The sequence below is a fragment of the Ambystoma mexicanum genome, chromosome 5p, assembly GCF_040938575.1.
Source record: "Ambystoma mexicanum isolate Mex_15411 chromosome 5p, UKY_AmexF1_1, whole genome shotgun sequence".
Classification (NCBI taxonomy): Eukaryota; Metazoa; Chordata; class Amphibia; order Caudata; family Ambystomatidae; genus Ambystoma; species Ambystoma mexicanum.
This window is the reverse complement of record NC_090930.1, coordinates 906,893,525-906,965,613: the sequence shown is the minus strand read 5'-3', so window position 1 is coordinate 906,965,613 and position 72,089 is coordinate 906,893,525. Positions and strand designations below refer to the sequence as shown.

The window sequence follows — 72,089 nt, the reverse complement described above, 5'->3', positions numbered from 1 at the left end:
CTGTGACTTGGTTATTCTTGAAATGGAATTCTACATTCACATAACGTTAATCAATTAAATGACATGTACCATTCATGATTAAATAATTGGTATTCATTTTTAATTTTATAGGCCGTTCAGTGTGGGTCCAGAGGACCTTGTATACACATTTGATCAGAGGTGATAACCTCCTGAGGAGATTCATCCCCAGTGAACAAGGTGTGCCCTCTGGAGTCACGACTGTTACTGGATATTTAACTCAATGTCGCCCAATTTGTATTTCCAGATCCGCAGTCCTTTTGACGGAAAAGTCATTCCTGTCGAAATTTTGGAGCTGTCCGGGAAGAGTGGTGAGGGGGATTTGGTGGTCCTACCCCCATCCTGCATTTTGTTGGTCAAAGGACATTTTGGACAGGAGGGTGGCTTGGGATGCAGTATCTACCAGGGCTGATAGTTCACACTGACCCTGCACCTTGACCGGTGCATAAAATGGGCCTTCTTTCTCCTTGAAGGTGCAAAGAAAGCTTGAGTTATTTGACAGCCTGGTGGTCATTTTCTTAATATTTAACTCCGACACTGTGTGAACTTGGGAAATTTTCTGTGACAGAGTCCGGGAATCTGTAAAGACAACTTTGCAACACGCAATAGGAGTCTTTGGGGTATCCTCATTTTCCCTGGCTCCTTTTCCCTGGCTCCTTTTACCTGGCTCCTTTTACCTGGCTCCTTGGCTGTCCAACTTTACCTGGTGACAGTTCTCAGAACTTGTTTGGAAAAATGACACCCCCGTCAGTTTCAATTTTGTCTGGCTGGCCTTTTTGTGTTTGAAGAGTTTCTTGTTCTAGTTCGGTCTCCATACTTACCCTGTCCCACACGGGGTCTTTTGATACCCATTTTTCTTTGGGAGGTATCCCCCTGTTTCTGAAAGAGAAGGCCGGTTTACCTGAATCCTCCGGGGATTCTTTTCTTTCAAAGGGGATGATCTTGTTCTCCTCCACAAAGTGGGTTCTTCTGTGGCCTCTCTTACTTCCCCTTTGCTCTGCAGGTTCTAACATTTCGCGCATAGAAGAGACACTTTCAGGCTGAGAGGTTTTTAAGGGTTCTGGCTGGGTGAGAAAGAAAGCTTCCTCTAGGGCTTGGCATGTCCCCTCTAGCTGGGCCCCCTCCTCAGGAACCTGTGATTTGTCAGATGTTTCCTTTCTGCATCCCCCCACGGGGCATCAGACCTGGGTGTCGGAGAATTCTGGGAAGTAGGGTTAGGTTGAGAGCTTGGATTGTGCCCTCAGCATGCTCCCCAGGTCGTTGGTCAGTTTCTGGACATGGCCCTCCAGCTGCAAGACCTTTTCTGGGTGGCAGGGAAGTCTTGAGTCATATCTCAGCTACCTCTGAAAAGTGTAACTGTCAGTTCTCCCAGAGAAGCTCACGTCCTCTAAAATTTCCCCCATAGTTTTCCATCCAGAATCTCCCTTCTCCCAGGTTCAGTGATCTATTGTCTTGGAACTTGGGGGAGAGAGGAGGATTACTTTGGAAGTTCTGGTTCGGGGGATATCTGAGGGAAAAGTTCAGATTGAGAGAAGGAGTGATACTTCTCTCCTGATGGATGTTTGGAGGGAAGTTTCCTGGGGCAGTACATACCTGATTGGATCTTCCCTTGGGCCTGGGGAGTGTATACATACCCCAGAATTGGTTTGGCACCTTCTACCGTGGGCTTACATAGGTGGCAGGGCATGAGGGATCATTGTTCTGGGTCCCTACCTGCCTACCATTTGATTGGACCGGGCTGGGGGGTCCCTTCTGCCTTCCATTTTGCTTGGTGGTAGGAGGGTTACTTTTAGCCCCCCCCTTTTCTTCAGACCCAATCAAGGGGTAGATTTTACCTCCACCACCTTTGCTGCAATGGGGTGTTAGATGGTTTTGGGCTTTGGGGTGTTTTTACTCTCAGAGGGCTTCTGGACCTGGTAGATCCTGGTAGCCTGTTCAATCACCCAATCCAGGGACCTATGCTTATGTAAATCATGCGCCAACTGTGTCAGGATGTATTTGGGGAGCACATGGAAATATGTAATTATGAACTCCCTACTATTTGTGTTCACCCACTGGGAAGGCTGAGCAAATGCCCGCTTTAATCCTGCACATACTCCTTAGGTCCCTCCCCGCTCTGTGCAGGGACGTCATTTCACCAAAATGCCTGGGGTAGTGGGAGTGACATCACACGTCCCTTGACCCCTGATGACATCACAGGAAGTGATGTCATTGGCCCCACCCCGAAGTTCATATCGCAGGAAGTGATGGAACACGACCTTTCACCCATTGACAAAACGGGAGGTGACATAACATAGCATTGTACACTACGAATATGGTTACGATATCACTATAATGTGATGTTCATTTCATACATCGTTAAAATCAGTGTTTATAGATCCATATTACCAAATTACTGTGAATGCAAGCAGACTTCCATGACCAAATGATGATGATGTGTTATTTGTGGGATGTATCAACCCACTCATCCAAGCCCTGCAACATCACTGTGCATTGCTGGCAGCAGAAACATCATAATGGCCACTGGAAAGCATGCTGCTTGCCAGAAATCACCAGAAATTGTGCAGTGAAAACCTGAAAAATAGGCCACCATCTACTTTTGCCTATCTTATTGAGCACTGGAGATCAATGCCAAAAACCACCATTGGGCTACCCAGAAAGTAGCCTGAAACCACTTGGAAATAGCAATGCTGATTGAAAAAGAAACACAGAGCTGTTTGAAAATCTGTTTTCTTGATTGTCAAAAATTGCTAAAATCATGGCTCACAAATCACCTAAAAGATCCAATCTCTTTGTTGGGTGTTCCACATCATTTACTGCAAGAATCCACATCAATACAATGTCAGCAAGAATCATATGTTCTCAGAACAGAATCCTATTTTAAAGATACTTGATGGAAAGACAGCTGTCAAAATGGGTGTAGTACTGTTACTCGCCTCTGTCAGGTGCTGGCGATTTGTAATTCTGACAGGAGAACTGGTGTTTCAGAATTTAAATATGCCAAAGAAGAGAATTCCATCAAAATGCCATATAAGAGTGCCACACAATGATTTCATGTTGAAAAAGACTTGATTTAAAGATATGTTGCTTATTTTAAGTTTATAAATGTTATTTTTTTCACAAGGAACTATGTTACAATTGATCAGAAAGTAACCTGATGCAGTTAAAACTCCAAAAGGCTTGCTTCCCCCGAGAGCCATTCACACCTTGTCATTCCCACCAGAAGGAGGATGTCGCATTGGCATGCTAATCTAGAGGGGAGGAGATTTTCTCTGCAGCCCGGAGAAAGAGACAATAGATGCCTTGGACTGAATAGTGAATGCTGATTTGGGTGTAACTGGCCACAAAGTGTTGGGAGGAAACAAGACATGTGACCCTCTGAGTCAGCCCAGCTCTAGGAGGCAGACCAGACTGAGATGTGAATTGAATTGAAAGAAAATGTATGTTTTATAAAAATGCGTATCACAAATTGTATCAAGCTGACAAAAATGGGAAACTTTGAGGTTCTTAAAATGAAAAATTCCCTCACAATTTAAGACTAAGCTGGACTTTGTGCGATGTTCTGAGACTAAACCCTGGAATTTATTCATATTGTAGCTACTGGATTTATGCCAAGAACCAGAAGAATTATAGAAATGTGATGTGCCCAGGTGGGGTGTGCAGGCATGTCTAAAATTTGGTGCAGAAAGAATATTGGGAAACCCACCAAAAACGCAAAAAGTGGTCATTTCTGAACCCAAGCGCTGAGGAAGAGGAGAGTTAAACAGAACTGCATCTTTATTAATCTGGCATGTAATTTATGTAATATTAACAAGTGGTATATATTGTAAATATGTGTTTTATGGAAAATAGAATATCCTGTACAGACACAAAGGGGAGGTTTTTCCCTACGCCATAAAGTTGACACAGGATGACACGCTGATCCTTTCTCCAATAAGGGGACAGGAAATTCTCTGACCAATGAAATCCTTAGAGGGTTGGGCATGTAGAATCAGCCTCCCCACCCATTTTGAAAATACATAAATAGAGACTGGGAGACTGCTTAGGACAGATAGGACACACTCTTTTCCACTACTCAACTGATTTCTTGGCGCAGCACCCTGCAGGCAGACTCCAGACCAGATCCAGACAATATCCAGACAGAGACTCTAGAACCAAACTCTAGAACCCTGAAGCAGAGGCCTAACCCAAACTGAACTCTTTGCAGCAGGCCTACAGAATCTTTTGCAACCTGATTCTAACCCCTAAACTACCACAGGGCCTAACTAAGCCATTCAACAGCCTGGCTGAGCTATTTTGATTCTAGCCAGGAACCCTGTGCTAGAACCAAGGTCCAGACCCAGAAAGCCGAGCTGTATCCAGAACCCATCAGATCCAGTCCAAGAGGCCGTGCAGACCGCCGTGCAGTGCTGAAAGCAGAACCCAGAGTGCCTGAGTCCTGTCCGTTGGTGAGTGAAGCCAAACCCTTGACCAGATCTTTGACGAGGCCCATTCCATTCCAAAGCCTAGGAGTGAGTATTTAGTCTAGAACTGTCCATAGTCATCTCTTAGTTTAAAGTAATCTTATTCCAACCATCTCAACCTGTCCAAAACTGCATTACAGAACCTCTTTTTTCTATCCTGAATTCTTCTCTCCTCCACATAATTCTTGATAATTGTAGCAATAATCATCTTTGCGCTGATATTTTCTGAAGACGGACAAGTGTTTTGACGGACAGAGATCAGAGCGGTGGCGCCGCGGTTCTGGTGGCTGCCCGTTGAGTGTCTTGCTTCTTCATAGCCCCTTAGTTTAAGTCCATATTGGTTCTGAATCTTTAAAGTACATCTGTCATTTTGAAATCTTGACTTTATTTCTGAAAAATCTACCTTCACAAAAACATCTGTAACTCTTGAACCGTCCTAGAACCAAAATGTAACTGTCATTTTGAAGCTAAGATCCTAAGCTTTGCAACGAAGGTAAAATGACATTCCAATTCATTATAGTTTTTCCGTAATCGCGTTTCACGCACGCTGGAAAATTGCCACAAATTGCAATTTAGCTCCATTTCACCACATGTCAAAATAGCTGTTTCTTGTTTTCAACTGCTGAAATTCATTTTCAATCTGATAATCATTCATGAATCATTGCTAGTGTTGACCTGAACCCATCCAAAGTAACTCTCACTAGTGCTGAATATCCTTTAGTGAATTAAAATAATTTTAGCATATTTTCCCTTTCATTACAATCATATTCAAAATCATACCTGTTTTCTCTACGCTTGCTGGGGGAACTGCAATTGAACTTCATTATTGAGTGTATTCTTGAAACCTGTGTGCCCTCATTTCCATCTCTTCATATTGCATAGTGGGGGGAGTGAGTAGTCACAGGGGAAAAAGTAGTTATATTATCTTTTGATTGAAACCATATCAAGTTTATTTCTGTGTTGCATTTTCCCATCCTTGCATTTCCTTGAACCATAAAAGTATTCTCTGCTGCCTTATCCTTTCTATTCCTCCTCCTAAGTTATTAAAGAGATTGTTGATATTGTGATATTACCCATTACTGATTACTGTTCATATTCATAAGTGTGCTATTCAGATATTATTTTATTCATAAAAGTGTGATATATATATTGTTCAATTCTTCAAATAAACCTTTTAATTTGCAAAACAAACCTACTTCTTGGCTCAGTGAGGTTGGGGAGATTCAAAGCGAGGGGCGTTATATAAGGGTTCATCATCCAGATTTAAAGAACTTTGACATAAAAATATATAAATAAGGGCTTCCATTGGGCATTCCATACTAAGCATTGACTTAGTTGGAGTGCTGGATTGAAGTCACTTACATATTATATAGCATTTACGCTTAAGCCCTTTATATAGAAAAAATATACACCCAATATCACCCAACCTGTGTTGGTACTCATTTATCAACCTCAGAAGGGTGAAAGGCTGAGTTGAGGCATTTAAGAACAGACTAAATCAGTGACTCACCCGCTGAAGTGTGCATGAAATAAACCTTTAATGAGTCTAGCAATTATTGTATAGAATTCCAGAAAGACACATTATCCGGTATTCCTAATATTTCTTATTTAGGGTCATTGCTGAAAGTGTTAGACTTGTGGCACTCCTGTTCTTATTTTTCTTCTTTTTTTAAGGGGCCTGAACAAGAAAAACAGCCACTCCAGAAGAAAAGAGCCACATGGTGCTGGCCACAGCACAGGAGCTTTCAATGAAAACAAAGGGGGGTTTTCTTCTTTTTTTGTACAGAGGTCGCAAGGGATACCACAGAGGTCACAAGGGAGACGTCAGAGGTCACACTTGCAACCTCTGGCGACCCCTAAATAACGTCCCTGGCTCTGTGAACGGAGGATAGCACAGGGGCAATGTGCTGGTCTTGGAAGCAAGACCACGCAGAGCAACACAGTTTCAAATCCCGGATCCACACTAAGAAACCAAACTCAAGTACAGTATTATGTGCATTATAAAAAAAAAACAATTAAATAAAATAAAATAAATAGGAGCCTGATCCTACCCAAATTGTAAATTATATGCAGCCTTACGGTCTCCGGTTTCTGTATGGGGAGAAATGTTTTAAAATGGCCACCTTATAGGTTGACCATTTATAATGATCCTGGCCCTCCAGTCCTGCAAAGAAACCACAGTACTCAGGTGAGAAAGGCCATTTAGCAGATGCTATACAATTCACATAAATTCTGAACTGGAATGATGCCATCAGCTGCTCGTAAAGTTCCAGGTGCTCCCATACTGATTAACCCTCTTGCCTGGGCAAAGGTAAGCTCTCAGGGTCACTCTCACTAGGCCCAGGATAGAACAGAGTTTCCTCATCCCTCCTTTCAGGGAGTCTGGGGAATTACCTCCCTTCCCTTAAATGTATGGAGTTTTTTAGAATGCCCCTCCTGGGCTGAAGCGTTAAATGTTCTTTTCCAGTTGTAGGGAGGTCATGGTATCAAGTAGTAGGCACAGACACAATGGATATATGTTTTTCGAGTACCTTTATTTAATATTTTAGTTGGGTTGGTAGAATTCCTAACTGGCCCTACCTCTATAATGGGAGTAAACAAGTCCAAGTCAGTCTAGTGAAATAAAAAGGCTTATACTAAGGCATTTACTTATACTAAGAAAACATAACCTTGCCCTGCTTCTCAAAATGGCAAATGGGTTGAGGGAATACAAAAGGAAAATAGTGTCTCAAAAAAAATTTCATAATGGCTTAAGTAACAACTCCCTTCCCCAAGTTCAGCCCCACAGGGTCTATAGAGTTTCATAAAAAGGATAGGTGGATGGCACAGTTCTAAATGTCTTGAACACTTTTGGCATGCAGGTATGATTCAACAGTTCTGTCTCAAGCTTCAAACTTCTGGAAGTTCCCTCAATTCCTTAGGCTTTAGCCGCCTTTTCATTAATACTCTGTTCACATTCCTTTTCTCATTTTCTCATAGTTCTGCACAGGCTTCCCTCTGCTGAGCTCGAGCCTGCCCATTCAGTTTATCACACAGTTCTGCACAGGCTTCCCTCCTCCAAGCTCAAGCCTGTTTCGTTTTACTTCATCATACAGTTCCGCACAGGTTTCCCTCTCCCGGGCTCAAGTCTGTCTCTTCTTTGTGGGGGTGCCCTTCCCCACCTTTTATTTTAAGCATCTTTTCACCGTCGAAGACTTTCGAAACTGCAAGGATTTTACATAGACCACTGGATGAGCACTTCGACCTCTCTTTCAACAATTCCATAATTCACAATTCTTTTGCAACACCAATGCTTCTCGGTACCTCCATCTTGCAACACCAGTCCCTCCTGGTTCTGGTAGTTCGTATTCTCTTTAGTTTGCCCTCTTGGCCCCTTTTCAAAGCTAATATGCAACACCAATATGTCTTGGTATTTCTTTTTCATCAATGAATCTTGGTACTTGTAGTTCTTAACTTATAGTTATTATTCTCTTTAGTTTTGCCCTCTTGGCCATTTCCAAAATTCATATGCTTTGCCCTCTTGGCATATTCAGAGTTCACATACTTCGCTTTCCTTTCATTCAACTTTCTTTCCTTATCGCGGTTACTTTCTTTCCTTTGGTTCCCGCCGTAATATATTTCAGCTCTCATAACATTTCAGAGAGACTTTTGAATGTGCAACTTCACCTCGCAGGACAACTCTGTTGCTTTGTATCTTTTTCTTTTACGATTTAGTAATTGTCCCTTCCATTTGCGATTTATCCGCACACCCGCAACCTTTAACTTTCATCTTGCAGTTACTTTTGCTTTCAACAAAAACCAGACTTTTGTTGGATTTGATAACTGACTGGTTGTGTCTCTCTTTCATCTTATTCATGCAGCATTTACCAATGCCTCCTCTGCTCCTACCCAAGTCCCCTGTTCAACTACGAGGGTCGCAGGCCATGTTCTGGCAACCTAAAGGTGTCTTTCCTCCGCTCATTCGGTTTCGGTCTTGGAACGTTTATGGCTTTCCAAAAACTGGATTTCTTGCCTGGCTCTCTCTCGGTCCTTGCAATTGCCGATAAGCCCGTTGGCCTGCCAACTTCCACAACCTGGTTTGCATCAGCCCCGATAGAGCTGTTCCCCATCATACCCAGCCTCGCTCATAGTGTGCCTATGTGTACCACCTGTTAGCCTCACAGGGAGTGTTAACAAGTGCCAGGTGTGCATTATTAGGACTATGTGCCTGACCCTGCCTGGCCACATTACAGGGACAGAGCAATGCAAGTCAGTTGAGGTTATCCTTCTAACCTCATTCCTCATCTTTTCAGTACTGTTGTCAATGTAAAGTGGGGAGGAATTATGGAAGCTGTAGTTTCCCATAAAATAAGCATGGACAGGGGTTAAATGGGTTGTGGAAAAATGGGGATACCATGTCTCAGCATTGGGTGCTACCCCACTCCCTGAGAACCCCCTACCCAGGTGAACTTCCCTTGCTTGTCCACCCATAGGGTCATGATCCAAAAGTGATGGCCTTTCCCTGGCCACCTGAGTATGGCATCACCCTCTGGTTTTTCACACAGTGAAGCGAGCTAGGTGGTCTCTTTGCAATCTCATTTTTTTAAAGACCAACTCCCTCATTTTCTCATCAAGGGGGTTTTCATGTTCTGAAGTACTCACTGGATTATTCCTTACTTCTCAAGACACATTAGTCCTGCCACCTTAACTTCCCTTTTGTGTAATAGAGGTGAGTATTCCTCAATCTCAGCTAAGGACTGGCCTTCTGGATCAGTTTGGCTAGGCCTGTGTACGTTTAGATGGAAAACAGGAGGTCAGTTGCACTGGGACCATAGGAAGTTGTGCTTAACTGGCATGAGGTTCCTGGTGGGGAAGGCATCACCCCTTCATCAAAGGGCCTTTTCCCATATCCTGATTGGTAAGGGTGCCATAGTGCCTGTTTGTGTTTTTCAATTTTATTTGTCAAACTCTCACACTTGCTTTCCTCTGTCCTTATATCCTGATGGTGTTCGGAGAGCTGGCTTTTTAACTCTGAGACCAGGGCCTGATTGACCATAAGCACTTTACTCTGGGCCATTAATTGATCTTTCAATTCCCTGATTTCATTCTGACTTGACTCATTTTCATTCTGTGTGGCGTGTATTATGTGTGCATATTCAAAGCAGTTTTCTTTCAAAATACCAATCTCTTTCTCTTGCACATCTCGTCCTGAAGTTCGGAGGAGCAGGAGCTCCCTCCCTCCACCTACTGCAGGAGCAGTAGGCAACTTGTTTGTTGCCCGTGTGCCCTACCAGAAGATAGGTAGGCCTCTTGCCGCCACTTGAGCGAACCTGCTTTTCGTTCTAATATCACGGTGATATGATTATTTATATCCGTGCCATCCTTCGAATTTTCCCAGCTGCCCCTTCTGCATCAGGATCACCCCAGATTTGCACTGGAGTGCATTAGCCGCCATTGTAAGCCACGATGCTTACCACCTTCCAAGATGGCCGTCTGCCATCAACACAGCCTCCCATCCGGCCCCTCAGCAGTGCGCGCGCTGTGATTGACTCCTTACCAGCATTTACAGCCAATCACAAGCCGGCAGGCTGGGAGCCGGCCCACGCTCGAAGGCACATGGTCAAAGGCACAGTGCCTGTCTTTCGCCTGTCTACGCCGTCGAGTCCAGGGCAGAGACCCTACCCACTCCGGTCCATCCCTCAACCTACAGGGTAAGCGCGCCTCTTCTCCACTACAACCCCCCCCCCCCCATGAACGTTCAATCATTGGACTGCATTAGCAGAAGTATCCAGCTCTCCCTCATCCCATGCCAACAACCTCGATCTCTGCATATCTGCAACTGCCTCACTGCAGCTCAAATTAAACTATTGCGGCACAACTGTAATTACCTGGTTCAGATGCTGGTCATCCAGCAGGGCTACCCTGATGCTGAATCATTAGCAATTTTCGATCTTTAGCCTATGCCAACCTGTTGTTGCACTACTAGAACTGCCCTTTTTGCACCATAGTAGCAATTTCAAATTTAGCCTTAGCAGTAATCTCGAATTTGCCTATGCCTACCTATTGTTGCATTACTAGAACTGCCCTTTTTGCACCATAGTAGCAATTTCAAATTTAGCCTTAGCAGTAATCTCGAATTTAGCCAATGCTTCCTGTTGTTGCATCACTAGAACTGCCCTTTTTGCACCATAGTAGCAATTTCGAATTTAGCCTTAGCAGTAATCTCGAATTTAGCCTATGCCTACCTGTTACTGCACAACTGCAACTGCCCTTTTTGCACCATAGGAGCAATTTCGATTTCAGCCTATGCCTATCTGTCGTTGTACTACTGCCCTCCTTTGCACTATAACAGTAATTTCGCACTGAAAACGCGGCTGCACTCTAATTAAAGTTTCTCTCCTCTGTTCCACACTAGCTATCTAAAACCCGGTCCCTGCCCACTCTGCTATGCTAACAACAAACTGCCCACTCTCTGCATAATTCCAACTATGCTCCTTTGGCTCATGCTCACCATGCTCCCTTTTTGCATCATAAACAGCATTCCATGCAGCAGCAACAGCTACATACCATATAACAATGGACTAGCTAAATGGACTAGCTAAACTAGGCAGCCCCAGACACCACCCCATCCCCTGTCCCACACCCTTCCTCCCCTCCCTTCCACCTTTCCCACACTTCACTCACCAACACTCCACTGCCAAAATTAATGCCACACTAGCTAATATCGTACCCAACACCTCCAACATAATTAAAGCTGACCACATTGTCTCCAACCCTCACCATCACAATCCATTAGCTCACCGCCCCACAATCAACCCTCCCCTCCAGGACTGCAATAACAGACTCGGCGCTAGACGCCCCACCACATCTGGCAAGTTGCCTAACATACCTGTGACTAAAGCCACCACTAAGGACAGCGCTAAGGCCACTAACATGACACCTCGAAAAGGTGCACTACTCAATGTTAGATCCTAGTAGCCCACCCCACCGAAATTGCCGACATTATCCTTTCAGGAGACCTTGACTTCCTTGCTACTACAGAAACATGGCTACATGAAGCAGCAGGACCCTGCCTCACTCTTGCTATTCCTGACAACTACTCCATCCTCAGAGCGGACAGACCTAATGCTCGCGGAGGAGGTATAGCTATCATATTCAAATCCTCACTCGACCGCAGACTAATCACCTCCCCCCCGCTAAAGTCCTGCGAGCACCTTACCATCAAAGTACAAACCACCCCTAAGAGTACCATTACTCTGCAACTTATATACAGGCCTCCAGGCCCCATAGGCTCCTTCGAGGAAGACATTACCTCTCTCATAGCAGAGAATTCCAAGCCCCATTCCCAAAATATTATTCTAGGAGACTTTAACTTAGGGTTTAATGACCCTAACGACTCCCCTGTTGCCTCCTTGGCTAACGCCTTATCCGAGCATGACTTCACCCAAGTCGTTACACTACCTACCCACCAGAAAGGTAGAACCATTGACTGGGTCACAGCCCACAACTGCAATATCACCTGCAAAGCCCCACAACCTCTTGTATGGACTGACCACTCCCTCATATTATTCGACATCAAACAAAACAATCCTAAACCTAAACAGCGCTCCTACGCACCAGCCTGCCTGACTAGAAACATGTGCAACATCACTGCAGAGACCCTCACACCTCTGATCCTCCCCCTTCTAAACACACTCCCAGCTACCGCCGACCTTAACCTAGTCAACACCTTCAACGATGCCCTAACTAGCGCCATTGATGCCGTTGCCCTGCTAAAGCAACACAAATGTAAGCCTATAGCTCACTTGAACCCTTGGTACACACCGGAACTTAAAACTCTTAGAAAAATGAAAGCCAAGATGGAAACCCTATGGAAAACTAACCCCTCTGCAGAAAACAAATCCAATCTCACGACCATTTCCTCCCACTATAAGAAAGAGATAATCCGCACTAAAAACGAAGCCTACAATGTTAGAATAAATAATGCCCATTCTTCTGCTAAAGAACTCCTCACCATCCTGAAGGAATTAGAAAATCTGAACCCTCCAACCGATACCTGCGTGAAGGACAAGCCATGGTGCACCAGCATCGAAAGTGCCCTAGCTAACAAAATCACTGGTCTTCAAAACAAAATCGAATCCAAAAGATTACAACTTTCAAATAGTAACGCCTTCATACCTAGCACACCCACCCCGACCAGCAATATTCCGGCTTTACATTCAAACCGGTTACCATACCCAAAGTTCTCGACCCGGCCATTCCCACCAACTACAGGCCTATCACCACGGTCCCCTTCCTGCTAAAAATCCTCGACAGAGTTGCCTACCTGCAAATCCAAGATTACTTGGAGTCCAATCAACTGCTAGGCCTGCGTCAATCTGGCTTTCGCCTTCAACACGGAACGGAAACTGCCCTTGTTGACCTCAAAAGCCAGATTGATGACATCAAGGGAAAAAAACAAAGCAGCCATCCTACTCCTCCCAGACCTCTCAGCAGCCTTTGACTTGGTTGACCACAAAATACTCTGCAACCATCTCTCTTCTGCTGCCCACTTCTCCCCCTCTACTGTCACGTGGATACAATCCTTCCTAGCCAACAGAACCATGAGGGTTTTCTCATCTGTGGCCACAGCCGACCCCATCCCCATCACTTGTGGTGTCCCACAAGGGTCCTGCGTCTCCCCCACCCTCTATGACATCTTTACAAAGCCTCTCTTTGATAAACTGGACCATCTGGGTGTCACCTACATCAACTACGCAGATGACACCCAGATACTCCTCATCATCACTGGCAACTACAACACTGACGCCACCAGGATTAACGAAATCTTCGCCATCATTCAGGCATGGATGGCCACACACGGCCTCTGCCTGAATGATGAGAAGACCGAGCTCCTCCTAGTCGGGTCCCCAATAATCTACAGAAACTCGGTCCCAATTATTCCAACTTCACCATAGATGGCAACATCATTCCAGTTGTGAATAATGTGAAAACTTTAGGCTTCTACCTTGACGCCAATAACAACCTCTCAAAACAAGTTGATATGACTGCCTCAGCCACCGCATACACGGTAAAACTAATCAGGGCCTGTAGACCTTTTCTATCTACAAACAGTTGCCTCATTCTGGCGAGGGCCCTCATACAATCGAAGCTTGACTACTGTAATAGCCTCTACCTTGGTGCCAACCAAGTCATAATCAAGACACTTCAGATCCTCCAAAATAATGCGCTGAGAGCAGCACTAAACATTCCCAAGAGAGAGCACATCTCCCACACAAGAATATCTTGCAAACGGTTATCCATTCAACAATAAATTGACCTAAAAACCCTTTGCCTCACCTACAAAGCCTTAAACCACCTAGCCCCCCAGTACCTTACCAACAAACACACTCTTAAACCAAACACAAGAATCACCAGATCATCCAATACTCTCAGCCTCATCGTGCCCAGATTCACCGCCAAAAGAGCAGGGGGCTCCAGCTTCACTGTCCTCGCCCTCAACTCTGGAACACCCTGCCACTGAATATTAAACTGGCCAAATCCTTCCAATTGTTCAGAAAACTAGTCATTAGCTGGCTTCTGGAGAAGGCAATCCTGCCTGTACATACCATATATGGCATTTTTCCGCCACAATTGTATAACTGCTTTTATACTGCAACTTTGTAACTTGTCCTTAAGTGCCCATTTACCCGTGGGTCTGGAGCGCTATACTAAATAAAATAAACAAACAAACAAACATTTCTACTCTGCACTGCCTTTAACAGGTCATTTTCTGCTTGCCTCACACACTCCATGAGTTCGAAATGTTCTTGCCTATTTCCAGACAGTTCCTGAGAACCTGGCTGACTCTTTTCTGTATCCATTTTCAACTGATGCACCTCCAGTGCAATGTGAGAAACCTGAGGGAGTCTCAACTGCTATTCCCAGGAATCTGTCGCTATTGGATCCAGTTCCTGGGGGTGCTACAGTGCAGGAGGATCACCTGGATGGGGGTCTTCGAGGAGTGGAAGTGGGACACTGATGGGTGAGACGCAGTACCCCCTTCTTTATAACACCTTTTCCCCATCCTATCCTGTAAAATATGTAAAAGCGTTACCCCAAATTTTCCTACACAAACACTTTCCCATACTGCGAAAGACAACAGACTAACACCAGAGCTGTTTACCTGACATGTTGCAACACAAGGGTCAGGTAAAGTCAGGCAATTGCTGATAACTACGCACACCTGACGGCTATTTCCCTTCCCCACTGGCATAAAAGGCGGCACACAAGAGCACACTTTGAGCAAGGCAGAAAGCACAAGGAAACAGCTATTCCAGGATGGCAGTTAAAATGAAGGAGAAAGGTGCAGGAAACCAAAAAGATGACAATGAAGTGGGAGAATGGAACAAAAGGCTCCCACCAATCCCCTCACACCCCTGGCCTAGAGGATCGCGGCCCAGACACCCGCCACGAGAGGAGTTTGCCCATCTACCAGATGACCAGATACCCTGGTACAGGAACATACGGATGTGCCCACCAGCCTGCCCACCAGCCTGCCCTGCCCATGCCGACACCTGTGGCATGGATGAACTCGACTGAACCATTCAACAGTAAATGAACACATCGTTAGAGATGCCATGACGACCCAGCCAACGGACAGCACACCCGCGCAAACATGCACACTGGACACTCTCACACCAATCCACACGAAGATCATATTCAGTGCTATGACGTAGGTGACGGACACACCCACTGACGCGCATCTTTATTATTTTTCACATAGGTTTTTCAAAATGCAGAAACGCAAGACGCACAATGAACTCATCTAAAATGCATGTTCACGCTTCTCCTAAACCCATGCATTGCAATGAGAAATATAACGAAGACATGATACTGGGGATAAAGCAATACGATACCATAACCTAAAGCGCCGTGCATCAAACGTTTCCACCTATGCACCAGGCCCAAGTAGGCCGCAAGCAAGAGCTTCCATGAACATTGAATGAGCAAGAGTACAGTTGCTGACCCTGCAGAATGAGCCCGGCGAGAGCAGACAGTCAAGGGCACAATGTTGCAAACTCGCATACCGCAAGCCGACGCCAAGGTCACACCTGCAAATTAAGCCAGGCACACAGTGGAAAATGCAATATTAAATGTGCAGAATTCTGCCGCAACCACGGTCTCACCTCACGTGACCAAGCCGAACCTGACAGGGTGCCAGGCCCAGGAGGAGGGAGACGCCTGGATCCCACGTTTCAAGACACAGGCAGATACAATTAAGCGACTCAATGGACATCTGCGACGGTGGGAGTAGTCTGCCTTCCAGCATATGAATAAATCCTCACATTGTCTGCACATATCCATAGTGATACATTGTTGAAAATGACAGGTGCACCGCAAGCTGGGAACAGCGATGGTCCCAGACTGGGGGGCTCGCAAGTGGACCAATCAGAACATGGGGCTCTTATCACTGACGCCATTAACATTAGCCAATCCTCAGGGGTCTTCATGTAACAATTTTCATGTATCAAATTGAAGGGACAGCCCAAGTATACCACCTTACTGACCCTCAACCACTAACAACGCTCTCTATACGTATGCTATACTAACCCTACCACTCGAGGAACCAATCCAGAGTGGCGATAGGTTTTTTGCTAACTTTTCCCAGGTGACGCAATTAGCGCGTCAGACTAAGGTAAAAAGGGCCTGCGAGCCCCACGAAAAGAGAGAGAGTGTCAGGACGGACGTGTACGATCCTTGACCCATCCCTGCCGTTTTGTTTAATAAACAGCAGAACCACCTTGCTTCTTGCGTGTGTCTCTTACTCATTTTTTTTTGGGATATACGGGAGGAGTTGGGGCCTCCCTGCCCGGAGGTCCGCGGACGGCCCAGCCGACCCCGGGAGAATTTCCCCCCGACAACAAGGAGGGAATTGCCCTTGTCCTTTTCATTCCAGGTCCACAAAGCTTTCAATAAAGGAACAGTAAGACTGGGATTTGCAGCTGACGATCAGTGTGGCAGATGTCAACAGTGCACAGGGTTGTCCCGCACTGATAGCCAGGGTGGGGAAAATAGCTTGCCACTGTGGCACCGTCCTTGACTCCAGCGGAAGAAAAGCCAACGAGTTCAACACAGCCGGTGAGTTGGAGGAATTTGATATGAAACCGGACTGTGTTAAACTCATGGTTGAAGTGGCAACATTTGCATAAAGGAAAAAAAGATAATAGACAAATATCTTTTGTGAGCAACCAAGTTATCAAGGTTAAAGCGGTCCGGGGCTGGCTGTGCACTCATTCGAAAGACTCTAACAAATGCCCCGCTCCTGAACCAGGAGGATTTGTTTGAATTGAGAAAACTACAAGAAGCAAGAGGCCCAGGGAAGGCCCAGGAGAGATATCAAAGTGGTCATACAAGGGTTGAGTCAAACCCCTTGTACAGTCAAAAGTCTTTAACACGTGAATTGAAAGCTAAAGTAAACTGCATTGTGGTAATGAATGTGAACCCGACTGAGGGACGTCCACAGTGTGACATTGGACTGAGTCTGATTGAAGGAGGCTGACATTGTGAAAGGGATAAGACCCCGGCTGAGGGGGATCCTCTAGTGAAGGAGATTCGCCCGAGCTGAAGATCTATAGAAGGAACGATTTGTTTATTGTCTGTGATACATCAGACCCTCTGAAGCAAGATACTTTGTATAAAGAGACTTGGGCCAGAAGGTCCTGATATCAGAATAGAAACTGTAAACTAGGGCCGGAGAATGCCCAGAAGTGTGCTGTGCTTGAGAGTCCCGAATTGTCCCGTGCTTCAAACATGGGGAAGGGGGACCCCAGCTATAACATCCTGACTTAACCTTTTGAGAACACTTCTTGCTTTCTTTGTGAACAACATCCCACACTATTTTGAATTTAGAGGTGAGGACTGGCAATAGGTTTCTCTTAGTATAGGCCTTTTCTTATTTAACTAGACTCTACTAGGGCTGTATTATTAGTGTATGATGGTCGTAGCTTGCTCCCATCATAGATTTAGGTTTAGATTAGGCATTTAGCACACCCATTTTTGCAGTTTAATAAACACCCTTGAACTGTGATCACTTGTGGCTGTCTTTATTCGATACAATGCCTTCTTTACAGCAAGGACACTATTCTCATGGTTCAAGAGGTCTTTTTTCTTCACCAGTTGAATTTTCTGTTTTAACGTATGTACCTTCTGATATTTCTGATCAAAGAGATTTTGGGAATCAACCCCTTTTATAATTAACTGACTGTTTCATTTTTCAACTCCTTTATTTGCAATTGAAAGTCCATAAGGTCATCTGACAGTCCTATAGTATAACTAATATGAACATTGACATTATGTTGCAGTGTGCTCACATTTTCCACACACTCTTTATGTACATCTTGCACTGCAGAAAACTGTTTTGCACTCTTTGCTGCTGGGTTTTCATCTCATTTGTGATTTGTTGCATGAGGCTTTCTTGTTTTAGCTCGAAATATGGTTCTGCTGTGCTTGATCTTCTAATTGTTTAAGCTCTTTCTGCACCTCATTTAGAATTTTAGTCTAACTACACACACTCGCCTCACTCTTCTGCACTCGCTCTTCCACTAAGTTCAAGTGGAGGTATAGGTAAGCGATGGTCCCAGACTGGGGGGCTCGCAAGTGGACCAATCAGAGCCATTTTGCTCAGTTCTTTCTTTTTGGACGTTTTGGGAAATATAAAATTCCTCTAATGCTTTGTGCCATGTCCCACCTTGACACCAAATGTCAATTCCTTCTGATGTTACGTCTTTCATCATTTTAGTTTGCCAGCTACCATCATCCGCCTCTGTCCACTCACCCCAAATGAACAGCTTAGTAAGGAAATGTCTCCTTGCATCCTCTAATTCAATTGTATTCATTTTTGAAAATGCTTTTGCAGAATTTTCTTTTTGCGTAAGGGCAAACATCACCCTGTTCCCACTTAATTTTCACTTACAATACCAAATCCAAATCAATTCTTATTCAATCTTAATTTATCACCCATACACCTCCCTGGAACTCAGGGTTCAAGTCCTAGTGGCAAATTAACAAAACAAAGATGACTTTCCCTCCACCTTAATGCACTTACATCAAAATGAATGGTCTGTCACCATGCACTTGTCATGAGTCAGAAATAGCCTGCGAAATCGTAGAAGAGCCCCCAATTTGTAACAGTTTATTGAGACAGGGGGTTCCTTTCCTCCCCAAGCTAAGTGTCACACAATAAGTGGTTAATGACTGTTCTTTTAATTAGCCCTATCTCAGCCTCATATCATGCCCCTTGGATCACTCACCCTGAACTGCCAATGAGTCAAGAACCAGGCCGGTGTATAGGAAATATGTGTATTTATTTAAATTATAGGTAATAGAAATCACAATAAACTACACACGCCACCTTCTTTGTGGCTCACAATTAAAAAAATGTTACCCATATGAATCACATTAATGGGTTGGGAAAACAAAAATGTAATACTTTTCTTTCTACAGATTTCACTTCAAGAAATAATTAGTGCTGGTCAATGACTGAATTCCATTCACTTATTCAATGCTGTACAATTTCGATTTTGCTGTGTGCCTGCTAAAAGGCTAGCAGTTTTACATATTTGAACAAATGCTATGGCAATTATTATTTCACCCACACTTTTGCTTCAAAATAAACACAAGGTGATTTAGCAGTGTGTTATTCAGACCCTCCCACCCCCTACGTTGGTCTGTGTTGGGGAAGCCAGACAGAAAACGTGGAATGATTTGGGATGTTTGGATTTCATAACCCACTCCACTTAAAGGCCTGTGTTGGGGAAGTTGGACAGAAAAAAATAGGATAATTTGAGAAAGTTGGATTTCATACTCCCTCCAATTAAAGGCCTGTATTAGGGGAAGCTGGACACATAGGATTACCCAATTAAAGGAAATTCTATAGTTTTCAGCGCACACTGGGGATGAGCTTTGTTAATTTCGAATGTTAAAGTGCCAGAAAGCCAGCAGCATTTCAAGACCCTCTTGGAGGAAAGGGCAGGGGTCTGTTCACTCCACTCTCAAGGATGGTCACCAGCTCTTGACCATAGGACCCAGTAAGCTTTTAGACCTTCCCAGGATTAGACAGCGCCACCGAGAGGCAATCTCTGCAAAATCTCCTTTTGGTGTTTCCGTGTGGCTGTCAACCTACAAATAAAAATATAATCCAAATGAATAGCCAACATATTCACCATATGGGTATACTGTCTGGGTATAGCCCCTCTACAAGCTCTTTCAACATGCATAGAATCAGAGCTATTAAAAGACCACACCATTCTTTATTCTTTGTATCAGACCGATTTTGCATCAGTATTACCTGAGGAATTTCCCATTGTCTGTCAAGTATTGCAATATTTGGATTAGGAGCAGAGGTAACTGGAGTTTAATCATTAACCTCCTCCACAACCATAACTACTGTAATGGTATTTTCAGAGTAATCTATGTTAGTGATGCAACAGAGGCAGGGTATATTTCTTATTATTATTATTAATATTCATGTTAATATTAATAATAATAATAATCTGGTGCAGATCATGAGACGTCTATAAGTGGCTGATAGAGTTGAGATTACTGTATTGTAAAATAAATATGCAATGTCTGGTAGAGTGCAAGTCTTGCTATGTGTTCGAGCTATCCTAATCATATTGTGTGGAGTCTTGATATGTGTTTGGGCTATACTAACTATATTGTGGGAGTGTTGCTATGTGTTCAGGCTATCCTAAGTATATTGCGGGGAGTCTTGCTATTTGCTGAGGCTACTCTTGAGTATATTGTCGGAGTCTTTTTATGTGTTCGGGCTATCCTAAGTATGTTGAGGGGATGGTTGATCAAGGCCATCCCAATGGATTGGACGTATCTTTTAAAAGGTCTAGATAGATAGAATGCTCAAAGGCTGCTGTGAGGAATTTGACCATGCGCACGGTGGGTGTGCACCCACCCGGGCTTTTCTTAAATGTTTAATGAAATTGAATGATGGTAGATCAACCTCCGGAAAATGTGTCGGGCTAATCCGCACACATTATCCTATGCTCACCGCATGACATACGCATTGGCTTGTGTACTTTGGCTGGACACAGCCTGCAGGCGCAGTCCCCCTATTATATTTAGTTGGGATTTTGCAGCCATGAGTATACCATGTAATCTCAGAAGGGGGAGAGCCAAACCTTCCCCTTAAAGGCTCCATAGATCCACCATTTCCTTTTGTTGAGCACTGTAGATAGTAGCAGCATTTGCATACTAATTAGAGTTTAATTCAAACAGACCCACATGGCTAATAAATGAGACACTAAACCCCCAACACCCTTTCATATGCACTGTGTCAACCTGATTCCAGCTCCTGCCCTTCAGCATCGATTGACAGGGAAATGTAATCTATGGGACTGCGTGTTTGCAGTAGGCATCCCTGCAGGGAAACCCCATTCAGAAGGTAGGAGTATGTGGTTTGACGGAGACAGAAAGTTTGTCTCGCCACAGCTTCAAGGGAGACCTGCCACTTTATTCAGGAACTACAGAGAGCTCCATTAACCGGAGAGACCCTTTGATCCACAACAGACAGAAAGATGGGTGGAACCTAGTATTACATGTTTTCACCCCTTTACCTTTTCGGTTGAAAAGCACTCTGGTTTTGACCTCATGCATACAGGGGATTGTTGGTGGGGACCCAGGTTTGGGTCATTAAGATAGGCTTAGCCTACACCAAATACAGTGGCGAATTTGGATTTCAAAGAGGGCTGAGCCCCTCTTTTGGCAGATCCTCTGAAGACTTTACCAGGAGCAAAAAGAAGAACTCAGAATTGGACCCTGGCAGAAGGTACAGTCTGTGAAAAACAGAACATCACGGACCAGTAGATAGAGGATGACAAAAAACACTTGCTTTCTATTTCCTTTCACAAAGTATTTAATGTGTATTTGATTACAAAATATTTTGCTTTTTCTTATTAAAAAAAGATTATAATCGTACAATTAACCTACAAAATTTACAAAATTCTGTTTACATTCTTTGCCCCATCATTATTGTGTCACCTATAGCAGGAAAAAGGAACCAAATACTGTTTAAAATAACAATTGTGGACAGTGATTGATAGTATACTGTCATTTTGTGTAAAATCAAAACATACTGCGATTAGGGGATTTGGACTGTGTTTGAGTGAATGATGAGGGAAAAGAACGTGAGCAGAATTGTGTAGGGGAATCATTATAACCCTTTTATAAAAAAAACCAAAATATTTTGTAATAAATTACATATTAAATACTTTGTGAAAGGAAATAGAAAGTAAGTGCTTTTTGTCATACTCTATCTACTGGTCCATGATGTTCTGTTTTTCATGTTTTGTTGCCTGAAGGACCAGGGATTAGAGTCAGGTACCCCTTATTTTGGAAGGTACAGTCTGCCTTACATCTTCCACCAGGGAAGGAAGGCCAGGACCTACAAGAGGGAAGCGAGATCCCTCCCCTAAACATCTCCCAGAGACCAGAGGGAGATACGGAATCCAGAGGACCCGGTTGTAGGTCAAAGGATCGACAACCAAAGGATCGAAAGGTCAAAGGGTCGACACCAAAGGACCGAAAACAAAAGGATCGAAAATAATTTTGTTTTTTTTTTATACATTTTTTGTTTTTTTTGGGGGGTCCCCCCAATCCCTGTTTTTTGTGGTAAAAACCACTTTTTTCCATAAACGAAAACCCCCCAAAAAATGTCATCAAAAAATAAAATGTGATCCTTTTGTTTTCGGTCCTTTGGTGTCGATCCTTTGACCATTCGACCCTTTGTAGTCGACCCATTGACCGGACACCAGAGGACCCTACAGCAGTTCCAGGACTGGTACCTAGCCAGCACAAAGTGTGCCCTGCAAGGCTCTGCAGCAAACTTCCTAGGTGGAAAATGTCAGAGAGTCTCTGAACCAAACCAAGGACAAGGCAGCTACCTGCAACACTCTCCTCAGCTTTGGGCCATCCACCTTTTACTGTCAGGATTACTGACAGGATTACTGACCATGAGCCACCATGTAGGCCAGCCTGCAGGCGTCCATCCATCTTGGCTCACTGAACTGCCTGTCGCCTGACAGCTGCAGCTGTTTCCCGTCTTGAATTCTGTTGCAGAAGCTGCAAAGCGCCCGGAAACTGATTCGAGCCAGCCATGCACCCAGAACTCCTACAGCACAAGGTACATTGTGGTTCTGTCCCCCTGGTCCTTCTCCAAAGACCCCTAGTGACATTCTATGACCCATTCCTCCCTTTGTGTTGAAAACAAGCATATTTGAACTATTGTGATTAATTACAATAACGACTACACTCCTGTCAGTATCCAGTGCATCCCTTTTCCTTCTTTGAAACTGTCTGTCTTCTGTATTTTTTTACAGGGTGGGCTTTATTTTGTAGTGTGCAAGAACTGTCTAATGTGATGAGCGCCTTGATGCCCATGGGCAAATTAGCGCTATACAAGATGAAAGATGGATGGATAGATAGACAGACAGACAGACAGACAGACAGACAGACAGACAGACAGACAGACAGACAGACAGATAGATAGATAGATAGATAGATAGATAGATAGATAGATAGATATTTGTATACAACCTTGAATGCACAGACCCTTGAATCATTTGGGTAATAACTGTATTTTCGCTGTATTGCAACTAACCAACAATCCACGACCTTTCAGGAATAAGCCTGCTGTACCGTCCACGTTTCCAAATTGGACAAGGAGGTTTCGAATGTGCTTGTGTTTCCAATCTGTTTGGATCCCTTCTGGTGTACTAGAGGTGTGGGGCTGATTGAGGTTCAGAAACTGATATTCATCCCTGGAACACAGGTGCCCCAGAAGTCGATTTGTCACAGCCACAGAAGTCGATTTGTCACACTAGTATTACAACCATTTCATTGATCCGATTTAAATTAAAGGGTTCCCTTTAACATTATTCTTGTCTTGGTTTATTCACACATAACCAATTGAGTCAGTTAGCCGCTCTATTTTTCTGTCAACAGGCCGATATGCAGTGATAGTGTATTGATCACTTTCATCTCTTACCACAACTTGTAATCTTTCCATATATTTATGATCCAACCTACTTATAAAAATATCATCCAAATTAAAAGCTGACATATCCACCATATGGGTATACTGTCTGTGTATAGCCCATTCACATGATTAATCAACATGCAAAGATTCAGAGCTATTAAAAGGTCACACCATTCTTTATTCTTTGTATCAGGCCTATTTTGCATCAGCATTGCCTGAGGTATTTCCCATAGTCTGTCAACTATTGCAATATTAAGATTAGGTGCGGAGGTAACTGGAGTTTTAGCATTACAATCTTCCAAAACCATCAATACTGTAATGATACTTTCAGAGTAATCTATGTCAGTGATGCAGCAGATACAGGGTATATGTTTATTATTATTATTATTAGTATTAAGTATAATAATAATAATAATTTGGTGCAGAGCATGAGATGGTCTGTAAGCGGCTAATAGAAGAGTTGAGATTACTGTATTGTAAAATGAATATGTAAAGTCTGGAAGCGTGCCAGTCTTGCTTTGTGTTCGAGCTATCCTAAGTATATTGTGGGGAGTCTTGGTGCTATGTGTTTGGGATATCCTAAGTGTATTGAGGGGAGTCTTGCTATGTGTTCGTGCTATCCTAAGTATATTGTGGGGAGTCTCAGTGCAATGTGTTTGAGCTATCCTAAGTATATCGTGGGGAGTCTCAGTGGTATGTGTTGGGGCTATCCTAAGTATATTTTGGGGAGTCTCGGTGCTATGTTTTCGGGATATCCTAAGTATACTGTGGGGAGTCTCGCAATGTGTCTGGGCTATCCTAATTATATTGTGGGATGTCTCAGTGCTATGTGTTCCGGCCATCCTAATTATATTGTTGGGAGTCTTCGTTCTATGTGTTCGGCTATCCTAAGCATATTGGGAGGGGAGGTTGTGCTATGTGTTTGGACAATCCTAAGCATGTGGGGAGTCTTGCTATGTGTTCGGGCTAACCTAAATATATTGTGGGGAATCTCGCAATGTGTTTGGGTTATCCTAATTATATTGTGGGGGGTCTCGGTGCTATGTGTTTGGGATATCCTAAGTTTATTGTGGGGAGTCTCATGCTATGTGTTAGGAATATCCTAATTATATTGTGGGGAGTCTCGGTGATATGTGTTCCGGCTATCCCCAAGAAAATGGGAGGATTTTAGAAGAAAAAGTTCAAGATGGTAACCCTTTCTCAGATCCTTCACGCTCTTCAACCCCAAGACTGGTTGCTATCATTGGACCTTCAGGGTGCTTACTTTCATGTGCCAATCCATCCCAAGCACAGAAAGTATCTGAGGTTTGCAGTTGGCGGTTCTCACTATCAGTTTAGAGTTCTGCCATTCGGGCTGACCTCCACCCCAAGGGTTTTCACCAAGCTGATGGCGGTAGTGGCAGCGAGTCTCAGGAGAGGAGGGATTCACATCTACCCCTACCTAGATGACTGGTTGATCAGAGCACGTTCTCCCGAACAAGCTCAAAAACATCTGTCGATCAACTGTCACTTACTTCACAATCTGGGCTTCTCCCTCAATTTCAAGAAGTCCCACATGATACATCCCAAAAACTGTAGTTTATCGGAGCAGTCTCGGACACTTCCTCGGGCAAAGCCTCACCTCCCGAGATAGAGCTCTCCACATTCTGCAGATGGTAACAAAATTCCAGAAAGCCGAGCATCTGCCGGCCTTCGATTATCTGAGGTTGCTCGGCCTTATGGCATCCTGCATTTTTCTGGTGCCAGAGGCCAGATTGAGAATGAGATCCCTTCAATGGGCCCTCAGGACTCAGTGGTCCCAATTCTCGGGAAGTATGTCGGATCTTCTGCAAGTCCCGAGCGCAGTTGCTCAGGATCTACTATGGTGGGCTTGCAACGACAACATCCTCAAAGGGGAATCTTTTTGGCAACCATGACCGGAGATAACAGTAGTAACGGATGCCTCACTCACGGGTTGGGGAGCTCATACCAACGATCTGACAATCAGCAGTCGTTGGTCTCCATCGGAGTCCAAACTACACATCAACCTGTTGGAGCTGAGGGCAATCAGACTAGCGCTGAAGGCCTTCCTGCCCTCTGTACAAGGAAAGAATGTCCTGATAATAACAGACAACACAGTGGCCATGTACTACCTCAACAAAAGAGGAGGCGTAGGATCACTACCACTGTGCAGAGAAGCAATGGAGCTGTGGTTCCGGGCAATACGGGAAGGAATCTCTCTATCGGCAGTTCACCTAGTCGAAGAGCAGAACATGGCGGCAGACGCTCTGAGCAGGCAGAGCAGTCTCCCACAAGTGGGAGTTAGCTCAGGAAGTCCTTCTGGAGGTCTTCAGCCTTTGGGGAACCCCTCAAGTGGATCTGTTCGCGACTGAGGTAAACCGGAAATGCAAACAGTATTCCTCAAGGGAATCCCCCCTGAGAGGAGCTCTAGGAGACGCGTTTGTGGTGGACTGGGATTTCCCCCTACTGTACCCGTTTCCTCCAGTCCCCGTGATTCCTCGAGTAATCAGGAGGTTGAGAAATTCCAGGAAAACCATGATCCTAATTGCTCCGGATTGGGCCCGGAGGACGTGGTACTTGTACCTTCTGGACATGTCCATCTGCCCTCCAATACGTCTTCCGCAAAGAAAGGATCTTCTCTCGCAAGAGGAAGGTTGGGTTCTCCATCCAGAGGTCAAGACACTCAACCTTCACGCATGGTTTCTGAGAGGTTGATTCCAGGGATTGGGACCTTCCGGATGACGTAATGGAAATTTTGCTTTCAGCCAGAAGGCCAGTAACAAAATCCTTATATCGGTGTCGTTGGAACAAATTCAGTAACTGGTGCAAAGATAAGGATGTGGACCCTTTTCAATGTGGCACCCCAATGGTGCTTTCTTTCCTATTGCATCTAGCCAATCTGGGGCTCCAGATCGGAACAATTAAAGGATATCTTGCTGCGCTGTCCATTTTCAAGCGCTCCTCGGAAGAGATTTCTTAATTCAAAATTCCATTCATCTTTCAGTTCCTGAAAGGACTTGCCAATGTATATCCACCAGTACCGTTTCATGTCCCAACTTGGGATTTAAACCTAGTCCTTAAATTTCTAACTTGTATACCATTTGAGCCTCTGCACTCCTGTCCATTGAATCTCCTAACACTAAAAACTGTCCTCCTTGTAGCATTAACATCAGCCTGCAGGGTTAGTGAACTACAGGTTCTCTCATGTAAACCTCCATATACCACATTTTACAAGGACAAGGTAGTTCTTAAGGTTTAACCATCTTTCTTACCGAAAGTAGTTTCTGACTTCCATCTGTCACAAAAAATCATTTTACCAACATTCGATCCCCCTCCTCATTTGGGTAAAGAAGAGGAGAGACTGCAGAGACTGGACCCTAAAAGGGCCCTCAGTTTTTAAATTTCAAGAATGTCAAAATTACGTCAAGAGAACCAACTCTTTGTGGGTTATATAGGTCGTAAATTGGGGTTAGCGGGGACAAAACAAACTATATCCTGCTGGATCATTCTAGCTATATTGGAATGCTACAGATTAGCAGGAAAAGACCCACCGGATGGGCTACAGGCTCATTCCACTAGGGGAATGGCTACTTCTGTGGCTTTGAAGTGGGGAGTCCCTGCAAAAGGCATTTTTTTCTCGCTGCAACATGGGCATCAATGCATACCTTCATCAAGCATTACTGCTTAGATGCCTCCTCCTCCAATGAGGATTTATTTGCCAGGGCGGTACTTCATTCCGTCCATGAAAACAATAACTAGCACTCCCACCTCCAAATTGATCACTGCTATGGGGGTCTATCACAAGATGAGGAATAAGTGGGAGGACACAATCCATTTGAAGAACAAGTTACTTACCAACTGTAACGTTCTTTCGACTGGATGTTCCTCCCACGTATTCCTCATCGACCCTCCCAGCCTATCCCGCAGTACAGTTTACATTTTCTTACACTTTTCTCTCACGATGGGCCTATCAGTCACAGGACACGCCTGGGTGTTCCTCAAGTATTTCCTCGAAAAAACAGAACTGAAGCCAACGGGCGCAGCTCAAGCTATTCATACCAGCAGTGACGTAGACACGGAACGGAGCCTGTCGAGGGACAATCGACGCCACGACCTCAAGCACAGCGCCCTCTGCCAAAAAAAAAATTCCAAAGCAGCGAAGCTGGCGATAACAAATATCACAAGATGAGGAATACGTGGGAGGAACATCCAGTCAAAAGAACGTTACAGTTGGTAAGTAACTTGTTCTTTGTGGCGTCTTGATGTGTGTTCGGGCTATTCTGAGTATGTTGTGGGGATGGTTGATCATGGTCATCCCAACGGATGGGCTGTTTTTTAAAAGGGCAAGATAAATAGAGTGCTCAAAGGCTGCGGAGAAAAATTCCTGTCTATATGGGTTGCTGATGTGGGAAAAAAAGTGAATAAGGGTAAGCTTTTGCTAAATCTGATCTGTGTTTACTTCCCAATACATGAATACACAGGTTTTCGTGTGTGTGTCCGATGACCAGTCTTATCATGATAACATGAAATTACGGCGGTTCTTCTGTGAGGGACCATACTGGAGACCACAGTTACGTAAGCAGGTGTCGTTATTCCGGTGTCTTTATTCCATCTCAGTTGTACACTTATATCCAAGTGGTAACATACTGGCTCATCCACATACCAAGCCAGCTTCCATCCAACTGTCACTCCACAGAACACTCACTCAACCCACCACCCGCATTCCAAGCCAACATTCCACACACACACATTACAAAGCCCTACTGTCCTAGCAAGTACGTCCCTCCCTTCGTACCACAATACAATTAAGGCTGCCCTAATTTTCTAACGAGCACGTTAGTATATAATATTTAAATGCAAACAGTTACGCGTTTAAAAAAAAAAGTAGAGGAAGAAAGTGCAGGTTTTCCAGTGAGCATCCTGCGTCTCGTTAAAGGTCAGCACATAGGCGGGCGTTCTTCTGACGCGGGAATCGCTGTTCCTTTCGTGCTTCCTACGGCTCGAGGGCAAAAGCCGAGCATCCTGTCGAGCGCGCGCTCCAAGCACTGACACAGAACGTTCCCGATATTTTATATTTTGAAAACAGACGCTCGGGGTTTACGCAGAAAGAAGTGCCTTCAGCTTCCTGGATACCTCCGAGTTGGTTCGCGTGTTTAGATTTGGGGATATTTAAAACAATGTGTCGTATTTGTTTTTATTTGTTACCTCAGCGCAGCCCCCCTCATCGGTGAGGCTTGTGAAGAAGTACACAGAGACAGCTTCTATGCCCCAGGTTTCTTTTGCCACGTTTTGGGGTTCTTTGTTGCATATCATATAGTCTATATGTGGTACGTCGCTCTGTCTTTGCAAGAAACAAGCGATGGGGAGGCTCCGCGGGATCACATCATTTTTCATGGAGTACAAGTATATTTTTGTGTAGGGGTATGTGGGCCTTAGTGTCATGTGTGAAAGTAACGTATATGTCGAAAAATAAAATACAACGCGGGACAGTCCATGTTGGGCAATTGTGGTGATTTTCGGAGAAGACGATGCCGTGTGTTTTGTTTCTGTTCGTTGTGCGCTTGGGGTGCAAAGCAATGCATTAAAGTAGAATGCAAAAACACTGACTGCATGGCGTTTGCCTGGGATCACAAAACGACAGTGCATTATTATAACACACTCCCTTCATTTTTCGCCTGTCGGTAATGGCCCAGGCTGCGGGGAGACTCGTTTGGACCCCTGAGGGGAGGCAACACTCAATGGGGTTTCATCACTCAGAGAGGGTAGATATTAATTCCGGGTTGCCCAGCGCACCCGCACCCGCATATGGAAACATGGTTGGGGCTAAATTCGCATTGCTCATAGGAAGTTGGTCATGTGTGGACATATTCGTATTTCTTAGGGTAAAATCAGACACACTAAATTGCAAAAATGTTCTACGGAATAACCCTCATCTGCTTTGTTAAGGAGGGGCGAGCCCAAAGGGTCCCCCGACTGAGCATCTGTGCTCCCTTGTCTGTCTGTGCTCCCCCCCCCAGCCCCCATTCCCCGCCATTAAAAAGTCCATTGTGCAGCAGGGTGCCTATGGGGAAAGCAGCACGTCCCCACCTCGCGCGCACAATGGTTGGTGGTGGGAGCCCAGCGCTGCACTCTAGACTTCACAGTGCGGTGGAGCATCGCGCCAGCTGCACCCGGGCGGCGGACGTGTGACTGTGACAACATTGTAGTAAAAAGGCGCAACTGTCAGGAACAGCCCACAAAAAAAGCACGTCCTGTTACTCTGCGAGCGTCACTGGGCAACGTGACTGTGTGTTCCCCTACGCCAGCACCATGACCCGGGGCCAAAGGCCGGCGAGGGGCCCTTCCCCAGGGGTCAGTCAGCTGCCTCAGTGGGGGAGGGAGGAGGTGGGCCCGGTCAGGGGGTTGTCTGACTTTGTGTCAGGCTTCCTGTTCCCGGCACCGTTTGGGAAGAGGGCGGGTGGGGGCGGGTGCATGAGGTGGAAGGTGAGCTCGGAAGTTTTGCGGCACCTATGGGAAGGGGGAGTGACCGAGCCAGCGCAGCGCCGGCCGGCACCAATCAGGCAGGGCGCCTGGTACACACTCCTCCTTGGCAAATAGTAATCTGATGGGGAGCGCCATGCCTCGGCCTATAAATGCGCTAAGGGGCAGCGCAGCTGGCATAGAATCTTCACCCCTTTTAGCGAAGCAAGGAGGCACCACATCTCTCCAGGCAAGTCACGATGGACGCTGTCTGGGCCCTTGGCTGCTGGCTCCTCTGCTGCTGCGCCTTGCTGCACCCGGCGGGGGCCTTCGAGCCTATTCGCTGCCCCCCGTGCACCGAAGAGCGCGTGGCTCTCTGCCCGCCCGTGCCCTCTGAGTGCCCAGAGCTGGCAAGGGAGCCCGCCTGCGGCTGCTGCCTGACATGTGCCCTGACAAGAGGCGCCCCCTGCGGGGTGTACACAGCGCGCTGCGGGCGCGGCCTCAGCTGCCAGGTGGCCCCCGGCGAGCACCGGCCCCTGCACGCCCTCCTCCGGGGCCTTGGCTCCTGCCTGGACCAAGATGAGGCGGAAAGACTGAGGAACGCCGACGCAGCTTCAGGTACAGTGTGATCAGCACCCGGCACCAGGGGGGAAGCACGTGGCTGGAGAGAGCCCCTGGGATGTACACAGTGGCTGTGGTGTAACGCACGCTGCTCAGTCGTCGATACACCCACGGCCCATAGGGCGAGCGCCCCTGAAACGTGCGAGCAGGAGAGGGGGTATAGGGGGGTAAGAGAGAATGCAGTGTCGAACATGGATAGGCGCGTGAGCAGAAAGCCCCTGGGGTGTATTGAGCGCAGGGAACAGCGAGCGCAGCAGAGGGTAGGTGCCACTCTCAGCACGAGCATCATACGCACACACACAGCCAAAAGGACACCCGCCGAGCCGAGAGGGCTTGTGACACTGAGCGGGGGCAGCATGGTACATATCTACCGGGCGAGGGGCGTATGCCACCTGAGGTCCACCCGTGCCCGAGGTGCATGCTTTTTATCACAAGAATTGGAACGTTGGAACTCCCTAGAGTGTGCACGATACACGGATACCCGAAGAAAAGCACAAGCCACCCCCAAAGTCCCTCACGGGTATCACATATAGACAGGGGCTAGGTGGACAATGGAGATCGGCTAGATCACAGAGCAAGCTGGGGGGGGAGGGTAGGTACATCACATAGAAGCACCTAGGGTCGTTTCCAGGGAATAGGGAAAGGACATGGCACATGGAGAGGCAGGGAGTGGACATGGAACTTTAGGGCCGCATTGCATGTAAGGAACAAAGGGGGGGAGGGGGTGTTGCGATAGCGATGGCACGTGGAATCTCCGAGTGTGATTGGATGCAAGGAAGAAAGCAGGGCCATGTGCAGTGACACACGGAGAGCCCCGGAGTGGTCATGCCAGATGCAGGGGAGTGGGGGGGTGGGGCATCGCATAAATGGAACCATGGCGGGGCATGGGAGCTGGAGCATGGCACATGGAGAGGCAGGGAGTCGGCATGTCACATGCAGTGAGAAGACACATTGCATGTATAGAACCAAGAGAGGGCACGGGGGATGGCGATGGAGCATGGCACGTGGAGAGCCCGGGAGAGGGCATGTCACATGAATCCTAGCGGACCCATTGCACGGAGGGAAGAAAGGCTTTGTGCGGTGGAGATGGAGCATGGCACGTGGAGTCAATCCGGCATACGAGAAATGGCTCGGAGCACTGTGTCCTTGTCGTGCACGCTCCATGTGAACACAATGTTCCAGTCCATAACTAGACAGGAACACCTTTGTGTAGTTCTCGTGGAAGTGAACAGCTCGCTTGTACGGATTCCCCCGATTTTCTTACATTTAGAAGATTGGCAAGTCCGAAAATAAAATGCAACTTAAAGGCATGGCATGCATGGATCCATGGCCGGGGAATGGGGTATAGAGATGAAGCATGGCACATGGAGAGCCCAGGGGTGGCCATGCCGTGCAGCCAAGATACAGGCATGTATGGAAGAACCCTGGGCGGGGAATGGGGTATGGAGATGAAGCATGGCACATGGAGAGCCCAGGGGTGGCCATGCCACGTGCAGCTTAGACATGGCATCTATGGAACCATGGCCCGAGAATGGCGTATAGAGATGAAGCATGGCACATGGAGAGCCCAGGAGTGGGCATGCCACGTGCAGCTTAGACATGGCATCTATGGAACCATGGCCCGAGAATGGCGTATAGAGATGAAGCATGGCACATGGAGAGCCCAGGAGTGGGCATGCCACGTGCAGCCAAGATACAGGCATATATGGATCCATGGCCGGGGAATGGGGTATAGAGATGAAGCATGGCACATGGAGAGCCCAGGGGTGGGCATGCCACGTGCAGCGAACATGGAGGTGCGAAGATGGTATGTGGCTAAACAGGACCCAGGCACTCGAGCTTCTCTAGTATAGGCGTATTCCAGCAAAGTCTCCAGAGTCCAGTGAACAATAAGCTGTTGAGTGCAGAATAATGTAAAGTCTTGATAAAAGCACGGGCCCTCCCAGGTGTGAGGCGTCCTTGCCGCTAATGCGGCGATAGAGCTATCCTCGGAGACCGTCCCCGTGGGGGGAGTGCCCTCCCACCCGAGGAATACCTGATCTTCTACATCAGCTCCGCGAAGACCCCAGGGATGTTGTCAAGGGAAAATGAGAGGCTTGACTCAGCTCAGAAAGACCAGTGGCTATGTTTTTCGTGTGGGAGGAATGACTTATCAGTTACGCCGTAAAAGACCAGGACAAAAACACCGCCGAAATTCCACCTCATGCAGTGGCCACGACCTCGACCGTGCCTTGTGACTTGTTTCTTGGATTCATTTCACCGACGAGGCCCTTTTTATTGCCATTAATGTGAACACCTGCCATTAGACTAGCGTGGCCCCATTTTGCTGAGTGTGGAACTGCACTGACTAAAGAATCGCCAGGCAGGGCCGTAGCGTGGTTGAATGCAGGGCTTGACACAGTTATTCACTACGTCATCAATCTGTGCGAGACGCCGTCAAAACGTCCCGACCCTTATTTCTTGACCTAAACCCCTCGACACAAAACCACGTTGATTGTAGCTCCTATTCCTAAACCTGGAGCGCAAATGTCCCGAGTCGACTGCAAATATGTTTTAATGTATCTCTTTTCAAACACCCATATTCTGAGACTGGACGGGATATTCTTTTGAGAAATGTCCCTTAGTGTGTTTCTGACTCAAGCATGCAATGCGTTTTCATAAACGAATTTCCCGTGTTGTGATCTGAACCAGCCCTTCCGTGGTTCGAACTCGCTGAGCTACCGAACACAAACCACGAAATACATTGTTCATATAATCTCTTTCCGCAGAAAAGCTGCCCCATGTATATCAAATTAGCGTGCCAATCAGGATTCAGATAGATAATAGCAAAATACACATTACAATAATTTTATATACAAGGGGCAGCGTTTCTGTGGAAAGAGATTACGTGAACAATGTACTTCGTGGTGTGTGTTCGGTAGCTCAGCGAGTTCGAACCACGGAAGGGCTGGCTCCGATCACAACAAACTAAAACCACAAAAGTAATGGGTGGAAGGTCTTGAATGAATCTGAACCACTGGAATTGATCTGGGCAACCTTCCACACCACCGTTTTTGAGCCCTCTGAGCAATTGCAAAAAGGGATCCATCCATTTCAGTCAGGTACTGTCACCAATGGTAGCAGTACAGCCTGAACTGCTGGGCCATGTCCTCTCTGCACAGAAACAGTGTTTTGGGCCTCCTCAGTGAGTTACACCGTGGTTCCCTATGGCACAGTGAGCCAGGGACCCACGTCTGGGCATGCCCTCACACATAGGGTGACAAACTACAACAAAACAAGTGATGGGTGAAAGGTTTGGAATAAATCTGAACCACTGGCATTGCTCCGGGCAACCTTCCACATCAAAACATGTCTGGGTTTGCCCTTGCTTCCGCGCAGCGGGGACCTGGCAGCAGTTTGGGCAGGGGTGCTCCCCTTGGTGCGAGTACCTGACCGATTTGCATATGGCTGGACCCCTTTGCAATAGCCAGGCGTGTGGAAGGTTGCCCAGAACAATGGCAGTGGTTTAGATTAATGCAAACTCTCCCACCCATCACTTTTTTGGGTATCAGATCACAACAAATGTCAGTAGCCCGCCCAGGTGAACAACACACCTGCATGGCCACTGGATGGAATAAAAAATAAAAAGCTAGTTTGGATGACGAAAGCAATATCCTTTTATAACCTGCTACCAAAAGATCCTTACATTTTTTGATTTTCTGAGTTTTCAAGCTTCTAAATGCAATAAAATCGAGTGATCCGTAAAAGTGAGCCGTTACATTTCACGACCTCTACAAAAATGTGCTAATGGCTAGTTATGGAGCAGAACATCGTGTTCACAGAGGAGCGTGCACGGCAAGGAAACAATGCTGCGGGCCATTTCTCATCCTCCACAAAAGGGCGGCGCGCTCTGCAATCTTCAGAAGCATTGCATCAGTTGGGTGCGCAGTTCAAGGACACAAAAGGCTTCCCCGGCTCGCAACTTTGACGCGGATGCGGTGCTCCGTGGGTGCCGTCATTCAAAGCGTCCTGTTAGGCGTGCCATTGGCACGCCCTCGCAACCTGCGGCAGCCTTGCGTCAGGCGCATTGCATCAGGCGTACCAGGGCCGAGGCACTTTGATGTGCAGTGCAGCGGCGTCCCCCTGACTGTCCCTGACACTTGAGTTATTCCGCTCACAGAGTCATACCCTTGAAAAGTACAAGTGCGACCAAGGAAAGATGGATGGCTTTATTTCTTTCACTTCGCCAGGAAGCCTAAATCGGAGTACGCCAGCAATGGTGAGGTAATGAGCTCCTTTAATTGCTGGGCTCTTATGCATGTTTATGTCAATAGGACGAGCATACTCGCCCGTAGCAGGTAAGTAACGTATTAGTGCAGGGGGAGTGGCGGAAGAGGAGATGGGTGAAGAGTGGCAGAGGTACAGATAAAGAAGGGATGTAGTGAACCAGAAGGAGGTTGGGGGGGGGGGGGGGGGCAGTGCAACGCAGAGATGGAGAGAACATGGACATAGGCGGAAGTAAGAGTTCCGCTGACAGACTCCCACTGACACACGCCCAGACCCTCTCTCCACTTTGAAGGTGGCATGGAAAGAGGGAGAGTGGGTGACAGGGGAAGGCATGGGTGGGAGAAGTGTCGATGGAGAGATGGGCAAGAGGGAAGGGTCCGTTCAGAGAGAGCAATACACAAAGCAGAGACCGCTGGGAGGATGGAGAGAGCAGGACAGCCAGGGGTGAAAAGGGGCAAGAAGGAGAGGCCGGAATGACGAGGGAGTCATTAAAGGAATTGGGCGCAAGAGCGGGACAGCACCGTGCATCTTTGGTCACGGAATAGGAGGACTGGTCTTTCCCTGCGTGGGTGGGTCTAGACACCCTTGTCCTCCTTCTTGTCTGGATGAGAGGTGACCAGCACTGTCAGGATACTGGTATGGGAGGTTGGGCCTGGCCTTCAACCCCTGTAAGATAGTTCAACCTGTACAACACGTTGGTCCGATCAGGTTGTGTTCCTCGAGCATTCATTTGCTCCGGATTTCAGGCCAAACCCTCGGTGTCGGGTATGTCTAACTCTTGGGAAGTCTGGGTGATAGGCGAGGTATGCACGGAATGCGAATGAGGCAAGATACTGGCACGAGGAGACCTGGCAATGAGTGTTAACATTTAATACAGATATCGCCGGACTCCAGTGAAGGCTTCCTCTTAGTTTTGGCATGTCATTCGAGTGAGCCTTTGCCCCACATTCAATGGCTCTCTAGGCCGGCGGAACAAGCCAGCTGAAAGGGGATTAAACCAATCGCTATGGGGTTGCCTGAGCACCTGGGGACCATCTCCGTTGGTGGCTGTGCGCGGTACAAATACCTTTAACATTAATATTACCTCAGGCTGTAACGAGTCGCGCAGGGGCCAGGCCCTCACACGAATTCCATTTCAGAATGGGAACCCGGGCCCTTCACTCTGCCAAGGATGTGATTACGCACACGGATTTTCCTCATGTATTTCAGGCAGTCAGGAAACGCACTTGAACTGTTCCCATGTATCTTTCCGGCAGTTAAACAATGCGCGCGCTGCCTGCACATTTTCCGCGTGGAAACCAGGTCTTGCATAAGAGCTTTTATGTGAGGGGCTCTCTGGCAGTTGAAACAAGCGCCAGGATGTCCGGGTGGTGAAGTTACTGCGGGACAGTCAAGCACCGAGCTCTTTCAGCAAACCTGAAATAGAAGTCCGGTTGTTACTGGGTAAGGTGTTGGGGCACACTGTATGGGCGGAGTTGCAGCTCATAGCTAAACTATGTTTGACTTAATAAATTCAGCCCGTCAAGATGAACCGTTCACCTTACACTCATCTGCGCATGGTGTGCGCGTTGCAGATGGCCAGATTGCATTGAGGACTTACAAGTGGTTGCTAAAACCTTGAAATAACCCTTCTTTGGGCTGTACTGTCAAACACGTCTTCTGTCCTGTCAGATTATAGTTGGGCATATATTCCGAATTCTTTTTATGGCCTAACACGTGGAACTGGGACACGAGTTATCAAGGGTCTTGTCTGTACAGTGATCCTCATGTGCTTCTCTGCAAGATCCCTGTATTCAACATGATGTTTGATCCCGTGTGGCGAGTCAATGTCCTGTAACTGATAACGCGCATGCACATATAACGACGTAATATCCACTTTCAAAACGAATTCATGAGGATCAGCATCCATTTCACAGGATGTGCTTGAGAAGCGGTGCTAGCATCCCAATTCTACTGCAAGCATATATTCTAAATAGGCAATTTGACTTTTGCATGCTTGGCTATTTGAACAACCGATCAACTGGGAAGTAGCCATTATAATATGGTTAACAGGTCAATACCCCAAATCCTCTCCACAACTCTCAGGATCTCTTGAGCACATCCCAAGGTCGTCACGCATCTATAACTGGATTTAACGCAATACAACAACCACACTACTATAAGATTCATTGAAAGTGCTGCTGGCCAATAGGGGAAGCTCTGGTCTAGGAATTTTGATTACTTTTTCTTCTGGTCAAAAAACTAACATCTACATACCCATCCGAACCATCAAAACCACTCATTATTGTGTTTTAATTTCACTATATGTTGTTAGTTAAGTCTGTATGTCGGTGTCACCCAGACTTCTCCTGATGTTCCACTTTCCTGTTCTTCTAGACCTCGTTTCCCTTTTGGCCCAAAGACCATGGTCTGGATGCCAGCCTAGATGTGGGTCACCTTTTGTTGCTATACAGACATGGCTGGGTGCTTTAAAACCATTAGGGTGGGATGTGCACACTGTCAAAGACAAATCACATAGCATACCTGTGAGACAGCATGACTTTCATGCTCGGCTTGCTGAACACACAATCGACTGCGAAAGCGATAGCCCTTCGGTTCATAATTGAATGAACTTTTTACAGCATTTTTATTAGACAATCCTTGAAAGAATATCATTTATTTTATTGTTTAAATCGCAGACCCAGCTCCAGAGCAGTGAGGCACTGTACTGTGAGTTGCAGTCTGTGCGGCAGTCCGTGTGTTTATCGGGATTAGTCCATGATCAGGTGTTGAAAATGTCATGTTTAGCGAGATTTCAGAAATTGGCGAATTGCAGGGGTATTCTGTGCAGTAGCCGGGATTGAGTTCCCGAATGTCAATAGCATCAGAAAAGGTTCCACAAAATGGCATAGACATGACAAGTGCCCGGTCTGATCTTTTGGGGATCTGCTAGTTCTTTCTTCCCTTCCTGGCCCGTCTCTTGCTCGATTAGCATTCACAACTCCTTCAGACGGTTCTGCGTACCTTCCATTGATTCCTTGTCCTCTCAGGCCACCAGGTTTCTCTGCAGCAGAAAATGATTCCCACTCTTGCTTGTGTAGTTAGAGAGTGTCCCTCCACATCACCAAAGGATGACTGATGCAGGTGCCCAAAGTCATGCTATCTAAGCCTGATTTCAGCTCCCTTCCCAGGCAAAGCAGGCTCTTTAATGGATCGTTCAAAGGCCAGAGTAGGATCTCTTCCCTTCCAGTGTGGCTCGTTTTCCCTCATCATTGCCACCGCTCACAAGCAGACCTCCGTAGGCCTTTTTACATGGGGATCAGGTAAGCGTGAGCTTGCTCCTCAAAAGGATGGGACATATTTGTGTTTGTCATCAGGAGGGTTGGATCATTATCATTTTCCCCCCACCTAAATCAGTAGAATCTTTTTGTTAATCAGCATGATCTAAATTAGAGAAGGGGCAGCCGAAGTCACATTGACAGAATTTTTTTTATCTAAAAGAAATTGATGCACAGTCCCAATGGGCACCTCATTTTCTTGCCTGTGAGTCATAGAGATGTAAACTCGGGAGAGTGGGAACTCGGCCCAAGATAAGGGCATGCTTTAACCTTAATCTGAGGAGACAAATCTAGCTATGCCATAGATCGTTTCTGAATGCCAAATCTCTTAGAATGGCTTACAACCATGTTATAAATGTAAGGTTGCCTTCTTATGGGGTGGCCTCCTATTGACAATCCAGATTTACCACAATTACTAAAAGGAATAAAATCACACACTAGCCAGTGTTGATCTAGTTTAGCCCTGATGAAAGTGGCACTAATACCTCTGCTCCACTGAAACCGGTAGGCTGTTTCTTGTGCCCTGACCTTGTGAGAATGGACAAGTGAGATCCACAAGCCAGGTTACAATTTGATCCCGTTCCTAATAACCACTAGGAGGGACCGTGTACTAAGTCTACACGAGCTACAAAGAGATATAGATCTCCAAACCCCAAAGAACATGAGTTGTCTTCGATCAACTTTGGTCCAGTACTCCAACTTTTTTAAGCATTCCGTGAAAAAATGTACACGTGAACCAATTTATTGTTTCGCAACCTATTTGTTCCAGCCGAGAAATATTTTATCTTTCTTTATTAAATTAGTTGCATTCCGCGAAACCAAAATAAAATTGATGTTTACTTGGAAGACAAAACGAAAAAATCCTCAGTGTGTTGAATATTTGAGGGAAAGGACAACAGGAATACTTAAATAAGGATTGAATTCCGAAGAAAAGCAATATATGAACAGAATTTACGTTAATCAAGTTGTGCTATGGTGCAAGGAGGAAGGCCTGTATTGAAACGGGCAATATCACCTCCTCACCCCCTGCGGCCTCCAAGTTGGGCCTGCAGGGCAAGAGGGATGAAGGGGGACCAGCAAAGTTTGTTCTGGGTCCCTCCCCCAGGGGGATGTGGACCAGGGTGCCACTTTTCTGGTCGCCCTTGCCCCTTTCCCTCCACAAACCCACCTTGAAGGAAGGCCATGGGGGAGAGGAGGCGAGGAGGAGTCCACCATTGTTTTGCGTGCCCTTGCAGCCCTCTTACCCCCACCCCCACATAGCAGGGTTTGAAATGAAGATAGGATGAGCATGAGTGAAACTTCTTATTTTGTTCATTCTTTATGCCCCCTTATGCTTGGGTACCACAGTTGCCAAGGTGGGTCCGTGAAGGGACAGGGGCACAGGAGGATGATCTGCTGTGGTTAAATGTATTTGCCTTTAACATTCTCAACTATGCATGTTTGTATGGCACCAGCTGGTACGGGGAGCTAAAAGTAGCTCTTGGTGGTAGTTGGTTTCGAGCTATGCAGGCTCGCCTAGACATGAATCAGGTGCTTATAAGCTCACAGCAATTTCAAACTCTGTGTATGCTTGCAATGCACCTGTTACCCTGGGGTGCCAACATAGCTCCCGGTGGCTGTGGGGTAGGCTCTTTAGTGACTGGCAGAGTTTAGTGCGCAAATATATTAGTATTATTGGTGAGGTGAATCTGCTAAGTCCATAATTAATTTTTTTTATTGTTCTTTTTAATTTGCAATGGCTGGCTCGTACTATTAGCTTACCTTGGCGACATCTTTAAAAAGTTGAATTCACTAAACCTCTCCCATGAAGGCACAGAAACCACATCATTTCCTATGAAAGCAAACATATCAGCATTCAAGAAGAAGCTGGAGCTTTGGAGGAAGAGGGTTGATGTCAGCATTACTGATACATTTCCATTAATAGCAGATGTCTTGAGGAGACAGAGTATTATGTTTAATGTGTTGCTGAACTAATCGAAAACCAAATGAATGCTCTCAGAGGCAGTCTGAAACAATGCTTTCCAGAAGATAATTGCAATCTAAATGACCGAGCAGCCGTTCCTAGCAGATATAGGGTTTCATCTCCCAATACATCTTGAGGAGGAACTAATGAAGCTTCAAACTGACCGCATACTGGATAGACAATTCAAAAAATTGTCATCTTTGAGTGGATTTTGGATAATGTGTCTGAGGAGTTTCCAACTTTATCGAAATGTGGAGTCAATGTACTGTTGGCTTTCAGTACCGCATACCTTTGCAAGATTTGATTCTCAGCACCTGCAGCCCTAAAGACAAAATATTGGTCAAAGCTAGAGGTGGAAGAAAACTTGCAGTTGGCTATCGCAAAAAATTGAATCGAATATTGACAGGCTGGCTGCTGAAAGACAGGCCCACCCTTCACACTAGTTCTCGAATATGCCACTGTCCAACTTGCAAGTGACAGCATTGATGGCAATCGTTGTCGTACTTGAGAAAAGTATTGTTACGTCAGTTGCATGCCAAACAATACTGTAGGATAGCAATCTTGGCTTTTTGTGGGAAATAAATATCCAACACTATTTGTAGTTAAGTCCTCTGTATTCTAGCGAAAAATTCCAAATGCTGTGTTCACACATATTTGTCCTCTGTTCTAATTTGAGTTATTGCAAGCAATAGGATTTGGAAAGAAATTAGTGATTGGCACCCACACTTCCATTTGGGGCACCAGACGCCGGTGCACGATAATTGTTGGCAACTGAGTGACATTTTGGAATACATGTGTATAGGGTGTGCCCATGCCTAGTAAATTTCTCTTAGTGGGGCTCAGGTTCAAAAAGGTTGAAGACCACTGACCTAGAAGGAGGTCCAGGCATCTGTTTCTTTTTGTTGTCCGAGGCTGGTAAAATCACTTAATATTCTTGCAAAGTCAAATGCCTGCAGAAGGGATCTTATCTTCCTGGGCAGATGGGTCTTACTCCGCCCCCACTCATGTAACGCTGTCTGGTGTCAGTCAAATGTGATCCGCTCAGGCAGAGGGACCCCACATTTGAATTTTAATTCCAAGTATTTTCGAAAGTTCAACACATTAAGGGCTTGCAATATTTACCCAGTTATCATGACTCCACCCCACTACTTTCCTTTCAAAGCCTGCTGTGGCTTCAAAGAACGTTGCAGATATTCTGATAAGCACAGGGGAAAGGTCGCTGTCTTTAACTTTCCGGGGGAAAGTCATTAGCACTCGCACAAGCCTTCAATGCTCTGATGAAACAAAATACTCGCTTTTCAGTCTGTTACATTTTGTTTACATGTGACATGTCTCATTATTTCAATTACACAGTGCCTTTAAATTCCACTCTACAGTCTAGTTTCAGTTTTCACATTTTCCTTGTTTCAACTGCAGAAGTGCATACATTTCCATGGTCTCTCACTGTTATTAGAAAGCTATGTTCATGCTGTTTTGGCCTAGTCATTTTGAATTCACTAGGCAATTTGGTAGTGTTGAAATGTTCATGCTGACCTTTTGTCCTGCCAACCCAGAATGTGTTCAATGCTCTGCACCTTTAGGCCCAGCATGACCAGGGCAGTTCACTTTTGTCTTGGGGCTGAATCTACCCCACAGCATAAAAATCCGTGTGTGAGGATTATATGACTTCCATTTACATCACACCCCATTTTCAATTATTTGTATGGTGGACAGGAGGGGCAAACACAACTTGCATTTCCACCACTCACTTCCTCTCTGCCATACAAATAATCCCAGTATTTGCGCAACCATGGATTTTCATGCTGGCAACAATACTGTGGATCCCTTTGGGGTCCGCCGGTTTTATGCACCAGCAAAAAGCAGTTGGACACTGTAGGGATCAATTGTAAACACTGCCTGCCATGCCTATAGACAAGGCAGCATTTACTCAATTTGCACGATGGAGTGCAAAAGTGCCGGTCAAAAGGTGGCGTACACGCTTGTATGCTGCCTTTTGTCCAGCACTTGTGTACTCCACTGTGCAAATGACAGGAATTCAGCAGCAGGAACCCACCTACGCGTATGTCTACACTTAAAATCTCCCCACCACTGAAATACAGTGATGTTGAATATGAATCCCTGTGTGTTCTCCCACATATGTGCAATGTACCTACCTGATGAAATGGAGGGCTAATCAAAGTTTCTCTGGTAGGGTCTGAAAATATGTGGATGAAGGCCCCTGAATCTGTGTGACATAAACAAATCATAATATAACGTCAGGCACTACAGTGACAAAGACCAGGCTAACCAGAGGGTTCTGTTTCTTTGCAGATGTCAAGGATTCTACAGAGCATGAAGGCACAGATCTGACACAAGAACAAATGCAGCCCAACTACCGACCCTCCGTGCCCAGCAGCTACGACAAGGAGGACTCCCTGAACACCAACAATGCATATGAACGCATAAAAGCAAAGAGACTCTTCGAAAGGAGGAAGTGGAAGGAGCAGCAGGTGAGCAACGTAATGTGTGAGGTCAGGGTGTGGTATAATATATGATGTGGCATTTATAACGCTCCTATACACAAGTGTTTCTAGTCATGACAAGACAAGGAGGGGGAAACAAAGGGAGGACAAAATTACAATCTTACTAAGCCTTGTGTATTGTTTACTTATTTATATAGCGCACCAGGCCCTCAGGCATCAGGGCGCTGAACAAGGATTCGGTTACAAAGCAGACATAGAAAACAAGTTAACGGCGCAAAGCACATGTGTAAAAGGATTCAGTTACAATGCAGATAAATAAAACAAGTTACCAAAGTTACCAGCACAAAGCAAGTGTGTACAACACTGCAGGATACTTATACATTATGTACCTTATATACATATGTATGTCAGTCAGTGTAGGGTCAGTGGGTAGGTAGAATCGTTGGTCATGAGATAATAGCCATTGTTTGACGTTGGTTTTGAAAGACTGGAAGGAAGACAAAGCTCTGAAATTGTCCGGAAGAGAGTTCCAAAGTTGTGCTGCCTTTACTGGGAAACTAGCGTCGCCTGTCTTTTTCAGTTTGAAGTTAGGGATTTTCAGGCTGTTGGAGTGAGCCATTCTAATGGGTCTTTTAGAGGTATGTCTGGTGAACCTATCAGTCAAGTAGGTAGGGGCCTTGTTGGAGAGACATTTGTGTGTGATGTTGAGTCTTTTGAGTTTGATTCTGTCATTTAGAGAAAGCCATTTGATGAAGCGCTTTTCATGAGAAATGTGATGGGATTTGGGTATGCCTAAGGCTGATCTTAAGGCATTGTTTTGGAGTGTTTGTAGTTTGTTAGTATTATGTTAGCTAGTGCCCAGGTATAATGCGTTGCAGTAATCCAATCAGGATAGAATGAGCGCACAAGCTATAGTTGTGCAATTCTCCACTGACAGGTACGGTTTGCAGGCGTATATTAGTTTGCAGGTGTAACTAGTGGCCGATGCAGTGGCGTTTAATTGCTTATTGAGGTTAAGTGCTGAGTCCAAGTAGAATCCTAAGGTTTTTACCTCATTAGCGACCTTGATTTTAATACCATCAATCGTGATGTGGCTGTAGTGTGAGGAGAGATTGTTTAGTTTGCTGGCTGACCCAATAATTAAGAGCTCTGTTTTTTCATCATTGAGGCATAGGCCACATGTCGCCATCCAGGTCTGTACAGTAAGGTATATTTTGTTGATTAGTTCCACATCTTTGACATTATTCCCTTGAATGGGGATGAGGATCTGGGTGTCGTCCGCATAGTTAGTATATGAGACACCCAGTTTATCAAGATTGTCAAAGAGTAGCTTTGTAAATATATTGTAGAAAGTAGGGGAGACACATGAGCCTTGGGGTACGCCACATGTGATGGGAGCCCGGTCAGCAGCTGATAGTGGTGAGAACACCCTTGTAGATCTATTATCTAGGAAGAAGTTTATCCACATGGTGGCTTCCTTGGAGAAATGTGCGGCAGATTAAGGTTGTTGCACAAGACTTTGTGATCAACCAAGTCAAATGCTGCTGACAGATCCAGGAGGAGGAGGGTGGATGCTTCTCCTGTGTCTTTTCTGTCATCAAGTTGGTTCTTCAAATTAAGGAGGGCAGTTTCGGTCCCATGCCTTGGCCTGAAACCGGATTGTCTAGAGCCTAATAAATTATTGATCTCCAGGTAGGATTGGATCTGGAGGTAGGCAGCAGGGTCCAATATCTTAAGGAGAAATGGAACCGTTATGATGGGTCTGTAGTTGGTGGGGATGTTAGGGTCCAAGTTAGGTTTTTTTAATAATGGTAGTACCCAAGCTTCCTTAAGATTAGTGGGGACTGAGCATGATTTGAAGGAAGCATTGATGAAGGTGGTGATGAATGACGTGTCATTCAGATTGTGCAAGTGAGGGGAAGACGGAAGGGGAGGAGTGCCAGGGGAAAGGGGGGGGCGGAATTGCAGTTAACTCCCAAGTGCAGCCAGTGGGTGGCTCATAAGTGCAGCGAGAAGGAGCTGCAGGGTTGCAGATACAGACCCTTAAGTGCTGGGGAGTCTGGAGGCAGTGCAAGTGCAATAGGACATGCAGGAGCCTGGACCCGAGTTCAGAGGGTAACCAGGTGACCAGTGCATAGAGCAGTCAGGTGGATCAGCAGGGTAATTGAAGAGAGAAAGCAGAAGCAAAAAGTTGCTTCCGGAACCAGAGGTGGGTCTGCTCATGTTTGAGGGGCAGGGAGGCTGTTCCATAGGGAGGCGACAGCCGAGGAGTTAGATCTGCCCCCAACTCTCTGCTTGGAGAAGCATCTGACCCTCAGAGAGTTGGAGGTGGATGAGCAGAGTGCTCGAGACGGAAGATGTTTTGTAAGAGAAAATTGGAGGTCGAGCAGGTCCCACGCCCCAGAAACCCTTGTGGATGATGTATAGGGTCTTGAACTTGATCCTTGCAGCCACGTGGAGCCAGGGAAGAGATGTCACAGCTGGAGAGATACGATCCCTGTGCTAGAGGCCAAAGACAAGTCTTGCAGTCTTGTTCTGGATAAGTTGTAAAGGCTGAAGAGTAGAGGCAGGCAGATTTAGAAAGAGGCTGTTGCAATAGTCCAGCATAGAGGGGACCTGAGTTCTGGAGGAAGTGAGAAAAGGAAGAATACCTCTGAGGAGGTGCAGCTGATAGTTTGACTTCTTGGAGATGGCAGAGATGTGAGGAGTGGAGAGGGTGGAGTCAAAGATGACACCAGGGTTCTTAGCCTCACAGAAAGGAGCAGTAAGAGAGCTCATTTAAAAGGGGGTGTTCAAGAGAGTGCTTAGGGGACGTGGTGCTAACACTTGAGTGTCAAGAGTTCACACAACAGCCTTTTAACCAGTGATTGTTTGAGGTACAGTGTAACATGCTGGTATTTTGGCAGGGCAGGAAATTGTCCAGAATAACACAGAACTACACTCCGGCAAAATATGGCTTGCAAGATTGTGCGTGGTTCCACCCCCGAAGCGCAAATTCCCCGAAATCTGTGCTTGAGCCTGGGATAGGGTGACCAGATTTTGGGAAATGGGAGGCTGCCAATTTAACATAATCGTAATTGTCAACAGTTATAAATAAAAAACACCCTCTAATACATTTAGAATGTTGCTGTTGTAGGTTGGGCTCAACCCCCAACCTTTCAGGTACCACTCACATGCATTAACTATTTGTGCCACAGAGAGCCGTTGAGAATCTGATAAACAGAAAGGCCTGTTATGTCAATCAGAGCAATAGCTCCTTTTCTTATTAACATGTATTCATCTTGATTCAAAACCGCACATTTCAGAAGTATAATCAGTGCTGGAAATACCGTGGGACGGGATGGGAGAGGGCAAACAGTGAGATTGGGGACATTGGTTTTGATGGGTGAAATGCGGCCAGGATGGGGGGGGGGGGGCTGGGGGGGGGAGGTCGAGACGATGTTAGGGGGCAGTCCTTGATTTATGTTGTTGGCCGTCCCGGTTTTTCTTCTTGCCTGAGACCACTTGCTAGACTAAATTGCCCTCCGTGCAGAAACAGTTAAACCTCACACCCGTGCACAAAGCTATCTAAATATGTAAACATGTTTTGCAATTTAAGGGCATTTTTATGTAGGGTGACTTTTGTGACAAATATTTTGTTTTTATGAATTATGATGTCTACAGTGCTCTGTCTTCTGTTTGGGAGCACTTCATAAATGTTTAACATGTACATTTAAATGATTTTTTAAAAAATTACTTCACTAGCGCATTCATGTTATGTATCGTTGCAATCCCTTGTGTGTCCCCACATCACCTATATGCAGTTATAACAAGCTCTTCTTTCTGGATAAAAGTTTCCCGGTCCTTTGACATAATCTAGCCGCAGTTTTAACTTGATACCCACCCCGCACTCCCTACACACACCATAATTATGAAATTCTAGCACATGCTTCCTGAGATTTGCACATCGCAATTTCTCAGACATTAGATATAATTGAAAATATATTTCTAATTAGAAAACGGTATCCTTACCAATGCTCGTTACAGTTACTTTTTGTGTCACTAAAGGATTTTCTTTTGGCTACGTTATGCACAGTCATAACTCCTATGTCGTCACGCCCCGCCTACCAACTCTTTCTGTTTTCTCTATGAGCAAGTCAAGGCATCTGGAGCAGCTTTGTGGGAATTAGAAGCTCTTAATATTTAATCACCAATAATGCAAAAAATATATAAACAAAAGAAGTACTTGATATTTTCTTGTAGCATTTACCCATCAGCCATCAGTGGGTTTTATTAATTTTGACCACTAGAGGGAGAAATAGTACTATAACTTAATTTGTGTTGTCATTAATGCCATTCCTTGCTAAGTATATAAAACATCCACCAAATGCAAACACAGGCCACTCACAATTTGTGTGTTCAACCTTATTTTGTATACGACATTCTGGTTAAGGTCAGTTTTATCATTTTTTTTAAAACCTTTTTAAAACCTCTACAAAGCTCACATAGTAAATTGATTTTGTAGGTAAACACGTCTAGGAAAGTTTTGTGTTTCCTCAGTAGGTTTAGTGCCGTATAGCTAGGAGAATTTAAGCTGTTTCTCTGTTCGTAGTTACTGCAGAACCCTCTTCTACTCCAAACGAAGCTGGGCATTTCGGAGCAGCACTTCAGGCGCCCGCTGTTTTGGCGCAATGCTTTTTTGCAAAGGTCTCTTTTAGGCGCGCCCTGTTGACTGCAACTAGCAGTGCGCAGGCAACTGCGTGCCGAGATAATTATGTTTTACTTAAATATATTGTCAACCAAAGCACGGGAAAATGCAGTGTTTTGGTTGACAGTATATTTAATCAAACAGTAGCCGCTCAGCACAAGGATCTGCACTGTGATTGCAGGCTCCATGCAGAAATAGGTTGCTGTCTCCTGCAAACAATAAAATGCACCCAGCGCCCAAAGCGCTGCGCCAAAACATGGCCTACCGACTGCAATAGCAAGCAAATCAGTGGCACAGGCACAGCGGTTACACCACGTGGCTGAACCTGTGGCCACAATCACTCTGGTCTCAATTAAGTGTGCCTTTAGAAGGGAGAGTTACAAATGCACCGAATAAGCAAAAGATGCTTTTAGTGGTCTTCTTTTGCTGAATAATTTCAATAAGCAAGTGAATATACTTGTAATTGTTTAGTAAACATTTAGGGCTATTAGGTATTTCTGTCAACACATCACTACACTTTTCTCATACGGTTACGTGTTGACAGATATGCCTGAAATCTTCAATTTGGCTGTTCAGTATGTCCGAGTAAAACCGTATTTTGTTAAGGGTCTATCATATAGTTACTTATCATGGAGCCCTCCACATGTGTAGGACTGCAACTCCAGTGATCCTTCTCCAGTGACAATGCTGGGTACGTCTGATGGCATTTAAAGTCCAAAACATCTGGAAGGCCAACTAACGAGTAAACATGTATCTAAAAGAGTGCCCTGCAACCTGCGGCTCCCCAGATCTTTGGAATATATCTCCCGTGATCCTTCACGATTAACTATGCTGGATAGGGATGATGGGAGTTGTAATCCAAATTCTCCTGAGAGCCAAAGGTTGAAGACCCATGCTCCAGCACAACAAATGGTAGACTTAACACTTTTATGGGCAATAAGAGGCGATTTTATAGCTCACATTTTTAATGTCTCCATAGCAACTAGGATCAACACTTATTTCGACAATGATCCAAGATGTCTCCCCATTGGCTACTTGGGTAAAACATTTTCAAGAAACTGTTTAATGCTTAATGAACAGACAAAGACAGTTTTCATGTTGAAATGGGTGTGCTCTTCTGACCTAATGGAAATCTCACACTTCGATTGCTTCATTCCTGTAGGGACCATGCCAGAAAGAACTTTACAAAACTATGGACAAATTAACTAAGGCTCAGCAGAGGACTGGCGAAGAGATCTACAGGTTGAACATTCCCAACTGCAACAGGAACGGATTTTACCACAGCAAACAGGTAACGCAATACCACACTCTAGAATCTGAATAGCCCCACTTAGTGCAAGCATTATCTAAAATAAATGCTATTGGGTGGAGTTAAAAGATGGTCACAATTAGAGGGGTTGAAATGCATCGTATGTTTGGTCAGTACAATGCAGAGACTTGCTACATGCATGTGTTGCTGGATGCCAGTGCTTGCTTCCACCTCCTTTGAATGGTCTGCTATCCAGAACCAGTCATTTATTGGCACACAATCACAAAGTAATGTAGAATTAATTAATCTTTAAACTTTTTAAAATCTGCAAGGAGCTGGCCAATTCTGCTGCAGTCTCTACTTGTCTTGTCCCCTCCCAGGTCTTCTGCACCTCCCTGGCTTCTCATTTCAATTCTAAAACTCAGGACATCCTGTCCCCCCTCTCTTCCTCTGCCCCTGCCCCCTCTACTCCCTGCTCTTCCTCTGGCCCTTCATCAGCGACCTCTCCTCCCTCCTTCTCTTCTGTTCCCCCATTCGCGCCAGATAAGGTTTCTAGACAAGTCCGATCTATGAAAGTCTCGTCTAAACAGGTTCACCCCTGTTCCTCCAAAACCATCAAGGACCAAATTGACACCTTGGTCTCTGCTCTGGCTGACGTCTGCAACCACTCCTTCGCTACTGGGGTCTTCCCTTCCCCCATGAGCACTCCCTTGTGCACCCTCTTTTTAAGAAACCCTCTGCAGACCTGTCCTGGCCGGCCTATAATTGCCCAATCTCCATCACTCCTTTCCTGGGCAAAATCCTGGAAAAACTGACTATCTCCCAGCTTAATCTTCACACGGAATCTGTTGGTTGTCTCCATGACTATCAGTCTGGCTTCAGAGCTGCCAGAAGCACTGAAACTGCTCTCCTGAATATCTGTGAAGACCTGCTCTCCAACCTTGATTCCAAAACCCCATGTCGTCATCTTACTTGATCTCTCTACTGCCTTTGACACGGTCAGCCATGCCATCCTGCTCAACCGTCTCTGTGATAACCTGGGTATCACTGATCAGGCCATGGCTCAGCTGACCTCTTTCCTCACTGATCGACCCTCCCAGGTCCAACGTGGGTCCTTCCTCTATCTCTACCTGTGTTGTTCCCCAGGGTTCTAACTTCTCTCCCTGGCTGTTGAACCAATACCTGGCACTTCCTGCCCACAGCATTGTTGCTCTCTGCCCCAACTTTCATTGCTATGCGGAGGACACTCAACTCATTTTCAGGCTCCCTTCTGCCACTTCTCCTTCTCTAATCTCTGACTCTGTCTGCTATCCAGGAGTGGTGTGCTGCCAATGATCTCTGCCTTTATGCCAGTAAGACTGAGATTCTCCTCATTGGCACACCTGCTCCCTCCTTTCCTGTTGCTCTCTGACCAGCCTATCTTGGCCCTCTTCCTGCCCCCACCTATGAGGCTAAAAACCTTGGGGTCATCTTCGACTCCACACTCTCGTTTTCTCCTCACATCTCTGACGTCTCTAAAAATTCACACTACCAGCTGCACCTACTCAGAGGTATTCTTCCTTTCCTCTCTTTCCCCCAGAAACCCACTGTCCCCAGAGGTCTGGTGCTCTATAGGCTGGACTACTGCAACAGCCTCTTTTTTACATCTGCCTGCTTCTACTCTCTGCCCTCTGCAACTCATCCAGAACAGGACTGTAAGACTTGTTCTTGGCCTCAAGCCCAGGGATCATATCCCTCCAGAACTGAAATATCTGCACTAGCTCCCAGTGGCTGCAAGGATTAAGTTCAAAACACTCTGCATTGTCCACAAAGCCGTCTGGGGAATCATTACCTTCAACTCTCTCTTCCTGAATATCTTCCTTCTCGAGTTCTTTGCTCATCTGCCTCCAACTCCCGCAGGGTCAGTCACTTCTCCAAGAAACGTGTTGGTGGTAGATCTTTCTTTGGCTGGGGCCTTCCTCTGGAGCAGCCTCCTTGCCTCCCTGAAACTTGAGAACCATCTCCGGTTCCGGAAGTGCCTCAAAACCTTCCTCTTCGCTTCTGCTTTCTCTCCTCCTCTCCCCTGCTTAACTCCTCACTTGCCCACCCTCTGATCTCGGCCCAGGTCCTTTCCTCTGCCAGTTGCACACCTGCACTGCCTCCCTGGAAACCCCCGCACTCGGGGACGGTTTTCTGTTTCCCTGCAGTCCCCTACCAGCACTTGACACCTGGTGTCTGCACTTACCCTTGCACTTGCCAACAGCTGGCTGCACTTTTTACTTATTGCTTGTAGCTATTGTATATATATATATATATATTTTTTTTTTTTACTGTCGACCCCATGTACTGCACTATCCCCTCCTTTTACCCCCACACTTTTCCCCTTCCTGTGCACTTGCGCAATCTCAATGTTACCTGGCCTAGTAAGATCGTTGTCTCTGTCTTCCCTCTGTTTGTCCTCCCTTGCCTCGTCACGCCTTGAAACACTTGTTTATAGGCGCGTTATAAATGCCATATCATATCATAACACACTTCATACCAGAGACCAGTCTCTAAGTGTGGGACAGGTTTCGAACCTGTCTTGCACTGCATTGTTTTGCTTCCAAGTCAAACACATTGCCCCTGAGCTATCCTCGCATCCCAATGCTTGACACTTAAGCTTCAGCATACATATATGAAGCATTCTTTATAATACTTTCCCACGTTGTATTCACTGGGGATGGGAGAGAGGAATTTGTATGATGTGGGCCATGATGCTGGTCCTTTTAGAGAATTCCCCACGATCCTAATACCTGGGCATATGTTAGTGCTCTGCAGAGATAACGGTGGATATTGATTGAGGACATTATGTAACATGTCTGCAGCTTCCATGTAGGATGTCTAGAGAACCAAGAGTGTACACCTGTTCTGGAATGAGGCAATTTTCCTGTAAGTAGTCTCACAGCAGGTTTGATGAACTCCGCATAAGGACATTTGGTCTAATACAGGGAATAACCACCATCTGCTCCCGTGTTCCCGTGAATACTACACTCCTCCATGTACTATGGCCAGAGGAGATAAAAAATGAGGAAGCAGTATTTCAAAATGTTCTATTGGGTGTGCACGAGAAAATAATCAACACAACAAAGGTGTTCCATTTTAGGAGTGAATACACATCAGTAGTTTAAGCTTAATTGTTAGCAGCAGTACCATCCAACACTTGCTGGCAGATGGACAGTTCACCATTGCAGTTTACCAAGAGCTTTTGGTGCAGTTTATTGTAGAAATAGCCTGGAAGAGGTAGGTTGCGCTTTCATGCATGAACGGCAATGCATAGCACGATGATGGAAGCCCAAAGTTAACCTAGCAAAGGCAGGCTGTGTTTCAAGCCTTAGAGGGAATACATAGCGCATTGGTGGAACACCAAAGATAACCTGGCAAAAGCAGGCTGTGCTTGCTTTCAGGCCTTTCAGGGAATGCATAACACGATGATGGAAGCCCCAAGATAGCCTGGCAAACGCAAGCTGTGCTTTCTTGCCTGGGAGTGAATGCATAGCACAATGATGGAAGCCCAAACATAGCCTGCAGTGAGTGGCAGGCTTTGCTTTTATGGCTGAATGGGTTTTTATAGCACATTGCTGGAAGCCCAGAGATAGCCTGGCAAAGGCAGGTTCTGCTTTCATGCCCGTATGGGAATGCATAGCTCAAGAACGGAAGCAAAAATAAACCATCAATAAAAACCTAACTTTCGTACGCTCCTAAATAATTGCAAGAAGAACGCATGCAGATCCTGCCTGATGAAAGCATGAACCTACAAGAAAAGTTGAACGTACAGAACCATGGTGATGCATTTTGTACGCAAAACCCATTTCTTATTGGCTGACAGGGCATTTTCTGTGCAAACCCTTTCATTCAGTTGTCGTACTTATTAGTTCATGGGTATGGCATTTATAAATACAAAGGTCTTTGGTGCATACACAGGCCTACAAAGGTCAAAAGAAATGTGTTCCATTAAGTCGAACATTACCGAGGAACAGCACACAACAAGGTATATTCCAGGCTATGTAATCTAGGGTAACTTGTTCTCACATTCAGTTGATGCAGTAATACATCACAAAGGCATTAAAGGAGCGAGCTACATCCGTCAATATTGCTAAAGTGTCTTGTCTGCCCATAACTACCGACGAATGAGATATCTAGTATAGTTCAGGAGGTAAATGTGACATTTTCATTAAAACATGAATCTGCAGTCTTTGGCTCTTCAGTGATTTTCGAGTACAACTCTCTTCACCCCTCGCCATCATTGTCAATAGTGAAGGATTATAGGGGGCATAGTCCAAAACATCAATTTAGATGGGAAAGTTGAGTACAAGTGTCATTGGATGCATTGAGTTTTTCTGTTAAATGGTGCGAGGACTTTTGAGCAATAGGAATGTTAGCAGTATTTTACCAAATAAGTAATGCTTAATATGTGTTGGGACTTTCCTTCTCCTGTGATTTTAGTGATATTACTTTAGTGATTTTATGCATGTTTTGTTTTGTAGATATTCTGATCTGATTACATGAAAGATGATGTGATATGTGGAATATTTTGATATTTTTGATATATTTGCAATATTGCAATATATTTTGAATGTTTTTGTGTTAAAGTTTTATACTGACACGCAATAAATAAATAGTCCAAAACATCTGCATAGACACAGCTGGCAAGTTACTGACATAGACCCATTAGTGTTTAACATTCCTTGCGACGTATCCATTTATTTGACAAGATCAGGATCGAGCATGTGCCTTGTAATCTTGTATCGGATCCCGTTTTCCTTTAACTTTATTTGACCTGCACATAAGATTGCGTAGACATCCTAGTGGTGTTCCATCCTAATTGAGGTCCTGCCCAGGACTTGTATCCTATCTACAGGAAATTGATTATTCGAAAAGATGAGGTCCTTTTCTCCATCGACTTGATAATAATGCTGGTTTTGATCCTGAACGACAATGGTGGCTAATGAGTGAGGCCTTTGCTTTCAAAAACCACACATTTGCTATTCATTTAAATGGTGCTTTGATAAAGCACATTGAATGTAGGTTGTTTCCATAGTCAAACAATGATTTCAATTGACGTGTCTACAATGTTCAATTGTAGAATGGTCGGTGGCTGTGCTAGTGCATGCTAGGGCATAAGCAAGTTGCGTTCTTGGGTAAAGGCGTGATAGGTGTATGCACATTAGTAACACGAGCCGCGGTAAAGGGTACAGCACACAGCACCAGCGGATGGATCATTGTGGGTTATCTTGGTGATAAAAAAGCACGGTGCGAACATTAACAGCATAAAAACGGAGGCCATTCATTGATTAACAGAGCACACATCACAAGTCCCCAAATAAATTGTAAGAACCTGTGTGATTGACAACCAAGCTCACGATTGCCTATTCTGTGCTTGTGTAAACAGAGAAAATTACTTTAACATCCATTTGATTTTGCATGATATGGAATAGAGCAAATTGGTGAAAAATGAAGTTGGCAATTTTTTAAAACTGTTTGTAATAAAAGAAAATTCAGTGCATTTCTTTTTATGTTACACAGCAAACCCAGTACAAAAAATGTCCAACTAATTGATTTCTCTACTGGAAACGATAGTACAGATTGGGAGAAACACGTGCTCCCTATTCCATATCATCTGTGCCTCAACACTGGTGCTAAATGCACTTCTTTTTCGTTGTAGATTTTCTGCACCATTGCAAATGTGGGATAACTTTGCCCAGGTTGCCAACTTGCATATCTTCATCCAACTGGTTTAAGAAAGTTGACAATTCAAGTGTTGAAATTCATCATCGGTCATAATGGAACCGTTTTATATTGAAACTGGTGCAGAATAGTGCTGCATATGGTCTGAAGTGATTTGTGGTTTTTTTTGTTTTTGTTTCATGTAGTCTCTAACACTGACTTTGTATTTTTAGTGTGAACCTTCGTTGGACGGTGAGCGTGGCAAATGTTGGTGTGTTTATCCAGTGAGTGGAAAGCGGATACCTGGATCGCCAGAGCTGAGGGGTGATCCCAATTGCCAGCAGTATCTGACAGTACAGGAGTGAAGGTGGTCCCATGATGGCATTTAATAACACCAAATACAAATGGACAATGTACTGTACCTCGCAGAGTACATGGCGTGTAGTGTACTCGATATCTGTAATCCACAGAGTAATTTGGACGTAATACTGCTGAACTGTAAAGTACCCAGAGTACCTGGTCTGTAAAATTGCCAAACTATTTATTATATTTTTTATTTACTTTTATAGAAAGTCAGGAATGTGTGTATTGATTCGATTTCCCTATTTTATATATATGTATATTTAAAGAGAACTTCCATGACTTTATATTTAAATGCTTAATATTATGGATCTTAAATGATCTATTTGTGTTTTATTTTCTTTTTCCATTTTGTATAACTGGTTTTCTCTTATGTAACTCTGCCAGGAATAACACTCGAGGAGAACAACTATGTTGTAACTTTGTTAAATTGTGTTTATTTAAGTATGTGTTTTTAGTTGGTAGGCATACAACAAAGTCAATAATTTAATTAGTAGAAACGCATAAGGGAATATTGTTGCAGAAGTGTTTTTCTTATTTTCTTTTTCTCCACTGTTTCAGATTTTTTTGTATTTCCACCTTATTTGTAAATCAATGAAAGCACTGCTGGGCAGGTTAACCCAAACCTGTCTTATTGAGATGTTTTGGTTCTGAGGCACTCCTTTTAAAATTAGCGCTTTAACCAAAATGTTTTAGTTCTACAATAATATATACACTATGAGCATACCTTCCATTACTCAGGCAGTTCGGACAAAATAAATCAAATACAAACTTCATCCTTCCACATGCATGTGATGTTATGAATTCAGTGTCTAAGTCTTTTGTAACATACACAAACAGCTCTGTTTTAGAAATACACATTTAGGGCCGAATTCATGGAACTTTTACTGTGGTGCAAAGTAACTTTGCACTGCCAACAAACAACCCGATTCACAGAGCGGTCCAAAGTGTATTTTCGCAGTGTAAATTGACTTTGCACCGTGGTAAAAGTTCCACAAATTAGGCCTTTAATTACCCAAAGCATTGGCTATGAACTTCACGTTTTTTGTCTTTTGTGGGGAAATAGTGCCTAACACAAACAACCATGATGTAAAACAACTGTACCAAATTCATTAACACAAGCCAGTATTGTAATCAAAACAATACTATCGAAACAAAAATTGATTGGCATCTTTTTTTCATTGTATGCCCAATGGCGGGGATGTCAGCAGGAATATCCCAGTCAACCAAGAAGGATTCCACAGAAAGCTACCCAGCTTTTACACACTTAGATCGTCAATGCCTACCGTTTATGTACTATAAAACTGCTACATAGTCCTTTGCTCACTTTAATTTACCGTAGTGGGAATAACCCGCCACCATAGCATCAAACAAGTGTATTTATTTTATTAACAATGTCACGATTATAGATTTTTGGATTTTCAAATTGAGATACAGATCCCATTGGAAGCAAATTCTCGTCGGTGGGATATGGAATACTGTAAAGCGCTTTGTCTCGTAAGGCTAGATTTCAAGACAAAGTTTTGCTTATAGTTGTGTGCTAAGGGAAGGCGCTTCACAAGGGATGGAATAAAACTGAGTATGTTTGTTTTGTGAGATATCGGAGTTAAGATAAAATATAACCATTACCTTTGTTAGCCTTTACAAGTTTTATGTTAGAGCCACCTGATGATAAAAATAAAATGTTCTTCCAATAGCAATGTAGGTCAGTGTTATTAGGACTGGGGACCTCATGATGCATGTGCAGTTTTAACACTGCTAATACGTCTTAAATTAATTGCAGTCATTGAAAGCAATTCATTTAGAGTTCTGTTTACTATCCCCAGTCAGGAGTGACCTACGACTCGGTTGGGGAATGGTGGTATTATCGCATGCAGTAATACTGCCTGTACCGCTAACTGCCTTGTGAGGGTCACTATTACCTCCACTCACAGACAGGCACTTTTTTGTTCACACGTAACACAACCCATAATCAGGCAGATTGGTAGAACCTGTGAACATGTCTCAAAATCTACCTGTTTTACCATTACCACATTTCTTATAATGAGGTCCCAGTTTAGAACTTCAGTGGAGGTTATTTTGTTATTTTTTGAATGAATTAAAAAACAACTATGTAAATGCCCATTACATTTTCTCCAGTTCTGTGTTACATGAGCAATACTGCACAGAATAGACACATATTCTGTTTTTCTACAGCTATGCATCTTGACATTCCTACGCTTTGGCACAAACTGAACAGCTATGCATCTTGGTAACTCGGAGGAGTCGTTCACAGTTGATGCCTGACATACCACTGATTTATCAATTCCCCTAACATCCTATTAATGAGAACGTGCTTTAAAAGTACACACAATACATGCTCGATAATGTTAGGTAGCACTAATGACTCTGCTCCAGGCAGAACAGATGCTCCACACATCCTCCATCCACAATTTGTTTGGGACCTATCCCAGGCACTTGATTTATTCCGCTCTAATACTCTCCACAGAAACTCCTCTGTAGCCCACGGATGAGATAATGTCCGCGCCCCATAACAAGAAGTGTTCTAAAACTCTGGGAAGTATTCTGAAAACCCACGCTGGAACTCAATCCTAATCACTTTATACCTTATATTGACAAATTATTTGCCTGCCCCAACATTACCATGGCTATTACAGTATGGACCACTTGGGGCACCTTTGATTGAATATGTTGTGTATTGCTTGCCATCACTAAGCCTCATATTTATTGTTTCATATTTAAGGGGGGCACACGACCCTCCCATGTGATGTACATGTTTGTGAATCAATACAGGGCCAATGCCAGCTATGCATTGGTTGGTATTCAGTTGATTGTGCTGTCAGCTGCATAGCTGTCAACTTAAAAAAAGATGGCTATTTAGAATTATTTATTGAGGCATGTAACATGCCTGTTCTAGAAGGAACTCGTTTAGCGCTAGAGGATATCCTCAGAAAAGTTGACGGCTATGCAGCCACTGCATCCATTATGCTGCTATGTATATGTGTAATCTATATATATGTATATTTTGGTTGTCAAGAAACCTAAATGTATATTAAGGTGTATGTGACATTATGCTGCTAATGTATTACCCTGCACTGTCTAAGCAACACTGTAATGGGACAAATTGAAACATTATTATTTTTTTCCTTTTAATAAAACTGTAATAAATAATTCATTTTATAATAAATGCAGTGTATACAAATTTCAGTAAAGTGTTATTTTCTTATTATTTGTCCTTGTAAGTGTATGCTTTTCTGAAGGTTGAACAGCTGCACATTCTAAGTGCACATAATAAAGTACATTTTTCTTTTTTGCTGGAACCCAGTTTTAATCTTAGATTTCAAAGGTCCAGCTCTTCACAAAGTGTGGCATTTGTATGTCATGCTTTGTCCAACCGCATCTACCCCACGCATCTCTCTCCACCTGTGACCCTCCTTTTACACTCATTGAACTTACTCTGGGAGTATCAAATGCCCAATCTCCAACCAATACAACTCTCATCCATAACAACCACTTTGATTCTCACTACACCAGGGGTGTGTAATCTGTGGCTCTCCAGCTGCTTTGGAGTACGACTCCTGTGATTTGTCACCATTGACTATGGTGACTGGGAGTGTTGGGAGTTGTAGTCAAAAACATCTGCAGAGCCAAAGGTTGCAGACTTAAAACATTGAAAAAACTGAGAGCAGTCTACAAGGATGAGAAGAGTAGGGGGATGGTGGTGAAAGACATTTCATTTACAATTATATAAACGCATTGCATTACAAGTTCGTATAGAAATAGATCTTACATAAAAAAACTAAAAACCACATAAAAACTTTCCAGCATACCGTGTACAACATAATTCTCCTGTAAACGCATCAATGCAATCCTAAGGAAAGAAAAGGGAACAGGATAAAACAGTTCCATCAATTTACAACATATACCCTCACATGCCAATTAATCTACCACACTGCATGCCTATGTATGAAATGTGGTGGGGTCTTCATGAATAAGACAGGCACCACTTCTGCAACCCCCACTCAAACTGTATTGTCTCCTCTTTCAAACACATATGCAAGCCCCTTTTTACTCCAAATGCACGAGTTACCATTGACAAACCCTAAGCCAGTGGGTATAGAGCCTTCTCAGAACTGAAGGGCACTACTACACTAAGATGTCCGAGATAGGAAGTAGAAGGATTTGCACCTTAAACAGGCAAGCTTGAAAAATGGGAAAATAGTAATTATGTAGCTAACAACTCTTCTTGATAAGAGCCCTGCGTGACAGTCTGAAACACCATAGGAATATACAAGAATAGAGCACTGCAGCGTTTTACATCAGAAGGACAGAGCCATGGAAACACCCTTGATGAGGTGGTGGAATTACACTCCGAGAGCGAGCATTACACTTAAAGCATTTAGAATTGGGAAGTGAGTAGAGTTAGGTTAGATTTACTTAGGCCTTGCAAATGCCAGCATAGCCGCAGGTGCATAAATATTGTTCTGATTTGGAAAACCCAAGTAAAATAAAATGTGTACAACTTTGCCTCAAGAAGAAAGATTTATAGCGAGCCGAGCATGTAGCAGAATTGAGATTGTCCTTGAAATAATTCAATCAATGTTTGTGCAAGTTACAGCAAGAGGGAAGGAAAGAGATGTAAGAGTAACATTTTTCTGTGAGCAGCACGAGATTGTGCAAAACGGAATCTTGTTCAAATGTCGCCATCGGTCGAGGTTAAATGTGGAAAATTACACGAGGTGGCACGTGATATGGTGTGAGATGACATCATATGAAGAAGATGGGGACATTTAAAAAAATTATACAGAGGGGTAGATGAATGAAGGGAGTTGAAATAGAGGAAATAAGGAGGAGTTATGGAAATTGGTGTTTGGAGTCCCAGCTGGCCGATGAGTGTGCTGGGAGTTGGAGTTTGCTGAAGGCTGTCACTGGGTAGGATTCAAGGATCGGCTCAGGGGCGTGGTCTGATAAGGACGAGCGAGCTGAGGCCTACCTAGCTGCAGGAAAGGATATTGCTGGCTGTGAGCCTGGGAGAAGAAAAAGCCCATGGGCGAGATGGCCCATCTAAGATACAGAAAGGCAAGAAATCAATTGGATGGTATGTATAAAAATATCTCCTGCAGAATAATTGTCAAGGTGTCAGATTTAATACAAAGCAGCATTTTATTAACCTTTACGGTACCAAAAGGTTAATGAAGTAAGCTGAATCGACATTCCGAGTGGGAGACTTTCCGATGAGCAACACAGGGTCACAGATAGTTGAAAACCAAGTGTTTCTTTTGTATATCATTGCAATAACCTATCAATGCAGAAATCTAAACACATTGTATATGTTTTTATTGTGAAAGGGTATAGTAGTCTGTATTTGCACCTAGAAGTGAATACATTGTGGTAACAAAACATTACAGTACTAAGTCTGATGGTGCATAGCTGAAGGTCTGGAATAAAACAATAGGATTAGCAAAGTGGAAGAGATAAACTACGTCTTCCTACAGCTCCCACCCTGAAAAGTTGACAACTACAGCCATTGAGAGTAAACCATCTTTGTGTGAGTGTGCAGAGATTCACTGTAAAATATGCTATACTGGATGCTTTCAAAGAAAGAAATGAAAGTGCATTGTGAACACCCACCCTTCTCATGGCACAGCACACATCTAAATACCACCTATCCAGTCATCCATCCGTCCAGTTTGTCAGTCCGCTACTGACTACAGATGCCAAAGTTTGCAAGAGGCTATGCCAATAACAATTGAAAGCATTCTTCCTCTTTCAAGGCTTTTCACCTTCACTAAGCCAAACAGACACATGTATCATGACATCCTCCTTTATATGCAAAGGACCCATGTGTGATGTACCGCTATGCAAGCTAGCAGCTGAGGGAGGTAAGGTTGGGAGTTGGAATAGAGATAATCCTCTGGAGAGTGTTGGTGACAAAGGGACTTGCTTTGAATTGTCCATTAATGGTAATACAGGCTATATTTCCTAATGCAGCTTGTGCTAATGCTCCAAATAAAAGAGGGGTTTACTACACATATGTGTGAAGAATGCTAGGTTGTAAATTCACAAAAAAGCTTTGCAATTGGCAAGTATTCTTGGACACTAAACACTTCACCACTGACTGAATATTCTCTGGAGTGGTCTACCTCATTGAATGCCCGCATGGCCTTAGAATTGGGAGAACAGATCTTGCATCTGCTGCAACAACATCAATGCTCCCCTGGTCAAACATTTTCTTGAGAACAGCCACACAGCTAACATCCTGTGTTGGACAGAGAATTTAGTTCCCAATACACTAGATTCCACTAGACTACTATTACAGCGAGAATAGGCCTGGATTTGCAAAATGAACAATCATCAATTTGGCCTCAATGAGAACTTTGTCTGGACAATGTAAATTGACACTCCCATTAGTTCATAGCTTTTTTCACATTAAGCAATCTAGACATGATAGTATCAACACTTTGACCTTGTTTAAGGACCATGGTTTGACAATGGCTGCTATCTATGTCAAATAGCACTTGTAAAAGTATATTTTGCATGAATACCGTCTGATAGTAAACATTGGCCTAAGCACATTCGCATCGCACTGTAAATCGCATTTGAATGATCCTGAAATAGGCTGACTATGCCGCCATTTTAAGTTATCCACCAGTTTGATTATCGCCTTATTTCTGTCCCATGTTAGAATTTGTGTTTTCGGCTCCAGCAGAGCAAAATGAACTTTGTACTGTGTCAACGTAGATAAACATGCTGAAGCTACTAAGGTGGATTGTTTGTCCTGCAATAAGGAAACCTTGGCATTAAACAAGAGTCATGCTCATCAGTAATTCAGATGCCATCTGTACCAAGTGTCTTCCCCGTTCAAATAGCGAAACTGAATGATGAATAGCTGAACATGTGCTTTTGCAGAAATCCTTGTTTTCACTCCTTGACACTAAGCTGACTTTAAACTTAAGAACAAATGGTAGAGAAATATAAGTAAATGAAATAAGAACTGTTGCCGTTGTATCCAATGTTTGAAAAACATATGAAGTGTTTAACAGAAAACAACCAGCTATTCAAGAATGTTTTAACATGTATTAGTTATGTGGAAAGGCTATGTACCGTAGGTAAATGTGTTACACGAAGAGGGGCTGAACGATGTGTCCAGGATTGTGAGAAAACTGTACAAATACTCTTGTTTTTGAAATGTCCAGCACTCTCTCATCTCACGATGTCTGCTTACACACATTGCGGGGTGTTGAGAGAAAGACAGCTGCTATGCTAAAATAAAGTGTACTTGTACTTTAGTAGTCATGACTGGTGTATATCTATTGTTTTTTAATGTATTTGAATGTGTAAAGCGCCCACTGCCCTGAGGCATCGTGGCGCTATTAAGAAGGCTTACTTGGTTACATAAGTGCATTTGAAGGCATGCAAAGATGTTCCTTCATACAGATTACAAAGTGCATGACATAGATTACATGGTTATATGGGTAAACTATATGGTATCAACACATCTTGCATGGCAGCATCCATATAGTTTACTTTGTCAAGTACAGTGAGCAAAAGCATGGTGCCAGCCATGTCTTATATGGCGGCAGCTACAAGCAGTTGCGGGGTCATAAATAGTGAACATATACAAGGTGTCAGCCACATGTTGCATGCCGGCAGCGACTCATATATGCAAAGTCGTAATCAATGGGTAAGTGTGTGTTGCCAGGCATAATAGTACAGAAGAGGCATGCCACGCAAGGATGCGAGGTAGAAATCACAAAATAGCATGGGGCCTGTCGCATGTGCCCCCATTCAATGCCCCCACAAGCCTGGACTCCTTGGGGAAGGGGGAAACACTGCACCGGTCACTGAACCTATACATTATTATGTGAGTGTGAAGTTTGACCTACGTACGTATTAATTACTCTGAGTGAATGGATGAGGCGAGGAGAGAGGGGTCTTCCTGATTGATTGTAGGGCCCAGGTTGTACAACCTGAGTCTACTCTCAGAGGGAAACTCTTTTCTATGATATGCCCCTTTGCTGAACTGATAACAGACAGACAGACAGAGGGACTGATCACCTAAAAGAGCGGGGATAGCAGACTGCCACAGAACCAGCTGGAAAGAAAATAATCCACAGGTCAATAGTTTGCAGGTAGCAAAGCCTTTCTAACAGGTAATAGTGCTATATATCCAGCTATGCCAACTGTTCCCCTCCCTGCTAGTGGATGGTAACCAGCATGATTTTAACCATGCAAAAGTAGAAAGGAGGTTTGCTATGTTTTCCATAGGATACAGCAGAAATACAGACAACTAAATGAAAACAGGAAGTTCTTACCATTGCAGCAAGTGAGCGTGATGATGCTGTAGGTTAGAAAAACGACAGGAGAAAATAATAAAAGGGAAGGTTAGTACATGAGGACTTGACTCGGGGGCATGAGGGGCGCACTAGGATCAGGGAGGTGCACTGGCTGCAGTGCCTCCTTGTGTGCACAGGGGTTGAGAACAATGTCCCATAGGCTGGAGGCACGATAGAGCAATCCGGGTAGCAGCAGGAAGAAGTAGATACACAGCAGTTCCAAAAGAGAGCGACAGAGGCAGTCCTTGAGAGCAAAGTCGGTATACAGGAATTCAGAGACAGTCCATGTAGGGAAGGCATAATTCAGTACACAGGAGTATAAGGCAAACCAAGACGTGTAACAGGAGAAGTCGGTGTACGCAAACCAGAGTTCAGTACACAGGGAATCCAATAACGGGTAAGACACATGGAACAGAAGACAGAACTTAGAACCAGGAGCTAACTTCAAACAGAAGCAGCATTTGACGGGTTGACAAGGCTTATGAGTCCTGAGTTGGAACAAGGCTCTGGGCGTTCATTGGTGGTAGTGAACACGTGTCACAGGGAGGTACTGAGGAATCAGAGGTCTTGCGGCAACCTCCAGCCACCGTATGCAGTTTCCATGGCAACCTCCAGTGCGGAAGGAACGGCGCAGCAAAGGAACGCTGTATACCCTGCCGAACGGCTGGAAAAGACTTGCGTTTACCAGCCTTGATGGGCGCATGCCGTCTAGAAATCTCCGTATGGGTCGGATGCGGGGGGGGGACTCTTCTCTGAGGTGTGACCATGAGATTGACTTGCAGTTGCTAATGGTGATATGTAGTTAGATAGAGAGGCATGTGACAATAACAGGACACCTTAAGTAATACGATCAATACAAGGCTGTGCCGGGAGGTAACCTGTTCTCCCTTTATTCCCCATTTAGGATATGTGTTTATTTTTTTTACATTGTATGTAGTGTTTGTTATTACAATCTGTATCTGTCTTTCATAATTGTTATTATTGTTCAAAGTTTTATGCAAAATAGAGGGAGAATAAATACCTTGTTAGATACAAGGAAGAAAATCATATGGATGCACGTATGTGTGGTTCCTCTAAGTTAGAAGACGGAATCCTGGAATAGAAATAAGACTACTAGGACCAATAAGAGATTTGAACGTGGAGCACCAACCAGAGAAGTTTTTGCAAATAAGAAGAAATAGTGTACACTTCTTTCCTGTCAGGACATTTTCTTGTTTGTAGTCATATTTCCCTGGTCCTGGACTGAGTAGGGGTTGATCTTTCAGTGTAATATCCATTCACCATGGTCGACATCAAAGTGGACAACATCCTATGCCCACCCAAAAAAGGCACTGGTGCTGTGTATAGCCCGGGCCACCGGGCAGCTGTTGACAACATGATGAATTACACCATCAACCAATTATCCCCTGGGGGGCCCCACTGCAGTATGCTCCCAACTACCTCTGGACTTGATTTGTATATTGCCACATGGAGTTTTAATACAATTACAAGTGAGACACTCGAGGCCACTACTGTGACCCCTTATACCACCCATAGCCCTCCAGCCTTGACCCTTAGTCACTTCAGTCGGATGGCTACTTTTCAAGATACCCCTGAGACTGTCACACTAAATGGGGGGGCCGGGAGGGAAGGCAACTATACCAAAGATGACGTGCCCCATTTCTCCAAAGATGGTCAGCAGCTAAAAGACTAATTTGCCCATTAAGCATATTTCTCAGCAAAAGGGCAATCATGATGAGGTGTCGTTAGGTGGAGGAAATAGGGGAAACGAGATTGAGTGGACACATGTCAAACTAACAGGGGCCTTCAGTGTGCCCCGGAAGGGTAGCAGTGCACTCCATCCACTGTTCTGTATCGAGGAAGCTCCTAAGTGTACCCCAGACCAGTTGTGCAAGGGGACCTTTGTGACCAAGGGTGTAAATGCGATATTGTTGTATCTGAACTGTTTACTATAAATATTCTAGTCCCATCCTTGCTTTAAGCAACTAGGAAGGGGTTGGATAATGGAGGATTACCAAAAATCTAGAGGTGGGAAAACAGGCTTCACATACCCCAATGACGGCTGTACCAAACCTTCCCTTAACAATCTTTAACAATACCAGAGCCACTCAGAATGGGAGGGGGCATGCTAGCAGAATCCGAGCAAGTGCTAAATCCTTAAGTGCCTCAGGTGGCAAAGGCTATTCACTGACAATAACATCCAACGGGCATGGTTCCATCCAGAACCCGCAACATCCTGCTCCTATTCCACTGCTGCAAATGCCTAGCTAGAAGTCAGATGGGGCGGCTGGGGCGGAAGCCATAGCCGATAAGGTAGTAAGTAGGCTTGGCCATGCCACATCCTCTTCCATCGCCAAAACCAGTAATGCAGCAATGGCCCATATAGGGGTGGGGTCAATATATCTTCACAAAGTCCCCACATTTGCTAAAAACACGTAAAAACCTAGGTAGATACTGGTAAATAAATGTATACATTGGATTCAGGCAGTAAGGGGCTGCCTATTTGTAACCCTGGATCAGATTGCAAGTTGTATTATAATTAGCCAACAGGGGGGACATGATTTAGACTCTGTTAGAATTGTCTTCAGGGAGTTAAGTTCAGCCAGAAGCTTTTTGAGTTTTGGTATGAGATGCCACTCTCCAGCACCAGGGAACAGCGTTGTGGAACCTAGCACCTACCCCCTGGGTATGACTTTCATTCCACATGAAAATCTGTTACATTGGCCTGTGCTCTTTGGAGCCAACACTGCCCCCTCAGGGAATAGGATTCTGGGTGATACCTTTTGGCCCAATTTCACACAAGAAATGGTGGTCTGATGCCCTAGCCCTCTTTTCCCACCCACGTCGTGAGGACTACACCACAAACTGAACCCCTCCTGGAATAGTATTAGGCCCAATGGTTACTGTACTTATTTAATTTAACCTCAATAAGAATGAAATGAAATGTCTAATTTTTGTTTTGATGTTTAGCTGTCGTGAAATGCTTTTATGGCTCTATGCCAAAATAAAGTTGTGGAAGGATATCCGTTGTAGAAGAAGTGCCTCTCCATCTGTTGATATCGACTGTAGATAGGGTGTGTATTCATTACCATGTAAGCCATGGCATGATAGTACAGGTCTAATCTGGTATTTGTCTATGAATTCATCCCTCTCTGTGCCAAGATCCTGTAGGGTTGGGGGAAAGTGCCTCCATAATTCGTTGCTGACCTAAGGCAATGCATGAGGATTGCTTTGTGCTTCTCGGGTGGTTATTCTTATTTGTCTGTGGCTTCCCAATACTGTATACATTCTTCTTCCCATCTCTTACATGGTATTGGTGGGACACCTGGGGACTGTACGGATATTGGTGGTGGCAGAACATGTTCTACGACTATGCCTTTGCTTGTGGGGCTTATATCTGGTGGTTGGTTAGGGCCTGGGATCTGATCTACTGGCGCCACCGCTCTGTTCATGCTAGCCCTGGTGTGGTGGCTCTACAGCATTGTAGTCCTGCCTAATTCCTAGTTATTATTTCGTGACTGCCACCTGGGTGACCTGGGGCCACTTGTGTGGCTAGTGGTTATTGGTTGCTTCCCTGGTCTTGTTCTCAGATTGCAGCCTGCCGCCTAGATTAGCAGGTGCATTGCTCAGGCCACCTGTTTGGCTTGTGGGGAATGGGTTGCTCCCCATGTTCAGCTCTCAGATTGCCGGTGGCTTACCCACAGGTAGCAGATAGGTTAATCTGGGGACTGAGATGGGAAGGGTCTTCACATGCAGGGCCTACCGCTGGTGGGGGTATCTCTAAGTGCTCCTTTGGCGGCTTCTCAGTGTGGTGCTTGCTGGCCCCAGATTGTTGGTTCAAATCTGCTGCTGCAGCAAGGGCCACAACGTGTGTGTGTGGGATGTGACAGCAGCCTCTCCTGTGTTGGCCAGAGGTGTTCACTGCTAATTTGTCATTAATCGGCAAAGGGCCAGGAATGGATTCTTCACATAATAATAACGGTATCGAGCAACATGCACCACGGACAACCAGGTGCCTGAATGTCTGAGGATACACGTTTGAGTACGTATCACAGGGGTATAGCCTTGCGGTAGTGTGATAATACCTGACCAGAAAAAGTACAAGGGAGAGAAAGGATTTTATGGCCTATGTCTAAACCTGGACCAAAAATCATTTCAGTGGTTTATGTTTGGTCATAATTGTACCACAGTTAGAAAGTGAATTGTATACCTTCTTTGCATCTATGTTGTGGCTGTGGGCAAGGACATGCTATCAGGCTTTATTCTTTATAGTCAGCAGTGGAATAATACAAATAGCAATAGTATGGTAAGTATCAACATAAAATGGATGTCCAAGAAATTATCTATAAAATATGTAGTTTGCATAAACATAGATTCCAAATCAAATCACTAAAATCCCACCCTTGCGTAGTAACCTCACATCTCATACAGGTTAGAGATATGCAGACTGTTCACTCTCAGTACTATAATGCAAAAGGAAAACAAATGCAAGCAAGCTAGAATAAATTATGGAAAACACAACATTTAATTGGTTACTTTAAAGTACCTTTGTGTAAAGTAGGAAAAGGGGACCTGGCCAGTCTGTAGGAACCAACGTAAAGGCAGGTGTAAGGGGGCCTATGAATTCCCTGGAATGGGGCAACTCATCCATAGGTTTACGACCTTACTCTCTTAGGCAGCTCAACTGTGTGAAGCAGGCTTCCTGGTGCAACAATTTGCAGAAGAAACAGAGAATTTGCAGAAGAAATAGAGGATTTGGTCCAAGAATCTTAAGGTGGTGAGTGGCTTGGAAAGTCTTGATTGTTGGGTACTGCTTTGAATCAGGCCATCTTAACTGACTCTCTCGGTACAGAAGGTGATCAGGTTCATGAAGTGTCATGTGATTCAATCAGGGGTCAAGAGGCATCCTGCCGTCGCAAAACATGCTTAATTATCTCTTTTTATAGATGTTAATGTGTATATTCTGAGCAACAGCAAATGGCATGGGCAATGCCTTTGACTTTAAAACTGTGTTGGTTCTCTAAACATGGTTCCTTGGAGAATGGAAGGCTCTCCCCTGCTCTGCTGGAGGCAGTGGAGCTTTCCAAAGTCACATGCAGTACACTTTAGATTGAAGTATGGGGTACTAGTTTCTAAGCAGCAGTCAAGCTTTTAATTCTTCCAGTTGGTAACCTATCTGTCCCATTGAGTTTATTGGCGAAAGGGATGTCAAACATTTGGGAATTTATGTTCAACCATATCGAAAGGCCTTTTGAACTTATCAACAGCTGCAAAACCTATGTTCCAGAGTGAGGGTAAACCATGCCTTACATTGCCAAATCCTATCAGAGTATTTTTCCATTTCCAAGTTATTTTGCCAGGAGCCACTTTAACGACATTGTGCAAAACCTTTGCTGTTATTCCATGAGGTCCAAGTTTACAGTAAGCCAACTGGTGTAAATGGAAGTGTTGCACAGACAACGTTCAGGCTTTCATGATGCGTCTCTCTTGTGGCACTTGACTTCTAGCTATGCTGCATTCCTCCAATGTGGTCTCCTGCAGATGACACTGTCTGCTCTGTAATTGTCTTCCCTAAACCCATCTACGTCCTGCTATCATGTCTCTTTGCAATGTAAATATGTCAAGCCTGCTCAAGAAATCAATCTCTCTACATGGGGCTGTAGGGAGTTGATATGTGTGATTCAGTGAAGGAAATGAAGAACACTTGAGACTAATATCATGGTTTAAAAAATGGCATAAATTGGTAGAGGGTGAGCACCACTTAGTTCCTTAACTGTTCTGATTAGTACACACTGTACACAATACACAGTGGAACTCATTACGGGTCCGTCAGAAACTGTGCCAGTGATACCAGCTGGTTGCCGCCGGAAGCGTAAATATTTACTGGACCAGAAAGTTAGGTGCTGGTAAATTGTAAGTCCCCATTGCCATAGAGTCCCATAGTGGGGACCACAACCGGCACCGTTGTTAATGGTGCCGGGGCTTCTGTGACTGTCTGCCTACCATGGCCGCTGTGCCCAGCAGGGTCAGACCTTTTAGGCACTGTAATATGCTGGTCGAGAAACAACAGTGCCGGCAAGCTTACCGGAACTGTAGTTTCCAGACCAGCAGGCTCAGAATGAGCCCCAGTATTTCTGTAGAGCAACTTGGTCAAAAAAACCTTGGCACATGGGTAATAAATATACACATGAGGTTCAAAGTTCCCTTGAACCAAAAAAGTGCTCTCCATGTCTCCTGATCCCAGGTCGAGACAACGTTTATATCAGTATTTCAGTCATTTCAATGTATGTTCAATTCAATTCCTCAAAGACAATATTCTTTTGACAGTCAATTTATTTGTTCCAGAAAAGACAAATTCAGACATAGGGCCTCATTACGAGTGTGCCGGTCTGGTAACAACGGTGCGGGTAAGCCTACCGGCACCATTGTTACTGGACTGGCACACTCTGAGTCTGTGGGAGCCTGCCGTCCCACCCGCCAGGTCTGACCTGGTGGGTGGGACGGCACCCTCCCGCAGACTTTCCGGGAAGCACCAGCACTGTTATTAACGGTGCCGGTGCTTCCTTCATCCCCATTCCCATTGAGTCCTCTTGGACTCTAATGGGAATGGGGTTTTATTTTTTGGGAACCTGACTTTCAGGAACACCGGGGTCATAAACCACTGGTGTTTCCGTGGAGCCAGGCGCCGAAAAAATGCATGAGTCCGGTGGCAGCTTGCCGCTTTTACCGGCATGGCTACCGCCAGACTCGTAATGAGGCACATAGTGTCCTAAAGCAAATGCATTTCAGATAGTGATCCGTCTTCAGGGCTAAAGACTTTAGAGCTAGGCAAACAAACATTCATATGGATTTAAAAAAAACACAAGCCAAAGATCAAGTGAAAAATAAAACGGAAGAAAAATAAACATTAGGAAAGAATGAGGAAAAATGACAAAGACAAAGGTTCACTGCTGCAGCATTTGATGATTATTTCAAGGTTCCTATCGGTATTTAAATCACTGGGCCTCATTTCAACTGTTGTGCCGGTCTGGTAACAACGTGGCTGGTAAGACTACCAGCACCGTTGTTACCGGACCGGCACAGTACGACTCAGCGTGACGCAGAGTTTCACAGAAGTACCGGCACCGTTATTAACGTTCTCAGCAGATCCGGCAGGGCACTAATGTATAGCCCCATCAAGGTTGGCAAAATTGCCCTTCCATGTGCCATGCTGCACAATATGTGTATTTGACGTGACATTGCACTGCCCCCGGACATGAACCCTGCAGAAGAGGAGGATGGGGATGATGAAGACGATGATGGCAGTGCGACTCTGGCGGGATGCCATGGATGGTCAACATGCACAGGATGCACTGATTAACATTTCTTTTTAACAAGCACATGGTGCACAATTTCTGACACGTAATTTGTAAGGCTTTGATTAAATAATTAATACACAGAAAAAGAATGTCCAGTCGTAATAGAGATGCCCAACCCAGTGTATAATAATGAAGAAAAATGAAAATGGGTGCAACAGCAATACCCTCCCAAACGTACCCTCAGACCTCCCAGGCCCCAACTATCTATCCCAACTATGGACACCCCATCCTCAAACATACCCTTCCCCCTCCCATGCCCTAACTATCTATCCCAAATATGGACCCACTCCCTAACGTACCCTCCCACCTCCCAGGCCCCAACTATCTATCCCAACTATGGACCTCCACCCAAACGTACCCCCCCACCTCCCAGGCTCCAACTATTAACATGTGGAGCAAGTGTCAATTATTTGGCACTACTTCCAGACACGCTTGGTGGCATGTTTGTCCTTCTGAGCTGAGCCAGACCAGCGCATAGGTCTTCTCCTGGGGATGCCTGCCTGGGAGCTTGCAGGCGTGGTACTGGTAGAGGGCACTGGCGTGCTTTGAGGTGGTAGTCGTGACATGATAGCCTGTAGGGCCAGTGCCATTGTCTCTGCAATGTTAGCTCGCACACTATTGCCCTCACAGACCCTCCGAGACATGGGAACTGTGGCACAGGCCGAACGCCCAATGGCACAGGCAACACGGCATCCAATTGCCTGATTGCTATCCCTCTGAAGGCGTGACTCTTCTAGGTGCTGCTGCACCAGAACGGTCAGTGTGTCCTGTTGGTCCTCCATCCGTTGGAGATGCGCCTTCATCTCCTGTAGTGAGGGGTTGGGTGAGCGCACAAGACTTCTGGGGCACATGGGGCTGAATGTACTCAGAACATCTGGAGTGTGCTCTGTGTCCTCGCCAGTGTTTTGGGCTGCCTCGACAGCCCCATCCCCATCACTGCTGTCTGTGACATATGCCTCGGTCTGGTGGGGTGGTGGAAATGCACATGTGGCTGCCTGTGTCATGGGGGCAGCAGGTGGAGCAGGCAGAGGGGCTACCTGTGTCATGGGGTAGAAAGTGGAACAGGCAGAGGGGCTGCCTGTGTGATGGGGCAGCAGGTGGAACAGGCAGAGGGGCTGCCTGTATGATGGGGCAGCCAGGGTGTCTGCCGGCTCTGCCTGGTGTACCATTACAGTTGTCACTGCCATGATGGCCGAGGTCCTTGCACCAGAGGTTAAGGGATGTTGTGCTGTGCTTATTTAAAAAATAAGGTTTTTGACAATGTGTCTTTTGCACATTGTTTGTAGTGTGGAAATGACCACAAGATCGTATGCGTTGCAATTGAATTTATGAATACAAGCCATTTTACATCCTGAAGAAGGCCTTAAAAAACATCAAACCAACGCCACTAGGGATAGTGCAGTATGGACTATGAAGGCCGAAACATAAGTCGACTACTGATGATGCGCTAACACCCATGCTTCATTTATCTGTATTGGAATACCCTACTATGAGTTTTCCAAAAAATTATGTGTGACTTATTTCTGGCATAAGATTGATAAGTGACATAGAAGAAAAACTGATAATAATTGTTTTTTCATGTTGTCTCTACCAGTGTCCAACATAAACGTCCTGTGATGAAATTGACATATTGATTGGATCTATGGCTTAAAGTCACTCACTAACCCCACTCTTACATTAACAGTCTATGGGGGTCATTACGACCCTGTCGTTAAGGGTTTAACGGCGCCGTAAAAGGTGTTGGCGTGTTAAACCCTTAACGCCTGATTACGAGGTCCCTTTGCGGGACCCGACCTTAACAGCTGGTTTTACCAGCCGTTAAAGTAGGGTGCCGCAAAG

The 72,089-nt window shown here is 44.9% G+C and overlaps 1 protein-coding gene across 1 annotated transcript; it reads left to right on the top strand.

Moving 5' to 3' along the window:
* The first annotated feature begins 30,088 nt into the window (after positions 1 to 30,088).
* Positions 30,089 to 57,768, top strand: IGFBP1 (insulin like growth factor binding protein 1). The gene is made up of 4 exons (XM_069613340.1): positions 30,089 to 30,567; positions 42,427 to 42,605; positions 48,428 to 48,556; positions 54,430 to 57,768. Exons 1-4 carry the CDS (start codon positions 30,210 to 30,212, stop codon positions 54,559 to 54,561), a joined length of 798 nt encoding a protein of 265 aa, XP_069469441.1. The 5' UTR covers positions 30,089 to 30,209; the 3' UTR covers positions 54,562 to 57,768.
* Positions 57,769 to 72,089: the final 14,321 nt, after the last annotated feature.

What these genes read in the sequence shown, in the direction of transcription:
- IGFBP1 (XM_069613340.1), top strand. Translation starts at nt 30,210, where the DNA reads ATGGACGCTGTCTGGGCCCTTGGCTGCTGGCTCCTCTGCTGCTGCGCC. An exon ending in GAACGCCGACGCAGCTTCAG is followed by an intron (nt 30,568 to 42,426) that starts GTACAGTGTGAT and finishes GTTTCTTTGCAG; the next exon opens with ATGTCAAGGATTCTACAGAG. An exon ending in GGAAGTGGAAGGAGCAGCAG is followed by an intron (nt 42,606 to 48,427) that starts GTGAGCAACGTA and finishes TCATTCCTGTAG; the next exon opens with GGACCATGCCAGAAAGAACT.